The sequence below is a fragment of the Lactuca sativa genome, chromosome 9, assembly GCF_002870075.4.
Source record: "Lactuca sativa cultivar Salinas chromosome 9, Lsat_Salinas_v11, whole genome shotgun sequence".
In the NCBI taxonomy this organism is placed as follows: Eukaryota; Viridiplantae; Streptophyta; class Magnoliopsida; order Asterales; family Asteraceae; genus Lactuca; species Lactuca sativa.
This window is the reverse complement of record NC_056631.2, coordinates 63,605,327-63,677,415: the sequence shown is the minus strand read 5'-3', so window position 1 is coordinate 63,677,415 and position 72,089 is coordinate 63,605,327. Positions and strand designations below refer to the sequence as shown.

General features: G+C 35.9%; 4 protein-coding genes and 1 non-coding gene across 7 annotated transcripts; 3 read left to right on the top strand and 2 right to left on the bottom strand.

The window, feature by feature from the left end:
• Window positions 1-12,320: 12,320 nt before the first annotated feature.
• LOC128128980 (uncharacterized) lies at window positions 12,321-13,196 on the top strand. Its single transcript, XM_052767708.1, has 2 exons — window positions 12,321-12,666; window positions 12,757-13,196. Exons 1-2 carry the CDS (start codon window positions 12,321-12,323, stop codon window positions 13,194-13,196), a joined length of 786 nt encoding a protein of 261 aa, XP_052623668.1.
• A 5,198-nt stretch (window positions 13,197-18,394) lies between these two features.
• Window positions 18,395-25,020, top strand: LOC111921278 (uncharacterized). The gene is made up of 9 exons (XM_023916880.3): window positions 18,395-18,406; window positions 18,500-18,562; window positions 21,594-22,703; window positions 22,797-22,946; window positions 23,063-23,131; window positions 23,358-23,552; window positions 23,633-23,731; window positions 23,813-24,460; window positions 24,677-25,020. The coding sequence occupies exons 1-9, from the start codon at window positions 18,395-18,397 to the stop codon at window positions 24,944-24,946; spliced, it is 2,616 nt and encodes an 871-aa protein (XP_023772648.3). The 3' UTR covers window positions 24,947-25,020.
• Window positions 25,021-48,980: 23,960 nt separating this feature from the next.
• Window positions 48,981-50,330, bottom strand: LOC111921567 (probable carboxylesterase 15). The gene is made up of 2 exons (XM_023917178.3): window positions 49,536-50,330; window positions 48,981-49,443 (listed from the first exon to the last, which is right to left on the bottom strand). Exons 1-2 carry the CDS (start codon window positions 50,186-50,188, stop codon window positions 49,137-49,139), a joined length of 960 nt encoding a protein of 319 aa, XP_023772946.1. The 5' UTR covers window positions 50,189-50,330; the 3' UTR covers window positions 48,981-49,136.
• A 147-nt stretch (window positions 50,331-50,477) lies between these two features.
• On the bottom strand, window positions 50,478-55,448 carry LOC111921362 (squamosa promoter-binding-like protein 14). Of its 3 annotated transcripts, none has more exons than XM_023916954.3 (11): window positions 55,140-55,448; window positions 54,253-55,059; window positions 53,970-54,163; window positions 53,115-53,887; window positions 52,969-53,043; window positions 52,768-52,875; window positions 52,566-52,683; window positions 52,342-52,477; window positions 52,113-52,251; window positions 51,465-52,031; window positions 50,478-51,379 (listed from the first exon to the last, which is right to left on the bottom strand). In XM_023916954.3, the coding sequence occupies exons 2-11, from the start codon at window positions 54,864-54,866 to the stop codon at window positions 50,933-50,935; spliced, it is 3,171 nt and encodes a 1,056-aa protein (XP_023772722.1). In that variant the 5' UTR covers window positions 54,867-55,059; window positions 55,140-55,448; the 3' UTR covers window positions 50,478-50,932. The 3 variants fall into 3 exon arrangements, with proteins under 3 accessions (XP_023772722.1, XP_023772793.1, XP_023772852.1); XM_023917025.3 differs by having other exon boundaries at window positions 54,253-55,053; XM_023917084.3 differs by having other exon boundaries at window positions 54,253-54,895.
• Window positions 55,449-66,422: 10,974 nt separating this feature from the next.
• Window positions 66,423-66,529, top strand: LOC111880781 (small nucleolar RNA R71). The gene has a single exon (XR_002846567.1). It is a non-coding gene; the product is annotated as a small nucleolar RNA R71 (small nucleolar RNA).
• The last annotated feature ends 5,560 nt before the right edge of the window (window positions 66,530-72,089 follow it).

The following is a 72,089-nucleotide window of genomic DNA, read 5'->3' as shown; positions in this document are numbered from 1 at the left end:
GAAAATATGTGTCTTCGGGCCTTAAGATCAGGTCATTGGGCTAGCTAGGCCCAACAAGCAAGATTTTACACTTTTGGGGCCCGAAGATGGTGCGTAGACGTCTGTGCACACTCGTATGTATATGTATTACCAACGTTACTTGTATGAATCGCAGTGTCGTAGAGTTAGTAGTTGTAGATTTCTATTGGCTCGAGACCGAGCCAATTCGTTTAACAACGACTTTTGGTATTGTAATGAGTTGTATTTCGTCGATAGTCGCGGTGTCATTATTTGATCAAATTGTACATATTGAATTGGCCTTGAAATATTTTTGTTTTCAGCCCCTCATTATTTGTAAAATTTACATTTCCAACCCTTTTATTGAATATTTCCCGGTTTGGTCCTTAAATTAATTTTCTTGACATTTTAACACCAAAAATTATTGAAATTAATATTTTTCAGCATATTTTTCATAGAAAACAGTTTAAGTCCCTGAAAAAGCAGTTTTCTCGGTTTTAATCCCTTCTTTTCGCAACTTTGACAATTTTGGCCCAAATTGGAAAATTTTTGCAACTTTGGTCCTTTTTAAATTTAAAAAGCATTTTAAACCTTTGAAAAGGACTTGGATCACTTATGGTCCACTGTTTTACAGAAAATCACAGTTTTGGCCCTCCAAACCAGAAAAATTCGCATAATGGGCCTCATTGGGCCGAAAATGTCATTTTTAGCCCATTAAGCTTGAAATTTATGTTTTTAATCCCCTAAATGAGTATAATTCCAGAAATAGTTTTATGGAAACTGTTTTGGCACACTTCATCCATCAGAATCTGTGAAATGTCAATTTGGGCCCTTAATTTTGTATTTTTCACATTTTAGGCCCAAAATTTGTGTTTTTAACCCAAAGAAAATTATTACTAAACCACTTAGCCATTTTTCTTGAAACACTTTGTGTTTAGAAATATATTTGAAGCTAAAATCATTTAACACAAGATATATCTCGGTTTTGATGGGTTTTAAGGCTAGATCCAACATAAAAACACATAAAAGCATACATATAAGCATGGAAATCATACAAGGCATACAAAACACATATAGATCTACACTTTCACTTGTATTCCCCCCCCCCCCCACAAAACTCATAAAAACAGAAAATAGGGGGTATGAAGCTCACCTTGGTGTGGGGGCTCGGTTTTGCAAAGAAAATGGAAGGAAAATGAAGTGATTTTTGGCCTAAGCTCCCTTTGATGAAGATCTCGAGTTTGAGATGGTTCTAGGGTGCAAGATCACGATTTTTGCATGGATTAGGAGGAGATTTCTGATAAATAAAGAATACAAGTCATAGATCCAAGCAAAACCTTACCTTAGATGGTGATTTTTCTTGAAAGATCTCCTTGAAAGCTTCTTGAAATCTCGAATTTATGGGGAGGAAATGAGAGAGTTTTCTTGAATGTTCTTTGAGGGAATTTGTGAAATGTGTGTGTGTGTTTGAGATGTGGCCGAGAGTGAGAGAGAGGAAGAGAAAGAAGTGATTTTTGAAGTGATGCTTGCATGGAGGCATGAGATGTTGCTTGGATATCCTATGGGTAATAATGAGGTGGCATGGGAAAGTCAAACCCTCCTCTTGGGCTTGATGTGGGCCGAAAACATGGAAGGGAAAGGAAATTTTTGGGCTTTTTGCTCCTAAGCCCAATATTAGAGGTAGTTTGGGTGCTTATTAGCCTTATAAAATAAAATTGTGATTTTTATGCTTTAATGAGCTAGGTTAGGTTAAATTATGGACCAAAGTTTGTGATTTATTTCATTCTAGGTCCAACATGGTCCAAAATGTTGAAATAAATAAGAGTGGGTCCAATTAGAGCCCAATTAGGGTCCTAAGCCCATGGTAGTCTAATTGGAAGCTTATTGGTCCACTTGGATCCAGTAAGGAAGTTCTAGTCCAAATTAGACTCAACAAGGACTTCTAAGGTTTTCCAATTGTTTGATGACTACTTGTAGTACTTGTGTAATGTATTTACTTGAAGTTTCTGATTCACATTAACTTGAATGTATAGATTACATGGCTCAAAATTTACAGTTGTGACATCATCCCCCCGTTAGAGGGAATTTCGTCCCGAAATTCTGTTTGAAAGCTAGATTTGAGCATTGTTAGAATAGGTGAGGGTACTTCTGCTTCATTTGATCTTCGCGTTCCCTCGTGAATTCTGGCCCACGCTTTGCGTTCCACCGTACCTTCACGATCGGGATGCGACTCTGCTTAGTACGCTTCACCTCCCTGTCCATAATTTCGATTGGTTCTTCGACGAACAGGAGATTCTCATTGATTTCGATTTCGTCAAGAGGAATGACAAGGGTTTCATCTGATAGGCACTTTTTCAGATTAGAAACATGAAACACGGGGTGTACACCGTTTAGCTCCGCGGGTAGTTGTAGTATGTATGCTACTGGACCTATTCGGGCGACGATTTCGAAAGGTCCAATGTATCGCGGGTTCAGCTATCCCCGTTTTCCGAAACGTATAACCCCTTTCCAGGGTGAGACCTTCAACAACACTCGATCGCCGACCTGGAATTCTAAGGGCTTTCGCCGTTTATCAGCGTAGCTCTTTTGCCGGTCACGCGATGCCTGTAATCGAGCTTTGATCTGGACAATCTTTTCTGTGGTCTCGCGAATGATTTCCGGTCCTGTCATTGCCCTATCCGACGTATGTGTTCTTGCTAGCTGGGTGTCACCTACTTCAGCCCAACATAACGGTGATCTACATTTACGCCCGTACAGTGCTTCGAAAGGGGCCACCTTAATGCTCGAATGATAACTATTGTTATATGAAAACTCGATCAACGGTAGGTGGGTATCCCAAGACTTTCCGAAGTCTATCACGCATGCACGAAGCATGTCTTCAAGCGTCTGAATGGTTCGTTCGCTTTGACCGTCCGTTTGTGGGTGATACGCGGTGCTCATATCAAGATGAGTTCCCATGGCCTTGTGGAGCGACTGCCAAAAGCGTGACGTGAACCTACTGTCCCTATCCGAGATGATAGATTTTGGCACTCCTTGAAGTCTTACAATCTCTCGTAGGTACAAACGCGTCAGCCTCTCCATCTTGTAGGACTCTTTGATTGGCAGGAAATGGGCAGATTTCGTTAGTCGGTCGATTATTACCCATATGGTGTCCAATCCGTCCGACGTCTTGGGTAGCTTGGTCACGAAGTCCATAGAAATCCCCTCCCATTTCCACTCAGGGATTTCCGGTTGTTGCAACAATCCGGAAGGTTTCTGGTACTCCACTTTCACTTTGGCACACGTAAGGCACTTACTAACATAAGTCGCGATTTCCGCCTTCATGTTAGGCCACCAATAGTGCTGCTTAATGTCCAAATACATCTTGTCCGAACCAGGATGAATGGAGTATCGTGTCTTGTGGGCTTCCTTCATAACGGTCTCCCTGAATCCTCCGATTTTTGGAACCCAAATACGGTTCATGAAGTAGTGTACCCCATTCTCTTTGACTTCTAGGTTCTTCTCCATTCCGCGTAATGCCTCGCTAGTTCTATTTTCCGCTTTCATAGCCTCTGCCTGGACTGATGCAATTTGAGTGGTCAGATGAGACTGAATGGTTATCGAGTGCGTTTTCGTACGGCGATTTGTGTATTCCTTCCGACTTAATGCGTCAGCTACCACGTTGGCCTTGCCTGGATGGTACTTGATCTCGCATTCGTAGTCGTTTAACAACTCCACCCATCTTCGTTGTCTCATGTTCAGCTCCTTCTGATTCAAGATGTGCTGGAGGCTCTTGTGGTCTGTGAAGATGGTGCACTTGGTACCGTACAGGTAGTGCCTCCAAATTTTTAGGGCGAAGACCACGGCTCCCAGTTCTAGGTCATGGGTCGTGTAATTTACTTCGTGCGTCTTTAGTTGACGGGACGCATATGCTATCACTCTTCCACGTTGCATGAGAACGCAACCTAAGCCTTGATTTGACGCGTCACAGTAAACTACAAAATCTTCCGTTCCTTCAGGTAGAGATAGTACAGGAGCGCTGCAAAGAGCTTGCTTCAAGGTTCGAAACGCAATCTCTTGTCGGTCTGTCCACTTGAATGGCACGCCCTTTTGCGTAAGCAAGGTAAGCGGCTTGGCGATCTTAGAGAAGTTTTGGATGAATCTCCTATAGTACCCTGCTAGGCCTAAGAACTGACGAATTTCTGTGGGCGTAGTCGGAATTGCCCATCCTTCCACAGCTTTGACCTTAGAGGGATCCACATGAATTCCGTCTTGACTAACTACGTGGCCTAAGAAATTCACACTCCGAAGCCAGAACTCGCACTTGGAGAGTTTGGCGTAAAGCTTTTCCGTGCGCAGAGTCTCTAAAATTTGTCGGAGATGTCGGCCATGCTCCTCTTTGCTTCGAGAATAGACGAGGATGTCATCGATAAACACAATGACGAAGTTGTCCAGAAACGGTCGACAGATTCGATTCATTAGGTCCATAAATGCGGCAGGTGCATTTGTTAGACCGAAGGGCATTACAACGAATTCATAATGTCCATAGCGGGTTCGAAAAGCGGTTTTTTTGGAATATCCTCTTCTCGGACTTTGAGTTGGTGGTATCCGGACCGTAAGTCTATTTTAGAAAAATAGCTAGCTCCTTGGAGCTGGTCGAATAGATCATCGATTCGCGGGAGTGGGTAGCGGTTTTTGACAGTGAGTTTGTTTAACTCTCTGTAATCGATGCACATTCTGAAAGATCCATCCTTCTTTTTGACAAAGAGCACCGGAGCTCCCCATGGCGAGTAGCTAGGTCGGATAAATCCCTTGTCCAGAAGCTCACTGAGTTGGCTGGATAATTCCTGCATTTCAGCAGGTGCCAACCGATATGGTGATTTAGCGAGGGGAGTTGCTCCTGGAACGAGGTCGATTCGGAACTCAACCTGTCTCTCTGGGGGTACTCCTGGAAGATCTTCGGGAAACACGTCCGGAAATTCACACGCTACCGGAATGTCTTGGATGTTAGTTTCTTCTTTGGTCTTGTCCACTATGTGAGCCAAGAACGCCAAATTGTTCTTTCGCAGATGTTTTTGCGCTTTGATGCACGAGATGAGGCGGAGATTCGTACTGGGTTTGTCTCCGTAAATTACTAGGGTTTCGTGATTTGGGAGACGAAGGCGAACGGCCTTCTCGTGGCACATAATCTCAGCATGGTGGGGGCTTAACCAATCCATGCCGATAATCACATCGAAACTCCTAATTGATACTGGCATTAGGTCTATTCGAAAGACGCGCTGGTTAAGGGTTAGGGTACATCCGATGTAGATCTCCCTAGTGGATTCGGTTTTCCCATTGGCCATTTCCACCGTATAGGTTTCATTTAGCTTCTGGGGTTGTTGTTTTAATAAATGTTTAAACTTCTCGCTTACGAAACTTCGCTCCGCTCCGGTATCAAATAAGATGCATGCATTATTCCTAGGGTACTATGACTATTACACAGACTAAGCAAACATTCTTTGTTTGGGTGATAAAGGGTAAAATTTTTAGGTTCCCTGGCTATCCCGATCTCATCAAGACGTGTGTTAGTTTTACCTTGGAGAGAATGTAGTTGATCAGGCTACATTCACTCCTTGGTATCACTAAGAACAGTCCCGAGTTAACCGAGATACCAACATTATGGTGTTTGATTCAGCGTTAGGTCCTTACTCCTAATGCAAGCAAGTGTATTTTATTTATTTGTTTTGTTCAGAGTTATGTTAGTCCTTCTTTTTGGTTTATAGTTGCATATCAATGTATGGCTCGACATGCTAGTTCACTATAAACAAAGCTCTGATACCAACCTGTCACACCCCCGAACCAGACGGCGGAAACGTCCGGGGGCTGTCGTGACTCAATTGCATACCATAACATTGAATATATATGAAACATAACAACATTCGTCACCATTCATTACATAGTACAACCAGTAGTGTTTACATGTCATACATTGTTTAAAACATTACATTCCCAAAAATTAATTTGTTCCATTCATTCAAAAATAAACTGCAACCGTCACTGAATATGATTTCCCTTGATTCACTGGTTCCCTGAGAATACAAGTATTTTGAAAAACGTCAACATATGAAATGTTGGTGAGTTCATAAGTAGTGTTTGAAATCGAATGTTTGTATTGCTTGAAAAACCACCAGAAAATCCGATATTTTCTGAAAAGAAAAGCTTTTGAAAACGTTTGTGAAGATCCATAGGTATGCTTGTTTGTTTCTATACTTGTAAAAAAAAATATATTCATTGAATATGTATGCTTTTCAAATCTGTATGTATTGAAATCCCTAGGAAAACCCGACGTTCTCCTAGTTCCTTGAGTTACATGAAGTTACATTGAAACCGTTGCATAGCGTATAGTGTCAGTCCCAGGCGACGTTGGAAGGTTCTCGAGCAGGATTATTTACTACAAACCCGCGTTACACAAACGCTCCGTTTATAGATATACTAACGAACCCGAAGGCGTCGTCAGTACTAATCGCGTTATCCAATCGCCCGGACAAGGTGTAGTCCCACATCCGAAGAGAAAGAGGTCACGAAGACCCCGGTGACTCCATTAACCGGTTGGGGAAATATGCGTGCGAGGGGTCCCCGACCCGCCTCGTAAAATATGCAGACTCTTCTAGCAATACCAAGGACCCTTGGGGACCAGTGGTACAAGCCATTGAAAGTCACTCTACGTTGTGCCAAGTCGGTGAAACTCAACACTTCGTAGAAAATATGTGTCTTCGGGCCTTAAGATCAGGTCATTGGGCTAGCTAGGCCCAACAAGCAAGATTTTACACTTTTGGGGCCCGAAGATGGTGCGTAGACGTCTGTGCACACTCGTATGTATATGTATTACCAACGTTACTTGTATGAATCGCAGTGTCGTAGAGTTAGTAGTTGTAGATTTCTATTGGCTCGAGACCGAGCCAATTCGTTTAACAACGACTTTTGGTATTGTAATGAGTTGTATTTCGACGATAGTCGCGGTGTCATTATTTGATCAAATTGTACATATTGAATTGGCCTTGAAATATTTCTGTTTTCAGCCCCTCATTATTTGTAAAATTTACATTTCCAACCCTTTTATTGAATATTTCCCGGTTTGGTCCTTAAATTAATTTTCTTGACATTTTAACACCAAAAATTATTGAAATTAATATTTTTCAGCATATTTTTCATAGAAAACAGTTTAAGTCCCTGAAAAAGCAGTTTTCTCGGTTTTAATCCCTTCTTTTCGCAACTTTGACAATTTTGGCCCAAATTGGAAAATTTTTGCAACTTTGGTCCTTTTTAAATTTAAAAAGCATTTTAAACCTTTGAAAAGGACTTGGATCACTTATGGTCCACTTTTTTACAGAAAATCACAGTTTTGGCCCTCCAAACCAGAAAAATTCGCATAATGGGCCTCATTGGGCCGAAAATGTCATTTTTAGCCCATTAAGCTTGAAATTTATGTTTTTAATCCCCTAAATGAGTATAATTCCAGAAATAGTTTTATGGAAACTGTTTTGGCACACTTCATCCATCAGAATCTGTGAAATGTCAATTTGGGCCCTTAATTTTGTATTTTTCACATTTTAGGCCCAAAATTTGTGTTTTTAACCCAAAGAAAATTATTACTAAACCACTTAGCCATTTTTCTTGAAACACTTTGTGTTTAGAAATATATTTGAAGCTAAAATCATTTAACACAAGATATATCTCGGTTTTGATGGGTTTTAAGGCTAGATCCAACATAAAAACACATAAAAGCATACATATAAGCATGGAAATCATACAAGGCATACAAAACACATATAGATCTACACTTTCACTTGTATTCCCCCCCCCCCCCCACAAAACTCATAAAAACAGAAAATAGGGGGTATGAAGCTCACCTTGGTGTGGGGGCTCGGTTTTGCAAAGAAAATGGAAGGAAAATGAAGTGATTTTTGGCCTAAGCTCCCTTTGATGAAGATCTCGAGTTTGAGATGGTTCTAGGGTGCAAGATCACGATTTTTGCATGGATTAGGAGGAGATTTCTGATAAATAAAGAATACAAGTCATAGATCCAAGCAAAACCTTACCTTAGATGGTGATTTTTCTTGAAAGATCTCCTTGAAAGCTTCTTGAAATCTCGAATTTATGGGGAGGAAATGAGAGAGTTTTCTTGAATGTTCTTTGAGGGAATTTGTGAAATGTGTGTGTGTGTTTGAGATGTGGCCGAGAGTGAGAGAGAGGAAGAGAAAGAAGTGATTTTTGAAGCGATGCTTGCATGGAGGCATGAGATGTTGCTTGGATATCCTATGGGTAATAATGAGGTGGCATGGGAAAGTCAAACCCTCCTCTTGGGCTTGATGTGGGCCGAAAACATGGAAGGGAAAGGAAATTTTTGGGCTTTTTGCTCCTAAGCCCAATATTAGAGGTAGTTTGGGTGCTTATTAGCCTTATAAAATAAAATTGTGATTTTTATGCTTTAATGAGCTAGGTTAGGTTAAATTATGGACCAAAGTTTGTGATTTATTTCATTCTAGGTCCAACATGGTCCAAAATGTTGAAATAAATAAGAGTGGGTCCAATTAGAGCCCAATTAGGGTCCTAAGCCCATGGTAGTCTAATTGGAAGCTTATTGGTCCACTTGGATCCAGTAAGGAAGTTCTAGTCCAAATTAGACTCAACAAGGACTTCTAAGGTTTTCCAATTGTTTGATGACTACTTGTAGTACTTGTGTAATGTATTTACTTGAAGTTTCTGATTCACATTAACTTGAATGTATAGATTACATGGCTCAAAATTTACAGTTGTGACAGATAATACCAAGTCTTAAGCTATTTCCGCTTTTCTAGTTTTTCCTTTTTACTAGCTATAGTTTGTTATCTCTTTGTAAGTTCTAGTATTTAAAGCCACTTTGCCCTAGTTTAATGATATCGAAATTCAGTGATTACCAGTGAATAAACTCTTTCATCTGGTATCAGAGCGAAATTCAGATCACTAAAAGAGAGAAGCGAGATGAATGATGATAAGTTGAAGGTTCATGTCTTCGATAGTCATTACGAACATTGGAGTGAGATGATGGAGAATTTGATGCGTGCAAAACAGGTTTGGAACCTAATCGATCCAGGCATTAGAGAGCCAATGGTGGGTGTTGCGCAGAGTGAGGCAAAGAAGAAGAAATTAGAAGAACTAAGAATGAAGGACTTGCAGGTTAAACATTACATGTACCAAGCAATTGACCGTGTCAAGTTTGAGCAGATCCTCGACCGAAGAACATCCAAGGTTGTCTGGGAATCAATGAAGAAAAGGCTTGCAGGGAATGATCGTGTGAAGAAATCCATGCTGCAGTGTCACAACTAGAAATTTTGTGTCTTGTAATCACAACACTCAAGTAAAATGTTGAATCAAAAACTTAAGTGCATGTAAGATACTTACTTCATGGCAACAAAATTTCAATCAAGTACACCATACAAGCATTTCAAATAGTCAACAAGTAATTGGAAACCCTAGAAGTTCTTGTGTAGGTGCATTTTGGACTAGGACTTCCTTATTGGGCCCAAGGGGCCAATAAGCTTCCAACTTGGCTATCTTGGGCTTAGAACCTTAAATGGGCTCTAATTGGACCCACTTTCATTTATTTCCAACATTTTGGGCCATATTGGGCCTAGAATGAAATAAATCAATTACTATGGACCATAATTAACCTAATCTAGCCTAATAAAGCATAAAAATCACACTTGTATTTTATAAGGCCAACAATCATTCAACCTAACTCTAATATGGGCTTAGGGGCAAAAAGCCCAAAAATCCTTTCTCTCCTCTCTCTATTCTCGGCCCAAGACAAGCCCAAAAGAAAAGGAAGAGTTGACTTATTTCATGACACCTCATTTTTGTCCTTAGGTTTTCCATGCAACACATATATCTCCATGCAACAATCTTGTCAAGCTTCTCACTCCTTCCCTCCCTTCTTGTTTCGGCCGAGAGCACACACACACACACCTCACAAAAACACTCTCTAAATTACTCAAGAATCACCCACTCTCTCCATCCAAGATCTTGAAAATTTGGCTAGAAGCTTAAGGATCTTCATAAAGTGATTCATCATCTAAGGTAAGTTAATGGCTAACTTATGATCTAACTCCCTTCACTTCATAAAAATCTCTTCTAAATTCATTCAATCTTGTGATCTTGCACCTTAGAAGCTCCTAAACTCGAGATCTTCAAGGAAAGGTTGCTAGGGCCGAAAATCACCTCATTTCTTTCCATCTCTTCTCCAAAACCGAAACCACACCCAAAGGTGAGCTTTATACCCCCTATTTTTTGGGGGAGAATACAAGAAAATGTGTAGATCTATGAGTGTATGTATGCTTTGTGTGATTTCTATGTTTATTTACATGTTCTTATGTGATTATGGTGTTGGATCTAGTCAAAAAGGAACTCAAAACCGAGATCTACATTATGTTGAATGAAATAAGTATAAATCATATTATTTCATACAAATCAACTCTAGAAAAATAACCAAGTTGGTTAATATGAACTCCTTTGGGCTAAAATCCCATTTTTGGACTTTAAATGTTAAAAATATAAAGTTAAAGGGCCCAAAATGTCAAAATACAAATTCTGATGGTTGAGATGAGTTAAAAAAGTTTCAAAAATGTATTTTCTGGAAAATTACTCTTTTGAAGGACTAAAATGGAAAATTTTAAACCTAATGGGCCAAAAATGCACTTTTCGGTCCAACAAGGCCCAAATTGCGAGATATTCAAACTAGAGGAGCTGAATCTGTATTTTTCTATAAAACAGAGGACTACTGGTGCTCCAAGTCCATTTCAAGGGTTAAAAATACTTTTCATATTCAAAAGGGACTAAAGATGCAAAAATTTTCTATTTTGGGCCAAAAATGTAAAAATTGCGAAAATTGAGGTTTCAGCCGAGAAAACTTCATCTTGAGGGACTAAAACTGTTTTTCAAATAAACTTAAGCTGAAAAATACCCTTTCAATAAGTTTTGATACTAAAGTGTCAAGAAAAATGGTTTAAGGACTAAAACAGAAGTTCTTTTATACAAAGGGCCAAAATTGAAAATTTATCCAAAAGAAAGGGGCTGCAAAAGAAAAATTCTAGTGATTTTAAACAATAAATCTGTTAGGATGGAATACTAGTACCAGGACTATCGACGAAATATAATACACCTTCAACACCCAAAATCGTTATCAAACGAACTGATTCGGTCTCGAATCAATAACGAATCCAAACTTAATAACACGACGCTACTTCAATACACACGCGGAAATTTCGGGAAGTCAATACACACGTGGGAATACACCAAACGTTGATACACCATCTTTGGGCCCGAAAGTTTCAAATCGTGCTTGTTGGGCCTAGCTAGCCAAATAACATGATCTTTAGGCCCGAAGGAAACTCGCTTACATGTAGTTAGGTCTTATATGACATAATTCCGTGTAAAAGGACTTTCAACGGCTTTTGTGCTGTTGGGCCCCAAGGGTCCTTTGGTACTGCTAGCGAAGTCGAGAATTCACCAATGCGAGTCGGGCTAAGGGCCCTTCGCATTCACGATAGCCTTGAACGACTTATGGAAATATCGGGGGCTTCGTACCCTCTTTTCCTCCTCAGTTGTGGGGCTATGAGAAGTCGGGTGGTTGGATTAAGTGAATAGTACGAACGACGCCTAAGGGATCGATTGTATAGTTGTAAACTAGTCATTTTCATTAATGTGTGTTTATAACAATTCACAATCCATAATTAATCCAATGTCACCGGGACTCATCGAATACACACGTCGCAACAAAATAACAAAATATAAGACGCTTAATTCAAAGTATTAGGAAAACATCGGGTTTTCCTAGGGGTTTTCAATTCATACACCTACGAGATGCATACCAAGTTTAACAAATTCTTTTTTTTTACATTTATAGAAACAAACAAGCATACTTACGGATCTTCACACTTTTTATACTATGCTCTTTTCAGAAAATATCGGATTTTCTGGTGGTTTTCAAAACAATACAAAACATTATATTTCAAACATTACTTATGAACTCACCAACATTTCATATGTTGACGTTTTTCAAAATACTTGTATTCTCAGGTAACAGGTAAATCGAAAGGGAAAAATGTACTCAGTAATGTCTTGCTGTTTGTTTAATTAGTATCAAACAATTTACTTTTGGGCATGTAATGTTATGGATCAATGTACTGAATGTAAACGCTACCAGTTGTAATACTTCAATGCTTGGTGATGTATGATGTTATGTTTCATGTATATTCATTGTGATGGTATTCAATTAAGTCACAATAGCCCTCGGACGTTTCCGCCGTCTGGTTCGGGGGTGTGACATGCAGAAGCTCCGTAGAGATTTTGAAGTCTTAGAGATGAAGACAAATGAAACCATACTTGAATACTTTGGTAGGGTTTTAACAATCTCTAATCAGATGAGAAGCAATGGAGAAGAAATGAATGATGTCAAGATTGTAGAGAAAATCCTTCGAACCCTAACTGAAAAATACATGTTGGTGGTGGTGTCTATTGAAGAATCAAAGGACATTGAACAGATGTCTATAAAAGAATTGCAGAGCTCTTTAATCGTCCATGAGAAAAAGTTCAAGAAGAATGAAAGGGAAGAAGAACACGCACTAAAGGCTGATACAGGGAGCAGTCCTAACTCTAAAGGATGTGGAAGAGGTCGATCAAGCTTCAGAGGAAGGAGCCGCAGTAGAGGACGACAATAAGTAAACAAAGAGACAATTGAATGTTACAATTGTCATAAATTAGGGCATTATTCTTATGAATGCCCTAATTCAAAGGAGGCAAACTATGCAGGGTTTGAAGAAAATGAGGAAGTCATGCTTATGATTGAAGGAAGTGAAGAAGAACAGGATGTGCTCATGGTGAAATCAAATGATGAAAATAGAGGACTGTTGTGGTTCTTATATTTTGGATGTTCAAATCACATGTGTGGAAACAAAGAAAGGTTTGTAGGTTTTGACCAAGGCTTCTCAAACACTGTAAAGCTAGGCAACAACGCTCGGATGACTGTGGAAGGAAAGGGAGATGTAAAGATTGTGTTGAATGGTGCAACCTATGTGATAAAGGATGTGTACTATGTTCCAGATCTAAAGAACTCCTCAACATTGGGCAATTGCAACAAAAGGGTCTGTCCTTTCTTTTTCAATCTGATGTATGTAAGGTATTTCATCCAGATAAAGGCTTGATCTTTCAATCAGGTATGAGCACAAATCGTATGTATCCACTCAGTGAAGATACAAATGATGATGAAGAGCATAATACAGAACTCAGAAGGATGCTTATACTCCAGTGATGATGATGTGGCCAAGCTATGGCATGAACGGTTGGGGCACATAAGTAAAACCAATTTAAAGACCCTTCAACACAAAGGCATGGTGTGTGATCTACCCAAGTTGGTTACTGATACTTCAGTATGTGGAGATCGTATGATAGGAAAACAGACAAGAGAGGCCATACCAAAGATAAGCTCATGGCGTGCGAAAGAAGTCTTAGAGTTGGTACACTCGGATATTTGTGGACCAATCACTCCAGCATCTCATACAGGCAAGAAGTACTTCTTGAGTTTTATTGATGACTTTAGTCGCAAAGGTTGGGTCTATTTGCTAACAGAAAAATCACAAGCCTTTGAAAGCTTCAAAGACTTCAAGAGCAAAGTAGAAACTGAAACTGGGAAGGTAGTGAAGGCACTTAGAACAGATAGAGGAGGAGAGTACCTTTATAAGGACTTTGACAAGTACGACAATGAACATGGTATCAGAAGACAGTTAACCACCAACTTTACCCTGCAACAAAATGGGGTTGCAGAGCGGAAGAACAGAACAGTAATTAACATGGTGGTAACTCTTCTTTCAGCCAAGAATATGCCCAAAATGTTTTGGGCTGACGCAACATGCTGGAGTTTCTATGTGTTGAATAGAAGTACAACTAAAGCTCTATCATACATGACACCACAAGAAGCCTGGAGTAGTTTGAAGCCCACAGTCCAAAATTTTCGAATTTGGGGTTGTTTGGCACATGTTCATGTACCAAAGGAGAAGAGATCTAAACTTGAAAACAAGAGTGTTGTTTGTGTTTTAACAGGTGTAAGTGAGGAATCAAAGGCTTACCGTCTGATCAATCCGGAAACAATGAAGGTCATAACAAGTAGAGATGTGATTTTTGAAGAACACAAAGGCTGGAATTGCCGAATTGGTGTCAAGGTAAAGAAGAAAGTATAGAAAAAGAACAACTCTCATGGGGAAATTATGACTTCATCGATAAAGACTATGTCTTTATTAATGATCATGGTGATGAACAACATGAAGTGACTGAATCAGATCAGTCAAACGATGAAGTAGGTCCGAACACCACCACAATTAGGTAGGGAAGACAGCAAAGAACCCAAAGATACCTGCAGGATTATGTCACAGGTGATGAACTAGATTTAGAAGAAGAAGAAGAAATAAATGTCATGGAAATAATTCATCAGGATCCTACTTGTTATGAAGATGCTGTGAAAGAAGCCAAATGGAAGAAAGCAATGGATAGTGAGATGGAGATGATTGAGAAAAACCAAACCTGGTAACTAGTTGATCTACCAAAGGGTGCCAAGTGCATTGGGGTAAAGTGGGTATATAAGACAAAGTTGAACGAAAAAGGCGAGACCGAGAAACACAAAGCAAGGTTGGTGGCTTGAGGCTATGGTCAAAAATATGGAGTAGATTACATGGAAGTATATGCTCCAGTGGCTAGGATGGATACCATACGTTTGATTCTTGCACTTGCAGCATAAAGAAGTTGGAGTATTTATCAAATGGATGTGAAATCAACATTTCTCCATGGAACTCTGCAAGAAGATTTATATGTACAACACCCACAAGGATATGTTGTGAAGAATGATGAACACAAAGTGTATAAGCTTCAGAAGGCACTGTATGGATTTAAACAGGCCCCTAGGACCTGGTATAGTCGCATTGAGGCTCACTTTATCCATGATGGCTTTACTAGAAGCAAGATTGAGCACACTTTATTCATTAAAGAACAGGCAGGAGGAAAGCTATTGTTTGTTAATGTGTATGTCGATGACCTACTTTTCACAGGAAATGATGAGAAGATGATGAATGATTTCAAGAGCTCTATGAAGGCTGAGTTCGAGATGACAGACTTGGGAAATATGAGGTACTTTCTGGGCATTGAAGTGATACAAAACTCAGTTGGCATTCACATTTCACAGAGAAAATATGCAGTTGAAATACTAACCCGCTTCAAGATGTTAGAGTGTAGTCCAATCATAAACCCAATAGTTCCGGGACGCAGACTAAATAATGATGAAGGTGAACCAGCAAATGAAACTTTATTTAAACAATTAGTGGGTAGTTTAATGTACATCACTACCACAAGGCCCGACATACAGTTTGCAGTGAGTTTCATAAGCCGGTTCATGGTCAAACCAACTGAGTTTCACTTTGCAACAGCCAAACGAGTACCGAGGTACATACAAGGAACTTTGGATTATAGGATCTGGTACAAGAAAGGAGGCAAGGGCAAGATGGAAATTTTTACAGATAGCGATTTCGCTGGATATCTCACTGACAAGAAAAGTACCTCTGGAAATGTGATTTTGTGGGATGGAGCAGCTGTCTCGTGGTCATCAAAGAAACAAAGAATAGTAGCTTTATCATCCACAGAAGCTAAATAGGTAGCTGTTGCGTCATGTGTCTGTCAAGCTATTTGGACTCGAGAAATACCGGAAGAACTTGGTGTGCATCAGATGGGTGAAAGTGTGATAAAATGTGACAACACTTCAGCCATACGGCTATCAAGGAATACTGTTTTCCATGGAAAGTGTAAGCACAATGGAGTAAGATTTCATTTCCTAAGAGAATTGGTAGCTGATGGAGCAATTGCATTGGAGTATGTTGATACCAGGGAGCAGGTGGCAAACATCTTAACCAAGCCATTGCATCATGATAATTTTATAAGGTTAAGAGAAAGATTGGGTGTTTATTCTCTCAAAGGCAAACAAGACATGGAAACCTAGTCATGTTTGAGGGAGGGTTTGATGGACTTTAGATGTCGTTAGCTCAAGAATAAAAGAATTCAAATAAAGCTGGCTGGGTCAAGTCAAGTGGGATTTGCACACGTGATAATACCAGGTCTTAAGCTATTTCCGCTTTTCTAGTTTTTCCTTTTTACTAGCTATAGTTTGTTATCTCTTTGTAAGTTCTAGTATTTAAAGCCACCTTGGTCTAGTTTAATGATATCTAAATTCAGTGATTACCAGTGAATAAACTCTTTCAAGGTGGTCACCGATGGACTTTGTGGTCGTCGGTGGTGGCAACTTTGAACCAGAATCACTCAAATTAGAATATGGGTGGGGTGGGGGGTGGGGGGACATTGGAAATTGAATGGGAAACGAGATGGATGTGTTGCTTGATGTCGTCGGTGAAACGAATGTCCGGAAGGACGAAATCGTCGGACAAAATCAAGAGAGAAAAGGGAGGGGTGTACTGCTGCAACTGAGGCCGCGTATGACTTGATCTAGAAGGTGAAACCATATCCCGACGACTTGTCGTCGATATAGGGTTTAGATAAATGACGTCGTTTGATTTATTTGCTGAAATGAAAAAATTAAAAATTAAAAAGCTATGCCGACGACAAGTCGTCAAGATAGATATTTCACGCGGATGGTTACGTGGCATGCCGACGACAAGTCGTCGGGATAGCTTTCCCAAAGCTGCGTCGTTTCGATTTTCTACACCATGGAATTAAAATAAATGGAAATTACATTTGTCGTAACCTATACCGACGACTTCTCGACATAGGATTTCAAAAGACCGTGAAAAAATTTGTCATTCCCGCAGGATCAATGACGACAACATGTCGTCAACATAGCGCTTCAGGTCAAACATTTTTGGTCAAAGTTGGCAAAAGCTATAGCAATGACATGTCGTCAGCATAACCGTACTTTTAGCATTGACATTAGTCATCAGGATAGGTGTCGTCGCCATTGATAGCTATTCTTGTAGTGCAACGATTGGAAATTACCAAGAAATATCATAAGCTCATTATATTGCCACTCCAAATTTAACCAAATAACATAAAAAAGGCTACATAAATAGAAGAAACTTATAAAAGACGAATAAACTTAATGTCCGGGGTAGATTGTTGTCATTTTTCTTCTATTTTTATAGATAGAAAGTTGTGAAAATGTATGTATTAAAATGAAAAGTGACTTACATAGTATATGATCAGAGTCAATCAATTTCAGAGTTCAATAAGTGGATTCCACATCTCACTGTGGCAATTACACAACCTATATTGTTGATTTTACAGGTAGGGCCTGAGAAATCTATGGTTATATCGATGATTTGATTAATTCTCTTACCATTTCTTGGAAAAAAAACTTACATATGCAATAGTTTTATCTTTTTTCTTGTATATAATAGGTTACAAAAACCAGAAAGATACATATCATAGTAAGACCATAACGTGCATTTGAACCGATGTTTGCAGTTTGATGATGTGGACTATCACCACTTTAGGGAACAACACATCCTGAGTGGGGTTTAAGTAAGAGTTTTCCCGCGCAGGGTAGCCTCCTACACTCTAGCTCTCTTCTAATTTGATTGTGATCGACCATGGCTAGAAAATGCTATTTTTAATTTTTTTATAATATTTAATTAAATTATATATATATATATATATATATATATATATATATATATATATATATATATATATGGTTTTTAATTCTAGACAAAAAAATGTATAATATTGATATAAAATATATTTAAAAATAAAAAATATATATTAAAACTTATAATTGCGGCACAGTTTGTTGCTCGTTTACTTGCAACGTCTATATAAATCTTTACTATGAATTTGGTAATGGAAAAATAAAAGATGAAATGAAAGTTGACTGTTTCTTAGATTTTGAAGAGTAAAGAGAGGTGAAATGAAATGAAGTTAAAATGACACATATGTCTTCTGGTCTAGTAAAGGGAAAGACGATGCTTTAGGGACAAATAATGTTACTATTCTTATTATATTATACAATATTTATTTATTTATTAAATAAGATTAATAAACGTTGTATGAAAATTGGATAATGGTAACGGTTAACAAAGATATTTTCCCATATTGATCTCCATTAAAAAGAAAGAGACAAAAATATAGGATGGCATCCGAAAGATCTCCTGTATAATATCTCTAATATTTGAGATAAACATGATAAAAATAAAATAAAAATGGAGGATGATCATAAAATTAAAAAAAAACGATAAAAATAGCCATTTACATTAATTACATTACAAAATAGACAAAAAAAATCGAAGTTGCAAAAATAATCATGAATTTCGCAGATTGAATAGTCTCATCTGTGAAATGAGCTTTCCATCTGCGAATGTACAAGCAGGTAAAGCACAACTGTGCTTTAGCTGCTTGTACATTCGCAGATGGTTTATTTTTTTATTTTTATTTTTTTTCTCTATATATATTGAAATTATAGGGTAAAATCGCAGATGGAATAGCCCCATCTGCGATTTACTCTGATTCCATCTGTGAAATTGCGGTTATTTTATATATATATATATATATATATATATATATATATATATATATATATATATATATATATATATATATAAAAGTTTAACTATGAAATCAATTGGTTTGTAGCTCAGTTATATCTAAACGTACATCACCAATATCAACATAATGCCCGTAAACATGCTTTTTTTTTTTTTTTCATTTTTTTGATTTGAATTTTTTTTTCTTTTTAGTTTTATCTACCACACGCTTATTCATAACTTTAACTTCTTGTTCGGCAACATTATTTCGTAGTCAAACCAATTGATTTCATAGTTAAACTTAAAAAAAAAGAAAAAAAAATTAAAAAATTAACCGCAATTTCACAGATGGAATCAGAGTAAATCGCAGATGGGGCTATTCCATCTGCGATTTTACCCTACAATTTCAATATATATAGAGAAAAAAATAAATAAATAAAATAAACCACCTGCGAATGTACAAGCAGCTATTGTACATTCGCAAATGGAAAGCCCATTTCACAGATGGGACTATTTCATCTGCGAAATTCATGGTTATTTTTGCAACTTCGGTTTTTTTGGCTATTTTTGTAATATAATTAGTGTAAATGGCTATTTTTGTCATTTTCTCTAAAATTAAAACAAAATAATAAAAAATAGATATTTATAAAAAGGTGATGATTCTTCCATAACCTTTTTTTTATTCGTCCACATAATTTTATGGATAAGGGACAATTATGCCCCCATTTAAATAAAAAAAACGCATTTGAATACTTTCCGGAAATTTGTTCACGCTTTATTTATTTATTTATTTATTATTATGGCATCCAGGTTTCTTTCTTTTGGAGCTGGGTAAAATTCACAGTATAGACAATTTATATCTTTTTATTTTTTTTATTTTGTTCATTCGTATTTTCTGGAGCTTCGGTCCATAAATCATCATAATTATGTTTCTTCGTCATCAAAATCTTTTTGGTTGGCTTCATATGGGAATTTTGAGCAATACAGATCCCTTTTCTTTTCATTTTTGTAATTATTTTGTGTCCCATTGGGCTGCGGTTGGGTGTTTGTGTGGTTTCAATTCTTTTTGTGTGTGTAAAATTAAAGCCATAACCTACAGGTTTGGTAGGTTTACGGTTACAGCATAATATTGCTGGGTTTGTTTATGTCAAAGTATGGTCGACTCAGTTACATGTTAGTTAGACCATCTCCAATGCATTGAACTCATATGAGTTCAATAGATTGACACATATACATTCCACTCATTATACAACTTTACTCATTAAACTCTACACTCCATTAAACTCTATACAATTTAATGGATTGTCACATCATTTATCATTTTCTTTTTATTTATTGTTATTTAAAAAAAATTAATTAACATGAAATTAAAAATTAAAAACTACAATTAAAATTAACATTAATTTAAAATAAAAAATAAAAAATTATATATATATATATATATATATATATATATATATATATATATATATATGTGTGTGTGTGTGTGTGTGTTTGAGAGAGAGGAGAGAGAATATAGAGTTCAATGGGGATTGAACTCCCCATTCCATTGAATCCTAGTCATTTTTCTACGATGATGAGGATTTTGGGTTTAATGAGATTAAACTCCCCATTAAACCTCCCATTGAACTCCCATTGGAGATGGCCTTAGTTATTACGGAAGGAATTTATATTTGATTGTAGAACTTTATAGTTGGAACAGTTGATCAGATGCAGAGTATCCACTTGCTGAAATTTGCATATTGGTTTTGGCTGTTTTTTTTTTTTTTCCCAGCTGTGATTCCCCATTAGTTTCAAACTGGTTGTGGTTGGTGGAGCCATGGAGTATCAAGATTATTTATTGGTTTCCCTCATGATGGCATGAAGTATTCAGTTTAAAGACCCTTTTGCCCCTGCTGCTTAATTAGGATCCTCATGAAGTCTTTTTCTCTTGGCTTTTGATCAGGTGTTGCCAACATTCACTTCGATGTAGCGCCGAAAGATTGCAACAAGTTAGAAAAAGCAATCTTTATTTTATCTTATGTAGTAAAATGGATGGTGGATTGATTACAAAATTAAATAACTTGTAATATTTATATTTATCTTATGTTATGCTGAAGATTGTTGTAATCCTAAAGGATGATTGTTGCGCCGAAGGAGAAGATGGAGGCGTGTGGCGTGTTTGGAAACAAGTCATTGGGTTTCTCTCTCTTTAATATATATATATATATATATATATATATATATATATATATATATATATATATATATATATATATATAAATAAGGGAAAATGACTTAAAAGCCCAACGAAGTTTCCAAACCATTCAAAAAATCTCAATCATGTTTTGTCTGTTCAAAAAAACCCAACAAACTTAACATTTTGTCTAAAAAGCCCAACTAAGTTACACTTTCTTGAAAGTCAAATAAGAGAAACATATGACGTGATTTATTACCGTATCGGAAAAATGACTTGTTAGACCAACAAAGGTTCCAAAACGTTTAGAAACCCCAATCATGTTTTGACTGTTCAAAAAAAAAACCCTAACGAACTTAAACAAAACAAAATTGGAATTTTCTGAACGGTTTGGAACTTTGTTGGACTTTTTAGACAAAAGTTTAAGTTTGTTTGGTTTTTTTGAACAGAAAAAACATTATTGGAGTTTTTTGAATGGTTTTGAAACTTCGTTGGACTTTTAAGTCATTTTCCCTATTTTTAACTCAGGGCATAATAGTTAGTTAACTTCAGAATTATATGGATGAATTAAAAAGGGTCGTTGAAGAATATAAATTATAAATTATAAATACGGATAATATAAATTCAAAACTTTAAATTACAAAAAAGTTAAATAAATATATTAAGGATATACATTGTTGCTTTCCAAAAACAAAATACCGAGAAAATTATAAGAAAACATAGAGACTCCTCTCCCGCGTGTTCTTCATCCAACTCTTCGTTCCTATTTTTACGCTTGTGATCACCGTTCATTCCTCATCTTATACGAATTATTTGAATCGTAAGTCGTAATTAACCCCTCTGATATTTGATTGTAGGTATTCGACGATCTTTATTTTATTGCTGCTTATTCTTTTTCTGGAAACAAACTGTGTGACTGTTTCATAATGGCCGGTGTATATGAGGTTGGAACTGAGAATGGTAAATTTCTTTCTGGTGATTCTGATATTCTCGTTGGACATGTTGAGGTGATCGTTGATAAGGGTTTTAGAAACGAAGTCTCTGGATTGGAGACTGATTCCATTGATCTTGAGTCTGCAACTGCAAAGGATTGTCAGGTGAAAGGTGTCAACGAAGAAGTGAATATTAAAAGAGAAACAAATGGGAATCATCTTGAAGTAGAGAAGGTAAATGAGTCAGAAAATGTAGTAGTGGAAACAGTTGATCTTGAGTCTAGGAAAATAACCAACACAGACTGGAGTTTGATTACAACCGAGACTTCTCAACCATTGGAGGACTCAAAATCCCAAAACACAGCCTCTCGGTTTTTGCTGTCTACTACTAATGTAATCAATACTTTGAGCCCAGATTATGCAACACAAATGGCCAAAGAGACTGAACAAGTTGAGACAGAAGCTATCGATGTTCAAATTAGAGATGAGACTATAATTTCAGAGTTGGTAGAAGTGAGTGTTGATAAAACTCAAACAAATACTCAACAGCCTGTGAAGTCAGAAAACAAGAATGGGGAGATGTTATTAGAAAAACATGGGGTTCCTCGAGTTACAGAGCATCAGCGTGTTGATGCTTTTGATGATAAACAAAATGAATTTGAAGTAAAGAAACCCAAATTAATCTTCCCAAATACATTTGAGTGCCCTGAAATAAAGTTTCAGTTTGGCTCATTCGGTGTTCATGAGAAAGATCCCAATAACCTAAATCTTGTGTTGGAAGTCTTGAGCAGGGAGGCTGAGGCTGAACCCATACGTGGAGTCAACATTAACACTCCAGACAGAATTCTTGATGATATACAAAACAAAAGTGCTGACAAGGCGACTCACTGCATGAATGATGTGGTTCAACCATATAACAGGGTTCCAAGATTTGATGATGAAGAGCTCAAGGAACAGATTAAAAATGCTCAGTTGCAACTTGATGAGAAGATAATGTGCAGATATGCAATCGGGGCTGAAATTCAAGAGAATAGGGTAAGAGTTTTGTAAGTCTTTGATACCATGTTTTATTATAAAGTTTAATATTATATACTCATATAAGTACTTTGATTTCTTCTTCTTGAATAGGCAATATTGAAAGCCCATTACGAGGTACTCAAAAATGCGTACTTGGAGGTAACAGCTGCAAAGAAGTTACGTAAATCAAAGCGGTCAGATTTAGAATCTATTCTACTTTTGATGAAACAAGTCACCAAGGCTGAAGATATAGATAACTGGGTATGATGCTATGATTATTGATTACATTCCTTTTTTCTACCCAAAATACAATATGGCCAATTTTCTATCATGCATTGCTTTATATTCTAACTCATGGTTTGTTTTTGTTCTTGAAGCATATGCATAAAGTGGAGCAAATGATAGAGATTCAAAACCAGAAAAAGAAAATAAAGGAGCTCCTGAATGTACGTATATCAATCACTACTTTATTTATATACTACATAATCTACATTTTTATTTCTTTCTTCTAGAGCTACAGTGGTCATCAAATTTTGTTATAGCTAGATAACTTATTGCCGGATCTCATTATTGTGTAACTTGAATTTTATTTGATTGACAATAATGCTTCCCTAACGGCTTAAAAGGGCTGTTAGATTTCCTAAAAGTTGATCCATTTTTTATTCAATGCAGAATATAAAGGAGGAAGTTGACTCTTTAAAAGATAATGTTTTAAAAGCTGAAGTGGCTGCCTTAGTAATAGGAAAAATATATGATGAAGAATACCAAAAGGGAAAAGAACTACGAGCTCGATTCCAAGCTGCAGAAAAAGTCTGCCAACAAGCTTATACACATTTATATAGTTTGAAGAAACGTTTATATGACAAGGTATGTTGTAAATTTTTGCATCTTACACAAAATGAAACATAATAATAATAATTATAATTTTCTATTGATTGAATCTGCAGAAAAAACTTTTCTATATGTACAGAGAAGATGCGACTGCAGCAAGGACTTTTGCATCTGGTGGAGATAAAGTTGCACTTCATCAACCGTGTGTTAATCAGGTTCGTTATCTTATCTTCTCGATATTCTAATTTCATATTTAGTATGTGGTTTGTGGCTAACATGTTTTTTAATTACTTTAGGTGGAAAAAATAATGGAAGAATCGAACTCAAATGAAGAATTTAGGAAAGACAATATTAGTAGGACCACACCAAGGACACTTGTTGAAACTTCACCTGAGAGTCATATGAATGAAAGAATTGCTGTGAAAGCAGTTCCTATCTCAAGTAAATTGGAATCCACTTCAGTAGTTTCAAAAGTTGAACAAGGAAAAAAGACAGTTTCGTGTGTGAGCAATATATGCGAAAGAATTGCTACGAATTCAGTTTCTATCTCAAGTGAAACCGAATCCGTTTCATTGGTTTCAAAAGTAGAACAAAGGAAAAAGACGACTCCAACCCCTGAGAACCAAACTATCTGGAAAGTGGCTAGAAAGAGTAATCGTATAATGAAAACCACAAAACCAGTTAAATTTGTAGTAAGAGATTCAAAGTTCATTTGTTTGAGTGAGATAACGGAGGACGAAGAAATGGAAAAAACTATGGTGGAGGTTGATAAGAAGGAAGATGAACTTAGTAAAAAAGAGATCGAATTCAATTTAAAAGAGCAAGTGCAATCGGAGGAAAAGAGAAAAATGAACGAGTCAATCGAGAGGAAGACACGAAATGCTGAAAATGCCCAAAAACGGGCTGAGTTGCGAGCTCAAAAGGAAGCCGAGCAGAGACAGAAGGTATAACTTTTAAATGTATTTTTTTCATTGTATTTTTCTTTTGCGTTGTAGAAAAGGTTTTGGTTCATACATGTACACATTGACCACACAAACATATAAAAAGTTAAAACACAGTACCCCACAGTTAACATGGGGTGATAAATGACAATGTCCCCGGACTCAAAAACATGTAAAATTATTTTATTGGGAAAATGTAACCGATTTGAGTTTGTGTAGGTGAGAGAAAAACGTTTAAGAAGAAAGGAAAGAAAGAGAACAGTTGGTGACAACAGAGTGCATGATGAAAAGATTGTGACGCCAAAAGAGGCAAATGAGACTGAAAACCCATTGGCTGCGACACTCACAGTTGGAGACAGAAGGCGGTACCCACAATTGTGGAAGATGGTAACCGCTGTCGGTGCAGCTCTTATATTCTTTTTAAGCAACATTAGATATGTGCAGCAGTATAATAGTTTTCTTTGTTTTTTATTAATTTTTTATAGGTAGATTCCTGATTTTGAGTTATGTAATGCTACATGACAGTTTCTAGGTTTTGTAAATATGGTTAAATTAACGTGGTATAGTTTTTTTTTTTTTTTTTTTTTTTTTTTACATCTTTCAGTACATCAGATTTTGTTGGAAAGTATAATGTTTGATCTTGCACATAAATCAATAGATAGAGCTCTTTGATTAATGATCATATATGTCGGAAATTGGCTTTCGTGTGGTGTTGGAAAGTGTTATCTATATCAAAATTTTGAAGTTTCTGACCAAGATTTACAACTCCAATCAGATGAAACCCAAAATCCAAACAAGATGAAACTCATATTCATCAAAAACAGAATGACGATTTTAAAGGAAGAAGTAATTTTTTTTCCAGATATCTTTAGATTTAGATATCAAAAAATTAATTTTGAATGATTTGACAAATACATTGTCTTGTGCCCCTTCCAGATTCATGCAACATGTTTATCCTCTTCAACTAGATGAAAGATGAGGAACAAAATGTTTTCCTCCAAGATTATTATTAAACCAAAAACACTAGCCATCAATGAAAAAAAATCATTGTAAAACATCTCCACAGCATTTCGATATCATTTTCTGTTCCAAAATCATTGATGAACACTGTAGATACCAGATCACTTACCAAACTACAGAATTAGATTGAATTATAAAGAACACACGGTGATTGAAGTGAATAAAGGCACCAAATGATTGTACTCAGAGAAGTTACAAAGATAATTCTACAAAAATAGATTGATAATTAAATTGAAAGCACGTAAATAATGACATCTAAGAGTTCCTATTTATACCATTTAAGGCAAAAAAAAATAAGGCACCTAGATGTCTACTTCATTCACTTTGGTTATGTAATATACTCTATACTCTCCAATATTCCATTATGTACCATGTCAGAGCCACTTTATTTCTCACTAGATCTTTCACTTGTTCTTTCAACCTATGTTATACTACTCTTTCACTTTCACCTACTTATTTATTTTTTAATACAAATAATAATTTTTAATTTAAACATTTTACTTACTAAATAAACATAAAAATAAATATAACATGATTCATTAATAAAAACAACATTACATAGTAATAAATATATAAATATTACATATTAATAAACGACAAACATTACTAAGAATTACTTAAAAAACATCACTAAAAATATAAGTTTAAAGAACATTCAAGTTGCTTCATGGATAAAGTCCCTCCTGTTATTTTCCAATTTGTATTGCTCGTTGGCCGCCTCTAAAATATTAGATTTACCATCATTCATTCAAATGTTGATTTAAGAGGCTATGGATGCCGTTGAACTTCGACCCCTTTTGGTATAAATCCTTCCACTTTGAGTTGAGTTGGTGGTGTGTTCGATAGGGTTCACGACCCATTTCATTGTGAAGCATATCCGTAATGCGGCTCCAAAAAGTAGAAAACCTTTGCGGGGTACCAATTTAATTAATATTTGAAACTCCGACCCAAGCACATACCAATGTGAGTTCCTTGTCCATGGTGCATGGTGGTGCGGCACAAAAAATGGAAACGTTTGGGTCCATTTTTGGTAAAAATATGAAACATGATGTAGGTTAAGATAAAGAGAGTGTCGTTTGAATAGTTGAAAATATGATTCTCAAACCTTTCAGATTACATGCCCATAAACCTTATAGGATGTGTGAGTAAGGTGATTTCAAAAACCTTAGCCAAGAGACATAAAAAGGTTTTGCCCGTGATTATTAGCAAAGAACAAACTGCCTTTGTAAAGGCAGAAACATTATGGAAGGACCTCTGATGGTAAATGAAGTGGAAAGGTGGGCTAAAAAAAAGGAAGAAAAAAAATGATGATATTCAAGCTCGATTTTGAGAGAGCCTTTGATAATCTCAATTGTAAATTTTTGGATGACATGATGGTTCAGATAGGCTTTGGAGAGTTATGGAGAATGTAACGTCTCAAAAATCATATCAAGATTAAACTTTTCAAAACAACCCATTTACTAAAAAGAAGTGTTTACAAAACCATTGTTTCCAAAACATTATCTAAAAACATAGTCTCCCAAGATCAAAAACATGAAACCAAGGATGTGTACGATCATGTCTTCGCCTTGCCACGATCCTCTGAAATACCTGAAACAAAACTAAAACTGTAAGCCAACTCTTAGTGAGTTCCCCCAAAGTACCACCACATAAACATAGCAAACAACAACATGCATACAGAGCCTTTAACATGACCGAACTGCCTCACTGGGCCTTCAACCTATATGGATTGCTCTCCGGGCCTTCAACCTAACTGGTCCGCCTCGCAGGCCTTTAGTCTATCTAGACCGCCCTGGGTATCTTGGCCTTCAACACAAAGCAGGACCGCCTCAACCCGGTACTCCATCACATATCCACATATACCATAACAATCAATAGCTAGCATATACAGGTAGTCATACAGATCTAACCAAACACTATATCATAGCAACATCCTATATACCATGATACAGATCTAACAGATCACTACAACATAGAACATACGGTAAACCAGGATATCAATCCAATGAGCCGGCCTTGGTGCCTTCGACCCATAAGTACATTGAGGAAAACTCATGTCACAATCTGACGAATAGTTGATCGATACTCTGCTCCCAAATACCGGCTCAACCCAAATCCAAAATTTCAAAACATTTCCATTCTAAATTAATAACATCTCCCCCAAAATACCCGTGGTCAAAACTGGTCAAAATCAACGAGTCAACCTAGTCAACACAACCAAGTCAACTCAGCCGAGTAGACTCAAGCTTCGTATGTGGGGCGTACTCTGGAGGTACGTGGGGCGTACTAGTTGTCTGAGGCGTCGGGGCCAGATCAACGTACACACAGCGTACCCTTTGGTACGCCCAACATATGCTACAATCCCCTTCTTAACCTATTAAGTGCTTATTTCTTCAACTTAACACATCCAATTGCAGGTCCAAGGCTAAAATACCATCAAGAGTCATAAAGTTTCCAACTTTATGACTTTGCATGTCCATTAAGTGTTTAATATACAAAATCTCAACATCTTAATGCCTTAAGACCTTATATAGCATACATGGAGTAAAACTAAGCATCAAGAGCACATTTGTATGGCTCAAGACCCCTCATAAGGTTTGAAAGGACAACTTATTGGGTTAAGAGCATGCCATGCTCAAGAATCACCATATTTAGGACCAAAAATGCCCTAAATGAAGAAATGGCTAGATCTACAAGATAGAGTGATCAAGTTATGAAATTTTTACTTCTAGGAGGTTTCTAGTAAGTCGGAAATACTATATCTAAGTTTCTTTAAAGCTTCAAGGTCCTTGCACCAACTTCTCCTTCTTCAAGAGCACCAAAAAGGCACACAAATAAGATCAAAATACTATTCTCACTTAGGTTTTGCTAGAGGGTTGAATTCTCAGATGGGGGTTGATGAGAGAATGATAAATGAGGCTATAATGATGCTTAATATGGATCAAACCCTAAAAATTAGGGTTTGAACCTCCCAACGCCCCACGTACACGGTGTACGCCCATCGTACTAGAGTCCGCCCTAGTACACTCAACGTACACAATGTATGCCCATCGTACTTTCCTTAGCTCAAAATCCCCAAAATGCCACAATGATCCATTTGCACTCTTTCTTATACCTAGGGACTAAAATGCAATATTTATTCATACATAGGGTTAAAATTGTAAATACCTCAACATCGATATGTTACAGAGAAATTGGATGTTAGCTATTATCTCGTCGCCAAGAGTATCGGTATTGGTTAACGGGGCAGCAACAAAACAATTCAAGCTTCAAAATAGGATTCGGCAGGGAGACCCCCTTTCGCCGTTTCTATTTATCATTGTTATGGAAGGATTAAAAGTGGCGTTGTTTGAAGCAATGGAAAAAGGGTTTTATAAAGGGATAGATTTGCCTAATAATGGTCCAAAACTCTCGATCTTCCAGTTTACAGATGATACTTTGTTTCTCGGAAAAGGTCAACGGAAAATGCCAAAAACCTAATGAGATTTCTTAGATGTTTCCATGTCTCTTATGGTATAATTATAAAGTATAAACTTTTCTAAGAGCATAAGTATGGGAGTAGGGGTTAGTCGTCGCGAGGTTGGGGATTTAGCAAGAGAGTTGTCTTGTATAGACAGAAACCTTCCCTTCCATTATCTTGGGTTACCAGTAGGCAGAAGCATCACGAGAAAAAACAATTGGCAATGTTTGGTTGATAAATTCCAAAATAAGTTGTCTTCTTGGAAAGCTTGATGCATCTCTTTTGGCGGAAGGCTAGTTCTTTGCAAATTGGTTCTTGGACACCATGGTTCCTATATGTTCTATTTGTGTAAAGCACCGATTGAAATTATAAGAAGCTTGAAAATATCAGATGTAACTTCCTTTGGGATGGAAATTTGAATAAGAGAAAAGTTGTATGGGTTGCTTGGAATAAGGTCTTGAGCTCAAAAGCATCGGGAGGTCTAGAAACTGGTAGTTTTCAAGCTCTTAATTTTGCGTTTCTTTGTAAATGGTGGTGGAAATTCAAACATGATCAAGTTTCTCTTTGGACCGAGGTGATTAAAGCACTTCATGGTTCTGATGGTAGCTTAGGGAGGTCTCGTTCAGCCGCATACAGAAGTGGAACATGGGGAGTCATTAGCAACATCAATAGTGACCTCAACAAGATAAATGTGGAACTTAATGATATGTTTCTGAGAATGGATGTTGGTTGAGAATGGAGTTTGGAGGAACATGGTGTTTTCACAATAGCCTCTCTTCGAAAATTAGTTGACAACAAAACATTGAGTTATAGTCAAAATGTTACGTACTGGAATAAAAATATTCCTAGCAAAGTCAACATCCTTTTATGGAGGGCTCGTTTGGAAAGACTGGCGACTTTGAAGAATTTAAGCGATAGAGGAATCAAAGTCACGTCTTTTATGTGTCCTATATGTCTCTCGAAGGAGGAATCTAAAAACCATCTCTTTCTTGAGTGGTCTATAGGAAAGGAAGTTTTAGCTATTCTTTATAATTGGTGGAGTGAGATTTCAGTTACTTCAAGCTCTATGGAAGACCTGTTAAATAAGATTACAACTAGTGATGATAATAAGAAAATGAAGATCAACATTGGAACAATTTTGTTGGCTCTTTTTTTTTGTGATATGGTCCTATAGAAATGACAAGGTATTCAATGGTAAGTTTAAAAATTGAAAGTCTATCTTCTATAAGGTACAAATTCTCTCGTTCCTTTGGATTAGGAGTGGAATTAAGCAAGATAAGAATGTTAAATGGATCGGTCAGCCCAATCTAATAAGTAATTCTACTTAAGCTATATCTTTCTAGCGTCTCGCTAGTGTTTAATAAATTTCTTGTTGTAAAAAAAAAACTGTTGAGCTTTGGCTAAATGAATGAATAGTGTTTTTCATCCCACATCGGGTGAAGAATGAAGCTTGGGAGGACTCCAAGGTTATAAAATAATCCAACAATTTAGTTTCAATGTGCCCCAATCAATACACTCGAAGTGTTTGATTCTTTCTTTTCTTTCTCTTGTTTTTAGAGTGTTGAAAAGTCTTAGTCAAAATTATGGAGTGTATGGGTGTAATTTAGTGGAGGCTTGATAGGTTGTCTATGTGATTGTAACAAATTATCATATAATGAGAGAAAATTTAGAGGAGGCTTGATAGGTTGTCTATGTGATTGTAACTAATTATCATATAATGAATCTTTCTCTATGGAGCCCCATGATTTTTCTTTGATTTTGTGTTAAGTTATTTTCTCTATTATTAACCTTTAGGGGGCTTGTTGGGGATCTTTGAGGCAATTTTCCCAACAATGTCTTGAAAGAAGTTACGTAAATCAAAGCTTCTATATTTAGAAACTATTAAATGTTTCATGGAGAAAGGCAAGAAGGCTAAAGATATTGATAACTAGGTATAATATTATGATTATTGGTTCCATTCCTTTTTCTTCTCAATATAGAATCCGCCAAATTTCCATCATGCATTATTGTATATAATAGCTCATGGCTTTGTTTTTGTTCTTAAAGAATACACATACAGTGGAGCATATGATAAGAGGTTATCGACCATAAATACAAAATACATGAGCGTCTGAAGATACATATATCAATAGCTACTTTATCTTATTATTGTACTACAATTATCATCAAACATTGTTATAATGTGACCGCTCACTACCAGACTCCTCATTATTATAGCTTGAATGTATATAGAATATTGCTTTCCTAAAATGGAGGCTGAAAAGCTGTTAAATTTACTCAAAAGTTGAACCATTTTTTATTCTATGCAAATTTTAGAGAAGAAAATAGACACTTTAAAAGATAACATTTTAAAATTGAAGTGTAACAACGTAAATTTTCCAAACAAATTTTCATTTTTAAATCACACTTTTAATCATCAAAACCATATCAAAATATAATGTATCCAATGTTATCATAACAAAATAATCCCAGAATCTCAACATAATCTCTATGAGTGTGTACGGATTATGTCGGCGCCTTCCCACGGTCCTCGCTAGTACCTGAAACACATAACACAACAGCTGTAAGCATAAATGCTTAGTGAGTTCCCCAATATACCACATACACACATACGCCTTTCCAATCCATAACTCAGCAGGATCTTCCGATCCATATGTCTCAAGGGACTTCCGTCCCGAATCCCGGTAGACCTTCCGGTCATACCCGTATCGACCTTCCGGTCTATAACCTCTTGACCTTCCGGTCCATAACCTCTTGACCTTCCGGTCCATAACATACATAACATTCATAACACATACATATCACATAACAACATATAAATCATACATCTCATAGCATATAAGACCTTCTGGTCACACACAGGTACCCTTCCAGGTACAGTATAGTGAGAAGACTCACCTCAATGAAGTCGGATAAACTCTCATGCTCAATGTCCCGACTTAGCCTCCTCCTATTATTCAGATAACATCCTGATCAGAATTCTCTCTTGATCACATCTCTACAACTGGGTAGAAGGTCATTCTACCCAACCCTGAACGTTCCTGAATCAGTCTTGACCAAAACCCTAAAGTTAACGAAAGTCGATGGTTAAACTTTGACCCGACTCGTCGAGTGCACATGGGCGACCCAGCGAGTCCATGCGGTTTCTCTGAATCCTTTCAGCCTCTCTTGACTCGTCGAATCATCCTTCCACTCGACGGGTCACATCTGACACGAATTGTGGGTCAACCCCGACTCGACTCGTCGAGTCCACTTATGGACTCGGCGAGTTGCTGCCATGCTCAAACTCAAATGACCTTTTGAGGTCAGATCTGTTCCTCTAATCCTTAGATCTAACCTCCCCAAGCTCAATAAGCACGTAAAGGTTCGAACTTGATACTCATGCAACGTCCAAATGACACTACTTGATGATTTAGTCCCAAATACAACACTCTAAGTCCATTTCTTCCATAACCCAACATAAAGCAAGATGGATAACATTCTCTAGACCACTATGGGTCAGATCTGAAGTCTAAACATGATAAGTGACCTTATTCTCAACAAATCAACCCAATAAAGGGTATAGGAAACCCTAGATCCATGAACTATTTAACAAAACAGAAAGAGGGTTGATATGCTACCTCAAAGATGATGCCCTCTACTTGAAATCCACAAATATGCAACCTCCTTGGCCTCCTCTAAGCTGGAATCAACTTCTTCTTGCAAAACAAACCCACAAAAGTCCAATAATGGCTTCTTCTCTCTCATAAACGCTCAGGCACTATTAGGGTTTCTCTCAAGGGTTTGTTAGCCGCAAATGGTGGCTATAAGGGTCCTTAAACAGGTCCCAAACCCAAGGATTTAGGGTTTCATTAAATAGCGTGGACTCGCCGAGTCCACTCATGGAATCGTCGAGTCCCTCATTAAATCAGACCAAAAATGCGTGATCCCACTCAGCGAGTCAGAGTGCCTACTCGTCGAGTTCCCCTCATAAATTCAATATAAATACTTAACATAGGATACCTGGGAATCCGGATGTTACATGAAGTGACTATCTTGGTAATAGGAAAATATATATGAGGTATAAAATGAAAAGAGAAAAGCCTACAAGTTCAGTTCCAAGTCGTAGATGACGTCTGCCAACAAGCGTATGCACATTAAATAGTTTGAAGAAATGTTTATATGTCAATATTTCTTGCAAATTTTTGCATCTTACACACAAAAAAATATAAATATGAAAATAATAACTTTATGTTGATTAAATCTACAAAAACAAATTTTCTAAATGTACAAACAAGATGCGAATGCAAAGAGAAATTTTGCATCGAGTGAAGATAAATCTTCACTTCATGGTCTAGGTGCTAATTGGGTTGGTATTTTTCTTGTTAGTTATATGCTTTCGAAATTGATATTCAATACGCGATCCACAACTAACATGTTATTTAATTACTTTAGGTGGAAAGATTTATGGAAGAATGGAATACAAATGAAGAATTTAGGAAACACTACATTAGCAAGATTAGAATGTGTACGCCTAATGAAACTATGTGTGAGTGATATGAGTGAAAGATGTATACAAAAGATCAACGAGGAAAAATCGACGATAAATATGATGATTCTTGGAACGTAACAAATCAACACGAATAACAATTGAACACCTCGATATAGAGTGAAACTCAAAATTAGGAAAAACCATTATGAAAACGACAATCTTGTTAAGAAGGTTCATGGGTCATAAACCTCCTAGGAAGGGACAGAAAGTAGATGAAATTGAATGATTAAAACTTAACATATAAATAGCTTTATATGTTAACTTAAAAAGAGTCCTAAACAAACTCTAAAACCCTTAATTAATAGGAAAATTTGCTATCTAGCAGGTTAACTTGATAACCATTTAACTAACCTTATTATGGAGTAAATTCAGCTCCAATAAAGCCAATAATAAACATTTCATGGAAAATAAAAGTTTGCCATGGAAATTGGTTCCAGTGCATCTTCAAAAAACTCCTCGTTTAGATGAAACCGTTCTTCAACAAAATAACCTTCAAACTTTAGAAGAAATAAGTCGAAAAGTAAGTAGTGCAAAAAATTACTCAGTACTAAAATCTCTCAAACAAAAAAGATGTAAAAACGGTGATAGTTAAAATCACCCAAACACCATTGAATACGAACCTTCAATTCAACACAAGTACCTCAAAAGTACCCTTAAAGTATTATAAATGCATCAAAAAATAACTTGTAATGATGGCAAGTCGCTCGTACTGAATTAGTCTTCATACCGTAACATATAACATACCCCCTAAATTAGTCTTCATATGATAGCATATAAAATATTTCCTAATGGACAAAATACGTTTACGTTATCATAATGCTTGAAAAATACGTTCAATATAAAAATCTTGAAAATACCTTAAGATATTAAATTTTAGAAAAAACGGTATAGTATTATAATGTTTGAACAAGTTAGATGATCTTCAAAATTAATTTTCTTCAATGAACAAGTCATAGGATCTTGGTATCCCCACACACCTAAAGCTGAAAGCCTCTGAAAAGTCGGTAATAGATAAGACAATAACCAGAAACTCCAAAAGAGTTTAATCCAAAATTAAGTCTCGTCAATTGTGGACAAATCCACATATCTCTCCTCCACAATAATCCAACGCATCATCATAAGCAACTTGAGACATAAGATTTATCATCTTCACTTGCCAAAAAAAACCTTGTGCAATGGTCCAGAAGTGGAACTTCATATTTTAATTTAGCCATGATAAAAAATGATTTTAGATAACCTCTAAAAGTGGCCGAGGGAAAATCAATTAATGAGAGCTAGAAAAATCAATTTGTAAGAGCTTGAAAATTTGATTTAAAGTACTTAAATTATTTTTTATCATTTGTTATAGAAATAAACGATGCGGAAATAACACAAAAAAACAATAAAATCCATGAGCTGTGGATGATTCCAAACATCTTTCCTCCAAAAGAACCAAATAATCATAAGCAACTTGAGCCAAAAGATCTCTCAGCTTTACTTTCCGAAGGGAAATCCTTGTGCCACAGTCAAAAAGAGAAAGTTCATATTTGATTATACCCATGATAAAAACGAGTTTAAATAACCTCTAAAGAAGGCCAATGGAAAATCGTTTGAGAAAATCAATCTATAAGAATTGGAAAAAATTGATTTTTGAGGTTTTGGGAAATATCAATTTATAAAAATGTTGATAATTGATTTATATGGTTGGGAAAATCGTATATAAAACTGATTTACTATTGAAATAAGGCTTAAAAACGTTTTATCAACTTGGAATACGACTCTAACGGAAATGATATTTTAAGCTGCTATATATGGTTAAAGAAAAAACTATTTGTGTGTGTTCAATAAAACTATTATATTGGTTAAGAAAAAAAAAAAACATTTTATATGACTCAAAATAAAACAATTTGCGGGGGCTAGAATAGTATTCAAGAAAAGGAAATTAAGTTGGTTGATATAACACTTCAAGAAGGTAGATGTTTAAGAAGAATTGATTGTGTGATCAAACTTGTAGAAGAAAAAATAGCCAAGGATGAATCGATTGGTAAACTTGGTATTAAAAAGGGTTGGTAAAACAGTTAGGGTGCGTTTGGTTGAGGAAATTTTTCCAAGAAAAACGGAAATTTTGAAAATCCGTTTGATTCATTCAATTTTCCAAAGTTTTCTAAGAAAATAAAAAATTTCAGTTTTTCAAATTTTATGTGAATAAGAATAATGATATTTACAATTTTCCAAAGTTTTTCAAATTTCTAAATGGAAAATGAAAACTCTACCGGTTCCAACCAAACGTGTTTTCTAATTTTCATTGAAAATTGAAAATGAAAACTCAACTTTAGCATCTCTGATGTGCTTGTAATAGTCAAACCAAAGAAAAAACCCCCCGATAGGTAACCCTTTTGGGTTTAAAAACGAGGATGTTGAATAGGGAAAAAAACCTTTGTTGCGTTTTTGTAAAAGTCGATCACGAAGAGTACGAAAAAGAATGGCCAAGAAAATCTATCAACTCAAAAACAGCATGCTGCTACTGCTGCTACTATGGAATTTGTGATTTTATATCCAACAACCTGCTACCGAATCTGTGATTTTAGCAAACAAGAATGAAGAGGCGTTCTTAGAAAAAGATTTTGAATTAGAATCATCTCCAAAGCCATTGGAGGACTCAAAATATCAATTAATGATCGTCAACTTATTTTCTACTAATGATGTAATTGAGACAAATGAAGACCCAGACTTTACTCGTGATCCAATGGAGAATGTGCATATTGAAGTGACGGTTGTTAATAGTTTAGATTCAAGTAGTAATGAAGTATTAGATCTTAATGATTTGGGAGAAACTTAAGAATCTAGAATGGAGGACGATGAATTTCAATTGTCAAGACATTAAATCTCAAATTATGGTCATGGGTGGTGCTCAAAATACTTGCAGCCAAGATAATGCAACAAAATTAGTCAATACGGTTGTACAGCCATTGGAGATAACTAATGATAATAACTAATCTCAAATGGTAATTATGGAAAATGTTGAAGATACTACAAATCGAGATGATGATATAATAACACAATCAATCAATATTTCCAATCATAAACAGGAGATAGAAGCTAGCAATTATCCAATCATATATCATACTACAATTTCACAGGTAATGATTGATTTTCCTTATGTATGTGATGAAAAACAAACAGAAATTAAAGTTATGGAAGCTCCTCTTGTACCCGTATTGATCTTCCATGATACATTAGTGAGCCTTGATATAAAGATTCAGTTTGGTTCATTTGGTTATCAGAAGAAAGATCAAAACGAGGAGACCAAACCCACATGTAGGGCCAGCAGTAACAATCTTGAAATAGTTCTTGATGATTTACAAGGATTCATAAGTGTTGACAAGGTAGTCAAAGATATGGATGACATGATTTCTATGTTTTCTGTAGAGGCTTCAAGTGAGTTTATTGATAGCAAGGTATGATTTCACTCTTTTTACTTTCTAACACAAAATTTTGAACAATTTTTCTATCATGTATTATACAATATGTTGTAGTTCATTGTTGGTTTTTGTTCTTGAAGCATATACACAAAGTGGAGGATATGATACACTATAAACCATTGTGCTTAAAAGATGAAAATTTGTTCATTTGCAAAATCAAGCAATCATAAGAGTTCTATTTCAAATATAGGAATCCATTATGAATGTCAACATGCCTTAGGGATATAGTTGAGCACCTGAAGGTACATATATCAACACAATGTATGATTCTTAGACTACATTTCAAAGAGATAAATAGCTTGAATTTTGAATTATATACAAATTTCAAAAAAAAATGAGATCCTTAGAAGATAATGTATTAAAACCTAGAGTGTCGGCTTTAAAAATAAGGAAAACACATGAAGAAAATGAAAAAGGAAAAGAAGTACAAATTCCATTTCAAGCTGCGGATGAAACAAAATCCACTATAGTGATTCAAAGTATTTTCAATAGTTGAACACGGAAAAAATAAGACAAAGCACACTCACAATTATTATCAAACTATGGGGAGATTAGTTGGGAAATTTAATCATATGATCAAAACCAAGGAACCTATAAAATTAATAGTAAGAGATTCAATGTTTGCTTGTTTGAATGAGATACCTAAGGATGAAGAAAAGGAAAAAACAATGGTGGGGTTTAACAATAAGTCAGATAAATTAAGGAAAGAATAAATTGAACGCAAGTTAAAAGAAATGAAGAAGACAGATAGCGACAACTACAACAGTTTGAACAAGGAATTATGGCCGAGGAGACAAAACCAAAACCATATTTTTCAAAGGAGTTGAAACCAAAAATCATCTTCGCCTTGGTTGTTGCTTTAGTTTTAATATTTTTACCAACTATATAAACTAAAACACTTTCTTATTCTTTTACAACTTTTTATAGATATATTTTGAGTTTGGAGGTTGTAGGGTGGTTTCTAATCTGCATATATGGTTATGGTTATTGACTTATAGGTTAAACAAATATTATCCAAAATATTTTGTCTTCTTATTACACTTTCATGGAAAGCATAATCTGAGATTCTTTTGTACTTATTAAATATTGGAGTTTAAAGAAAGTAATTGACATCAAAATGGTTAAATGGTATTGAATATTGATGACATTAAAATGGTGAGTAGGAACTATAGAGTAATATTCTCGATTGAAAGATGGCATTAGTTATCCTATTTAGAAGTTGCTTTTTAATATTGGCTAAACTCTTTAATATAAATAATTAACAATAGTTTAGATAATTGAAATAAATAACATGAATGATGAATTGGAAAAAAAAAGCCAATGCAAGATCTTCGATTTTATAAGGCAACAAGAGCAACAATAGGGGACAACACCTCTCTTTATAGCTGGTAAAAACAGGCATGACTTGAAAAACTGACACGAAATAAATGAGTTTGGGTAAGAGTTTTCAACCCGTAAGTAAACAGACCGACACGTTATGAAAATTAAGTAGGTAATGTTATGGTCAATCATTTTCAATCCATTTAATGTTTTAACCAATCCGACAACAACACATTTATCAAGTATATCTTTGTTTTAATTTTTTCGTTGAAAATTAATAATGCACTATATATAGTTAATAAACACCATTTACTGAATAAAAGTTTGATACCACCAATATCAAATAAGATACTTGCATTATATAAGTGTTTTATCATGATTATGTAAATGTTGTTTTTCAAAGGGCCTGTAGCCCAGCGGTACCCAATGTTTCCCTCCTTCCTTAAGGTCGAGGGTTCAAGACCCGTCGGGTACATAGGTGATATTAGGAGTAGTTTAGGATTAGGTTATATTTGTCGTTTCAAAAAAAATGTAAATGTTGTTTTTCAAATTTAAAGAAAACCATGATTTTCTTGGGTATCTGTTACTCTACCCAATTCATGGAGTTTGCAATACTGATGCCCATTGTGTTTGCATGGCTATTCCACCGTGTTAATGCCGCATCAAAAAAAGTACAAGCTGCAAATTGTACTTTGCAACCATTCTAGCTGCAAATTGTACTTTGCAACCATTCGGACAGAAGCTTATTTGGAAGACGGATTCTGTCTTTTAGATCCAAAGAGTCATTCCTACAACCCCTTTAGTTTTGTAGAAGGATCTAGGTTTGTAGCTCATGAATGTTCCGTATGTGCAATCCCTTGAAATGCTACTATTATTTCTCCGGTTGTTGCTCCAATCTTTACTTTGTTCAGAGGCATTGTTTGATTGTTCACTCGACTAAAGCTGTGATTGCGTTGGTGATGAATGATCACTCGTTGATCTTTTGTGGGACATTGCTTTGTCCCATTACAATTAGTTGAAGGAGAGATGAGTCGCACGAAAGTATTGTTGAAAATATAAGACATAATACTACAATCATTGATATTAATTGAATTCCATAACGTAGTAGTCATCGGTAATCGTAATCCGTAATGATTTACAAATATGTGTGTTTCCGAACGCGTTCTTAAATATCTAATAGGAACATATGTAGAGTATTACGGTTCTCTACTAAACATTAGACATGATTGATGTTTATGAAGATTTGCAGCACTAATTTTTCTCAAGTATAATACATTGCTTGATTTCGAGTTCCTTAGTGTTTTTCCTTTGTGTCTTGAACTGCGATCTTTTTTGAATCTTCTAGAATCTTCAAGTGTTTTAAGAGAGAAAATATTTTTGGATTTTGAAATGAACAAACAAAAAAAATGTAAGACTCTAATGGACTATGATGGCTCGGAGTCCATCACAAATGAACTGTAAACTAAGGAATAAAAGTAAAGAAAAAAACTGACTACGATGTGTTCCGATGGATCAAATCCCATTAGAAATGAACAGTAACTAAAAATTGAAAAACTAACGTGCAAGATAAAACAGTGAAATTTTACCTAGTTTGATACGTTCTGACGCCTCAGAGCCCGTCGCAATTGAACAATACCCACTTTCAGTTTGATTGTGGGACCAATTCAGCTTCCATCATCCTAATTCCTTGAATTATACGCATAAAATCAACATTAGGTATTGCCTTTTTGAAGATATCGGCAAGTTGATCTGATGATTTAAAAAAATGAATCTCCATATTTCCATCTTCTGCATGATCCTTGATAAAATTATATTGGAGTGTGAGATGTTTTGTCTTTGAATATTGAACTGGATTGTGACAAATTTTGATAGTACCTTCGGAGTCACTATACAAAGGAATCTTCTTCATATTTATGGCATCATCTCTTAATTGACTTTGTATCCATATGATTTGAGAAGTGCAAGCAGCTGCAACTATGTATTCAACCTCTACAGTAGAAAGTGAAACACACTTTGGTTTCTTAGATTGCCAACTAACAAGCTTTCCATCCAAGAATTGACACCCTCCAGTTATGCTTTTGCGATCCAAACCACATCCACCAAGATCGGCATTGGAGTATGCTTATACAAAGAAACATGTATTTGCCAAATACCTGAAGCCTAAGGATGTTGCATTGCAAAGGTATCATAAAATATTCTTCAAAACCATCATATGTGGTTCCCTTGGATTCAGTTGATGCCTAGCACAATAACAAAAAGAAAACATGATATCAGGTCTACTAGATGTAAGATAAAGTGATGACCCAATAATACTACGATAAAAATGATGTTGTAGTTGGTTTGTCAAGTGAAGGTGTTAGCTTCGTTTTGAACGTCATCGGGGTTTTAACTTTAGACTCACCATTCGTTCGAACTTCGTCAATAAAGTCTTTGTGAAAGCTTCCTAGTTGATGAATATTCGCTCTTTACTCTGTCTTGTATTCAAACTAAGAAAAAAGTTAATAGGACCCATTGATCTCATCTCAAATTTAGTTTCCATTAAAGTTTGAAATTCAGCAGTCAATTTAGGATTTATTAAACCGAAAATAATATCATCAACATAAATTTGGACAACCATCAAATGATCCCCAACCTTTTTGTGAAAGAAAGTTGGATGGACTAAACCTTGTTTAAATTTTAATAGTTTATGAAAACGAGTAAGAGTATCATACCTTGCCCTTGGAGCTTGTTTCAAACCATAAACTTCTTTATCGAAAATATAGCAATCATCTAGATATTTTTCATTCACAAAACCTGGAGGTTGTTCAACATACATTGCTTCTTCAAGCTCGCCATTCAGAAATGCACATTTGACATCAATTTGAAAAACTTCAAAGTTCTTATGTGCAACATAAGCTAAGAAAATATGAATGGCTTCAAGTCTCGCAACAGGAGCAAATGTCTCTTTAAAGTCTATCCCTTCCTCTTGAAAATAGCCCTTCACAATGGGTCATGCCTTGTTTCACACCATATTGCCTTCTTTATCTAAATTATTTCTAAAATCCCATATGAGACACACAAGTTAAGAATCTGGAGGTTTGGAATCAAATGCCACACTTTATTTCTGACCAAGAGCCATCTTCACCATTTTTGGTTCATTTTTTGAGATAAAAGAATTAAACATGCAAAACTCCTTAATTGTGCTTAACAAAGTTTGTCTTTCTTTTTATTGAGCATGAGTTAAAACACTTGTAGCTGGATTGCCAATGATTTGTGTCTTTAGATGATCTTTTGTCCATTTCAACATCAGAGGATAAGTAGGATCATATTCTAGAATGATTTCAAAATTAACTTCTTTAGTTTTAGAATAATCACCACCATCTTCACTCATCAGACTCTCCTCCTGGATATTATCATCACCATTCATCGGACTCTCCCCTGGATATTAGCATTGGTCGTTTTAATTTGAACTTTCTCAGAAACATTTTGCTCCCCCTAAGCATTTTCCATCGGAATTAAAAGACCCTCCCCCTCAACATGCTAAAGATTAGGTTCTCTGACACCTATATCATTTGGATAAACAATTTCATCAACAACTTGATTTCCGAATTTGAGATTATGGGCTCCCCCCTCAACTTGTACTTGAATATCATTGATTGCATCATCAACGATCTTAAGCAATTCATCTCCTTCATTTTCAGTAGTCTTTGCTTCAGAGTTAATAGCACGTTTAGGTTCGTCAAAGAATCAAATAAAATTTTCATCGAACGTCACAATTTAAGAAATTTTGGAACATGTTTAAGAAAAAATTTATTCACAAGGAGTCACTTCATTTTGAAAATATTTGATGAATTTGTCATCAAATGTAACATAGTAACTTTCTTCAATCTTTCAAAAATTCTTGTTGAGAACTATGTAAGCTTTGATGTAAGAGAATATCCTAAGAAAATAGCATCATCGGCCTTCTCATCAAATTTATTGTGATACTATTTGGAATTGAAAATAAAGCACCTGAAACCAAATACATTAAAGAATATCACATTAGGTTTACAATTATTTAATATCTCAAGTGGAGTTATCAAAAATCATTTATGAATGTAAGATTTATTTGAAGTAAAGCATGTGGTTCTGATAGCATTAGCTAAGAAATAAAAAGTTAAGTTAGCAAATGAAAGCATTGTTCTGACAGCTTCACAAAGAGATCGGTTTCACCTTTCAACCATGTCGTTCTGTTGAGGTGTGTATGGGAATGAGAAATTGTGATTGATTCCTTTTTTGTCAGGAATTCCTCAAAAATGTGGTTTTTGAATTATGTGTCATCATCACTACGAATCTTCCTCATAAGCTTTTGTAGTTGGAACTCAACTTGTTTCAAAAAGTCAATCATCTTCTGAGTGGTTTCATATTTATGCTTAAGAAAATAAACCCATGTAAATCTAGAAAAATCATCAACAATAACAAGAATATACTCATTACCAACAATGCTTTCAATATATGATGGACCACACAGATCTATATGAAGCAATATTCATGATAGAAGAGTGACTTTTACAGTTTTTCTTTCCCAATGTTGGTGATTTTAGTGTCACCATGTCATTTTATGTAACTGGAATTAGCATGTGAGCTAAGGGGCTTCTGAATTTGTTATCTAATATGTGTACGGATTGGTGCGGAGTGCACACATGTATAAGATCAAATTAGTAGCCGGTTCGACGACTAGTCAGGGGTCCGGGGGTAGTGCCCCTTTGGCGGGGTCTAGGGGCAGCGCCCCTGGGTGGGGTCCCGCTGAGGGTGATTATGGTAAAACTAACGCCGTTAGTTTTGGTAACCCTAAATCCTCATTAAAATCCGGATTACCCTGACTTGTTTCCAAAGGAACTCATAGCGGCCCAACCCTAATGAAACCCTAATATCATTTATTATATAAACGGATCTTCTTTTCAGAAGAGAGAGATACGATCTTAAGCTCTCGTTTTTCATCATACTTTCACAGAATCCTCTAGCATATTGGCTTACGATTTCTGTGCCTAGAATCGTAAGTGTCCACTTGGATTATCCTAGGCTGAATTTCTTATAACCCAGACATAGGGTAGAAATATTAGTTCGGAAAGTGATATCACGATCCAAGTTGGTATCCAGATCTCCACCACAAACCCTAAATTTCCCTACACCTGGTCCACAAGTTGCGCACAAATTATCTTTGCCATATTTAAGTAACGGAATACCTCACAACAAATCACCAAGAACAATTTTATTTATATCTTTGAAGTTCAAATGTGATAAACTTTGGTTCCATAGACAACTATCATCAGAAGAAGCTCTCTAAAGTAATCAAATGGATGGTTTTCCTTCAAGTGGTTTAATATCTAAAGGATACATTTCGTCTTTTCTCTTTGCTTCAATAGCATCTTCTTGGATTCTTTATCAAATGACACTTTCAGACCTACAACAAGTTGTGACACAGTAATAAGATTGTGTTGTAAACCTTTAACATACATTGCCTTTCATATTGTGAATTATTCATTCGTAATCATTTTAAATCCTTTTATTTCACCGGTTGCATTGTTTCCATATTTTACTCTTCCAACATCCTTCAAACTTCGAAAATCTCATAACTGTGATTTCCTTCCGATCATGTGATGCAAATAGTCGTTATCAATATACCATTCTGAATCATATTGTTCGTCATGAATCACCTACAAAATTACACCAATTTAGGAATCAAAACCCTATTCGGCCCTTGTGAGATTTTCGATTTGGAGTTAACAACTGGAAAAAATTTGGTCTTATCAATCCAAAAAGATTTCACAATCAGAATATCATTCACATTTTTCACCATTTTGAAAACGTTGGTCTTCTTTTCACAAAGATTAATTTCCACAAATGTTCTTTGATTGTTAATGAAAGCTTTTGCTTTTAGAATCAACTCTTTTGGATAACCTTTTTTCTCTTTCACGATATTTTGAAGCATATCACAACGAATTTGTTCTGAAATTGCATTGTTATGATAAAGTTGAGTTAATTGTATATGCATTCATTTAGCAATGTGACAAAAGATGTTTCTTTGATTTGTTAACAAACAATTATCCAGTGTTTTAAAAACCGGTTTGAACCGGCCGGTTGAACTGGTCAAACCGGGAACCGGAGGTGACGACGGTTCGATTTGGACCGGTTTTATAACAATTTTCTGACCGGATTTAACCGGTCGGTTTTGGTAAAAAAAACCAGTTCAACCGACTGAATTGAACCGAAGAGTCTTGGATTTTTGTGTTTGTTTTGGGCTTCTTTGTTTGATTTTGGCTTGTATAATGATTGTTTTTATATGTTGCATTCAATTTACATTTGTAATACTAAAAAGATGACAAGTTTTGTAATCAATGTATGCAGGATAATTAAAAACATATAAAAATATATAACCGGTTTGACCATCCGGTTAAACAAACATCACCCGATCGGTTCAATTAAAAAACCGGTTTTTAAAACATTGCAATTATCATTCTTCATAACAACCAAATCATATCTAACTTTAAAAATATCAATCTCTAATTTGTCTACTTTAAACCTCCTTTCCTCATTTCTAAAAGTGCACCTACTAAGATCGTTATCAAGATTATATACTTTTCTTCTTTCCATCATAGACTTTCACTTAATTATGAAATGGTATCTCTTAATTCATTTAATTCATCATCATAACGATAAGCCGAAATATTTAAGGATATAATAATAGAATGTACCTTATCAGTTACCTTATCACACGCTTCCACATCATAGAATGTAGCTTATCAGTTACCTTATCGCAAGCTTCCACGTCATAGAATGTATCTTATCAGTTACCTTCTCACAAGCTTCCACGCGCTCCCCTGTACTCTTTTCTAATAAACATGAATGATGTGAGTTTAGTATGAATCATCTCCATCTTCAGAATTATAGCTTAGACCATCAAAATTAGAACTCTTCACTATTAGACATTTTCTATCCTTTGAAGCCGTAGAAACATTAGAAGCAAACAAAGCGTCGTGAGATGGCCTTCGCACTTCCTCATCCTGAGAGTTTGTAGACCAAACGTAAATGTTTCTTGCATCACTATCCTCTTCCTCCACAATCGGTGCCTTCCGTATAACGTTCATCTTCCTAAGATCCTCGATCTTCTTCACATAATACGCTTCATCCTTCATTTTCTCTTTCTTCTCACTCTTATTTCTCAACACACAATCCTATGCAAAGTGATTTTTACCATTGCATAAATTACAATCGTAACCAGAATCACCAAGCAGCCTCTTTCTTTTCATCATCACTTTATTGATAATTCGTATAGCCATCACTTTTGTTCTCATCGGGAAATGAATTACAACCTTTGTATCTAGAACCTCCACTTTCAGACCTTGAATTACCGTCATTCTTAAACTTTGAAAAGTTTTTCATAAAAAAACTATTTGGGATTGCTCACCATTAAAGCCATCTCTTCTCTTGTAAACTCATCATCTGTAACATCGGAATCAAAATCTACAAAAACCTTTTCCTTTGATATCTTCACCTTGAAAACCTTTTCTTTCGTAATTAAATCCAATGGACTAGCATTAGCAATTGACTTTATTCCCTCAGTGACCTCATCTTCATGCAAATTTAAATCCCAATGACTTGCAACAACTTGTACGTTTTGAATTGTTCATGAGCCTTCACCGTCAACACAATTGATTTCCATTCCGAACGGAGTCCTTGCAGAAATTTCACCTTTTTCTCGATTAGTGAACGTTCCAAATCATATTTCATCAGCCTGCTCAACAAATGATTATATCTTTTAGAGACCTGATCTATACTCTTTCTAGTCTTGTATTTGAATGAACCGAAGTCCGAAAGCAATGAAGTTTGTACAAAGTGAAATTGATTGTCGTTGCCTACATATAACTCCATCAAACGTTCCAAATATCATTTGTAGTTTTGCATGAACTCACTAACCTGAAAGTATTTAGAGCAAGTGCAAAGCGAATTTCCCTTTTCGCTTTCAAATCATTCTCAAGCTTCTCCTTCTCTTTAGTGATCATGTATGTACACTTATCACGAAGCCTTTCATAATCAGCAATAAAGTAAACAAATTTCGTCTTCGAGAATAGATGTGGACCTTGACTAATAGATTTCCAGATGTATGAACCATGCTTCTCGTGTCCAATGAAGTAATCTTCAAAATGCAACACCCACACTTCGTAATTATCCGGGAATAGAGTTAGAACTCTGGTATTCGATCCAATACTACTCGATATATTGAACGCAACAATGTGAGAGTCTTCTTTTTCCATGATTTCAATTGAAAGTGAACATGTGATCAAATCAATGACTGAAATATGAAATTCAAATCAAAACGAGTTTTGGAACAAGAATTTCCAAATCAAATTGCAAACAATTGTAATTGCGGAAGAGATCAAGGAAAATCGAAATGACAAACGAGAAACTCGAAGAACACAAGAAAATTCAACAATTTGAACTCAGTTCAAAGATTTCATGCTCTGATACCACTTGTAGGATCGATAGACTAGTTTCGCATGATTGAAATCATGTTTGAAAGCAAGAAATGATAATACGAAAGAGTAAATAATTTTCTAATTTGATTTAGAATAAGAAATTTCAATTACAATTGTTGAGTGTAAGAACTTGCAAAAGGCTTACTCTACATTCTAACTAACATCCCTATTTGTAGGTTGACAAAAAGGCATTCGGTTAGAGAATAACCAATAAGGTTACGACACCTAGGCAGTAACACATTATAAAACAATTACGCAATATTCACTACGAAACCTAAGGTGTACAAAACTCTAAAACCAAACATGCTATCGGAATTATACATTGAAGACTAAGATGTAACTGTGAAAGCTTTCACAATCAAACTTAGACACAACACATATAGACTCCGAAACCTAACAATTACATCCGTTTATGTGTATTTATGTTTGTTTATGTAAATTTATATTTTTGTAAAACAAACACAAACAAAATAATTTTTTACACAAACGAACATAAATAAATAAAAATCGTTAGTTTATTTGTTCATATTCACTCCTCTTCTATCCGGTTAACTTAAACGAACGAACATTAACAAACTCTTATTAGTGTTGTTCGATTTGTTTTGCTATCACACACACACGCCCTTACTATGTTACTTAACTATATCTACGTCCCAAGCAAGACATGATCCTTTAACCGTCTCACAGACACGTTTCCATTTAAATGATCAAGCCCTCTTTAGTATGTGGTAATCACGCAAGGAACAGAATGGAGTATTAAGAAGGAATGAAAGAATGCATGTTTGGTTGGTGATTGGAATGGAATTATATATGTATTCAATAAGGAATGTGATTCCTTCATGTTTTTCATTCTTCCTAACCCCCGAGTAATGGAAACTACCTATTTTACCCTTTTTATCGAATTTTGTAACCAATCAAAATCTATCCAATCTGCAACAAAATTATACACACAAAGTAGATTGATAATTGATTTCAAGTCCAAACTAAAGAAGTGCTCAAGAACAATGTGAACAGAAAAGTATGTATTGGATTATTTTCCCCACATTTTCTTTGTCATTCGTTTTCGACACTAGATTGAATTTCATTTGCAGTTGTTAGTTTTCTTGAAGAAATATGTGCACATTAATTGTTGGATGAAATGTGTAAGTGAAATAACTTCAAGGCAAAAGGTTGTTTTCTATTCTTATGTCTCTGTTAGTAAAAGTTGTAGGCCCAATGAAAATAAACAAGGTTTCGTTTTAGTACTATCATCATTAGCCAAAGTAGCAATCTCTAAAAAATTTTGAAGGTTATCTTCCATATGTGGCAAGTCTTGTAATTTTGTGTCCAATGGATTTATATGTCAATAACCTGTAAAGAAATGGATTGGGTGTATTGGTTATGTAAGTTTCATTCCCATTATTTTTACTTCTATGCAAAGTAGATGCGCATCCATAGACCCACTTACCTTGTAAATGGTAGGGGTGCACATTTTCTCATTAATTTAACTTTCTTTGCACTCATTTTTTTAATTCATGTTGATTGGATGCTATCATGCTAATATTCTTTTTGTTATACAAATTTATTTGGGTGTTATATTATAAGATCGTTAATCTATGTATACTTTATTTATGTTAGTAAATTTTCATTTATCTAATATTAGTTATAACAATATAAAATATATTTTCTACTAGCTAAGTTTGTAAAAAATGATAATTATATGCATTTTACTTACGAAAGGATTTTTATCATTGTCAATAAACTTTCATTTCATTCATCCGTTTTTTCCTTAACATTTCAGATTAATAACCGTCATCATTTCAACGAAATAATCAACATTCAAACAAACCCTATGACAAAAGGGTATACCGGTGACAGAGGGTTCATGGTCTGATGGCAACCTTATCACGGTCGTGCATATCATCCCTGATGCTACAATCATACACACTTGTCTCATGATAAATATCATGGAAGACTACAGCCAATCATTTTCTTCTTTTTTTTCTTTTTCTTTTTCTTTTTCTTTTTCTATCATTACATATACAATAATATTATTGGTATGGAAAGAGATGATGGTTAGGTGGAGGGAAACCGTCCCCCATATCTCATGGTCTAACAGTTGAAAAGCTTTTCATGATCTAAACTTCCATTTCACAACACTTGCCTCAATTCTTTGTTTGAAACCGGTCTTAGACAGAACTTTAAAATAGTAACATTCGTTCTATCACTATTACCCACTCAACGTAGTTTCAAGAGAGAAAGCTAAAAATGATATCTATTAAAATCATTTTTCATTCACTTATTCTACACAGAATCGCTAAATCACACAAACTCATTACTAATTCCACATTCGTCCTTTCAATTTTATCATAAGGATGGAAACTTTTACAAACTTTCCACAGGCATACAATCATTAAATGGAATACTGTTTGATGAAGTCTTTAATTATCTCCATCAATTCCTTGGATACTTGTGAATCTGGATCTATGGTGAAGAACCCATGTTGCTGACCTTCAAATTCTGCGTACTCCACCTTTTTTCCCAACTTCTTCAATCTTTCTGCGTAGTCTTTAGCTCTGTCCTTCAATAGGTCAGCACCCCCACAAACCACCAACATTGGGTCCAACTCCACCGGTTCAAGATCCAAGCTAACCGGTCCAAACGGGTTCACTAGAGGATGGTCCATGGTGTCCCCAACCGGAATCGATAACCTCCAAAACCTAACCAACAAACACATCAACCGGTTCAAAACACCGATGATAATCATAATCATACATTTGAGAACAAAAAGGGTGTAAAGTGTAAATTCAACCTATCGATGAGTTCCCAATTCAAGAAAGCGTCTTTAGGACCATGAGCCTCGGATTCCGTTAACTGGGTCCCACCAAAAAAGGGTGCCAAGAGAACATAGCCTTTAACCTGAACCGGTTCCAAGCTCTTGGAACCAGCCCTCAACCGAACCGCCATATTATGAGCAATGTTACCACCAGCAGAGTCACCGGAGATGAAGACACGTGTAAAGTCTGCCGAGTCAACCAGCCATGGGTCAGGCTCAGCTGCCACCGCCTGCGATTGGAGCCACTTCACGGAAGTGAACCCATCCTCCACCGCCAACGGAAGCCGGTTCTCAGGGGCTAACCGGTAATCAGGAGCCACAATTACAGCTTGTAAAGCCAGAGCCAGTTTAAAACAGTAGTTCTGACAGTTTGGCCATGTTCGTGACCCGATGCAGAAACCACCGCCGTGGATGTAGTAAAACACCGGTAGCTTTTTGACCACAGCGGAAGCCGGTTTGTAAAGACGGAGGTGGAGGTTGTTTTGTTGATCAAACTGAACGTCTTTCCAGAGCACCGAACCATCGTCAACCACAGAGACTCGAAAGCTCGGTTCAGTTGATCGCCATATTGATCCATCACTGTAAACTTTGAGCACCCCTCGACACTCGTCGACCTCCACTTTCGCCATGGTAGTAGGACTGGAGTGGTTTTCTGTTGAATTCGCTTTTATGGAAAAGTTCTAGAAGATGAAAACAATACAAAAGACAAGAAAACGATGGCGTAAATTCTTCACATTTGTTTGTCGGTTACGTATGACATATTCATTCTCAATTACGTGCCAAATATGAGCTCTTTAAGGCCGGCCGTTTATGCTTTTTTATACCTAACCTAACCCAAAACAATACGACAAAAACACTATTATATTTCTATATGAATATCTTGTGTTTTGTTGGTTGGTTGGTTTTAGAATCTAAAGATGATGAAAAATAATCTATTGAGCAAAGAACAAGAGAAGACATTACATATAATATATGATCCTTTTCCATTTGGCAAAACAATATACAGAAACAAGAGAAGACAAACGCTATCTGCTATTATAGTAAAAAAAAAAAAAAACTTACATACTTAAAAGACAATAACTACTAGTAACAAGTCAGCCACGGTTAATAACATCAACCAGAAGACACAATTGTCTTATCCGCCCCTGATGTTACTTACTACAAGTCTCCATTCGGTTTCAAATAAGAACTTGAACGTAAAAGACCAAGAACAGGGGACAAAAACCGTCGTTATCTCATGCAATGTTATCAATGATCCCGTTTTTCTTATTCACCTTTCCCAAAAGTTAAAAATTATGCTCTCTAATCAACTCTACTTATTCTTTTTCATAGGTGGTGCCATATGTTTCTTTCTTTCTTTCTTTCTTTCTTTCTTACATTGAACCAAAGTTCAAATTCTCCCACTTAAACGGAGCAACCAAACCGATATTGGGGGCCCCACGAAGGAACAAACACACACATACACAAACCGCAGCTATTGCAAGCATGGAGTGGATATACGGACGATGAAGCAACCCTTGTGAACCCGGGATTCTTCTCGGGTGTTTTGCTGTTACAATCGCACATTTTGAACAAGATTTTGTGCCCACATGATGATCCCTCACTCTGAAACTAAGCTCATGGTGGTCAACATGGTCAACCCTCCTTGCGGTTTGAAGCTCTATCTCGTTTGAGATATGTACAGAGACTTGACCCGCTATTCTGTTTGCAAGTTTTTGTGCCACTAATGTGTTGTATGAGTTGTTGTTTCTCATGGTCGCGTATACAAATGGTGACAGCCCGTTTGCATCCAAGGAAGAATTCCAGCTCAGCAACCCAACCTAAGATATACCAAAAAACTAATTATTAACACTTACTCTTTAACCACAATCACCAAGAAAGGCAAAATGGGAATAATAATAATACCTCGTTCGGGTCGTTTGTCAAGGCATCAACCATATCGTCTGAATCAGAAGTGCAAGCAGCCAAATGCAAGGGGGTGATGCCGCCGGGTCCCGCTAGATTTGGCGGGAAAATGTACTTTCTGGAAGCAGCAGAATCTGTATCTGTATCTCCAACTACTGAATAATGTATGAGCAAATCAACCATGTTTTTGCATTTTCTTTTAACAGCCCGGTTTAAAAGGTTAATTGTATATAGCATCTCCATTGATGAATCGTCTTCTGTAATGCCCCCGGAGCCTTTTTGAAGAAGAATCCCTAAAAGAGTTTTCACTAAACCACACAAATCTCTTTCAACCGAGAACACAAGAAGGAATTTGAATCGAGTGAGACTATAATGAGATCCGGATCCTCCATTTTTTTTCTGGAAAAGCCATCCAAGCTCATTTAAAAAGTGTATGGTTTCCTTCACCAAACTTGGTTGCCTATTTTGGACCTCACCAAATTCAGCCTCCAAAAGGTTCAATTCTTGGCAGAGAGTAGAATCCGCAATGATTATAGGAAAACTCGTACCTCTGAAACCGTTTTCTATCTGTTTCATATAATTCAAAACATAAGTTTCTGATAAAACCATGATTCGATAATATTTTTAAAAAGGATTATAGATATATACCTCGATGAAACATCGACCACGTTCACTAGGTGCACAAATTGTGAACCTACGTGTGCTAATTTCCTCATATGTAGAATCTTGATCTGTTGATTCTGTTGCTTCCTCCAGTATACATCCATCCGCATGTGTGCAATAGATTCTGTGATACAACATGAAATTCATTTTTTTTTAACATTTTCACTCTGTGTTAATAATTTGAGCTTAATTTAGTATAGGAATAGGTACAGACTTGGTGCCAGGTGTCCTTAGGTTTCGGCCTCTTAGGACAAAAGAAGTCTCCTTTCCGGATACAACGGCTAGAGGAGAAATGGAAATCAACTGTGGCGAACTCCATGCTTTCAAAGATTTGAACAAATGGACCTTGCCTGATAAATATCATAACATGAAAGATTTAGACAAATGAACAATAATATAAGTGTAAAACAAGATATAATAACACGACTGATGACTCACCATCTTTATGTGAAGCTATTTGCTTTTCAGTATGTGCTAAGAATCTTCCGGATCCCCAGAAATCAGTACCAGATTCTTGCACAAGAGCATTGATATACTGAAGAAAGTTTCCTTCAAGCTGCAAGAAAAATCACAACTCAGTAAAAATCTTAAAAAGGAGGGAAAGATCACTGCTTTAATAGCTAAGAACTAATTTACTCACTTGATCCCAAGAAGACGATGACATGGACAAATAAATTGAAAGAACCACGCAACCAGGCTTTATGTATCCTTCCATCTCTGATGGACTTTGAGAAAGCCAATTGTAAACCTAAAATCAAGAAACCAAAACCATGTTAAAATAGAGCAAGAATTTTCTCATTTCTCATTAGCAAGGCAAAATGACCAAAACGCCCCTTCTCACCTGTGTCCGTAGTGACCCAGGCAAATGACTCGGATCCTTGTCAAACAGTTTAAACGATAATCGCCCGGTTCGATCCTATAAAAAAAACACCAAATTAGACTTCCACATGAAGAAAAGATTCATAAATGTATTAATTGTGTAACAACCTGAGGATCAGAATTTAAGCTGGAAGGTGATTGGTCAGAACCAGATGATGACGTGTACCCAGCTCTGTAAGGTGAGCTTTGAATGGAAACATTATCAGCTCCATTATTCATCCCTCCAAAAAGCTCCAGAGACATGGTGGCTTTAACATTTGCAGTAACTTCACCACTAGTAGACATACTTTCAGGCTTCATTCTCTCTCTTGAAGCTTTTGTTGGGAAAAGCCTTTGCACGACAGGTGGCGAAGATGATGGTGACCTGTCTTCCATTGGATTACTACTGTCAGATGAGAAATACTTCCTGCTTGATGCTAGCTTAGGTGGACTGTCATCTTCAGGTGAAGAACTGAACAGCTGTAACTGTAAATTAAGGGGTGTGTCCATCACTTGACAATCTGAATCCTCACGAGACTGAAAACTAGTGCTACTTCTCTCTCCTCCAGAATGAACCATGGTTTGGTTAACACAACCAGAGTTAGTCTTGTTCTTATCAGCCTCAATCACTTGGTTCCTTTTTTGTGACAATGGCTCAGGTGCATCCGAAGAGCCTGAAAGAACACCAAGAAAGTCCATGGTTGATGAACTGGTTTTTTTGTTGACTTTTTGAACCTCGGAAGAGGTTTTCTCTTGGTCAACATTAGTCAAGCTTCCAGGAACTGGTTGTTTTGACCCTGGGTCAACCGGTAAAGGCAAAGAGTTTATTTTGTTGAGAATTTGCATAAGCTGATCTTTATTAGGTAATGGTGAAGAATTCCTGCTCATGTCCTCTGCATTTCCTAATATTTTTAAGAACAAATATCAGGGTACTGAAAGTTTAAAGTCAAACAGGAGGGGTATAACCGTACAAAAAATGTTTACCTTGAGCACGAGCTAAAACTGTTAGCAAACCAACAATATCCATGTCATTGGCGCCATTTTTATCACCATTTCCAGGGATTAATAACTGTAAAGCAACATCTTCTGGCTGTGTCTTTCTTCTTCGCCTGTTGTGACCTGCAAGTCTACGCCTACAGCTTCTCTTCCCCTCGTCAAACTCAGAAAGAGGGTGGAACCTAGAAACAAGTTTGTGAAAAGGGTAAGTTAGTCATTTAGCGCAAAGGTTTCAAGAAAAAGAAAGTGATGGATTGAAGAATCAACCAACCTGCTACACTGTTGACAGAATCTTTGCATCTGTTTTCCAACTAGGGCTTTTCCAGCTTTACTATGAACCTCACAAACCTTGTGACGCCTATGGTAGTCTTTAGCAGTGGATAGATCTTCTTTGCAGTTATCAACTTGACACATTGGATAATTCCCGGCACAACCACTGCCAGGTGAACCAGATCGGACCCTTTTGCTAGGCCTGGTCGCTGCCTCCTCACCACCACCAAGCTTCAACAAGAGGCGTTCATCTTCTTCCCTTTGACCAACTGGACTCTTCTTTGACCCATCGGGATTGGGAGGATTAACAGCAGTTTGATGATGGTGTTGTTGCTGTTGCTGTTCTCTAGAAATCTCCATCATATCCAAGGGTTTAGCCACGAGTCTTGAACTATCCCATTCCCAATTTTTAGGGTTCCAACTGTTCCGTGGCTCATTTAAAGTTGGGATTAACCTTTGTAGATACTGTTGTTGTTGCTGATGTTGAATAAGGTTTGGGTTTTGATACGGCAGGCTTCGTTTCTTGGCCATCGGATGGGCATCGGGAAATCTTCCGGCACCGATTGTGTTGTACATATATAAAGGAGGAGCTAGTTGAGTACCAACCTCTTCCATTTTTTCCACCAAATAAAGTATCCGAATTCCTATAAAATTCGGAGCTGCTCAGAATCACTTGCTAAAGAATAAAATAATCAACGCTATTTTGATCCGATGAAATACTCCTATTTCCCCTCTTTTATTCCACAAACTAAATCAAACCTCCCAAATTTGATTTTTCCCATTTTTTTCAAATGTTTTTGAGCTGCTCCTACGATAATTCGAAACTAGCTTAGCTATAAACATACAGAAAATTAAAAAAGGAACAAATATAGGTCAAAAAATACCAACCTCTACGAGTTCATAACACCCTGATCAAAAATCCAGTGAGTGGTTTCTACAGAGAGGTGAGGATTGGATCTAACAGAAACTTGATGATGAAGTCGAAGAAGAGACGCCCAGATCTGGAAGAGAGAGCAAATAGATCTGATGATAAAAGAAGATGTGAAAAGGGTGGTGGAGTCAATTGGAAGGTGTAGTCGTACGAGTCGAATGGGGTTTGTTTTTTAGTTTATGATTATCTCCTTTTTTTCTTCATAAGGGCAAGAAAAACGTCAGTAATAAATTTCACCTTATTACTCTCTCTCTCTATCTGTACTTTTTCTCCACTCGTTCACAGTGAAGATGATGTTTGAGACTTGAGTGGTACAAAACCTAACCTCCCCCTTCTCGCCTTCTTAAAAACCCTCAACCCTATTGTATTAAAATCGAAAAATATAAAAGGTGAAATATTTTTAAATCAAAACAAAGTTTATTATTTAAAATGATCGAAATTATAGGTTTGTTATTACATATCCTATCAATAGCGCGCTAGTGGTGCTATAGCGTTTTGTGGTGATACAGAACCATTATTTTCAAATAGTGTTAGCGCTATTAACGACGCTATTTATCCCGAACCTCATCACCGCTATACATGAATTTATACTTTCGTTCACATTTTGGTCATTTGGTTATTTTGTCAAAGAAAAAAAATCAATTGTGAGCTACTTCAAGTTAAATCTCTTTCTAATGAGTCACTATATTTGCATTTTAATAAGCCCAATTAACAAAACTGATTAACTACAAAGTAAAAAACATTTAAAGCAAAGAACGACATGTAACATCTTTCTCGTCTCTTTTTTTACTGCTTGGAAACCACGATGATTTAAGTTGCGATGATCTACCTACACATGTGAATCTTTGAATGGTAATTGATTTAATGTTAAATGTTTCTTTTTCAGTGTTTCACACTTATAAACTCGTTAATTTGTGAAACTGTGATTTAGTCTTTATCATTTACCAAGTATTACCTCACATAGTCACACTGACAATTCACTATTAATTTATGAAGTTATGATCATATATGCCTTTTTAGTTTTAATGATATCAATTCTATATAAACTTATAGTATTAATACACTACTATATAAATTATATATAAATATATAACATAAAATTAAAATTATATATAATATTAGGGTTGTTATATCAACGTTATACCACCATGATAACTATAATTTCAAATAGCGGTGTGTGGTCGCTATTGAAATTTTGATCACGTTAACTACATAGACTATTACCTTTAATTATTGTTTTAATATTAATAATTATAATAAATGGTTGTTATCACAACATTTTGGTGACTTGTCATATCTTTTTTCAGATGATAACAAAACTAATAGAACACTTGTATGTTGCCCAAGAAAAAAAAAATTATTATTATTATTATTATTATTATTATTATTATTATTATTATTATTATTATATATAGTTAAATATAATTAATATGATAAAGAGATGTTTATTAGAAAGTTCAACAGTTAAGTATTTTTAAACCCAATTAATTTAAGAACTATTTAATTGTTTATTTATTCAATTTCTTCAACCATATTCATTTGAACCCCCATAACTGTAAAATTCGAATCCTCGAGGTACGAAAATTAAGTTAATATGGATTTCAAGGTGGTCACGGCGTGAGGGAAGCACCGTCACGACATGACATGGCAGTGTTACGCAGGAAGGGTTATTTAAGTGCCACGACGTGACACTTGATCAAATGTAAAACCTTAAATTCGGAGTTGGACCCTATTTAAAGGTAGTGAGGGACTAGGGTTTCCTTCACCCTCATCCTTCATCACCTTTAAACTTGTATAAGAAAAACCCTATGTAACACCCTGTTTCGAATCATTTCATAATTCAGGGTCGTGACCCAGAGACCGATTATCATAAGGTTTAGTGTAACGTTCGTGTTTCTACGCTAGACATTAATGATGATGTTGTTGGATTAGTGTCTAAGTCCATAACTATTTTGGTATGTAGTTGACCCGATGGTGCATGGTCCTTTTGGGTTGCCTTCACCAAAGCAACTTGATAGGATGAATTATGGAGAGAAAGGATTAAATATGATTTATTAATATATTATGAGAATAATATATTAAAGGAGAAATCATATTGTTTAATTGATATTAGTCAATAATTAATTGGTAATTAGTTTTGTGACTAAAAGAGATTAATTAAACTTAAGGGACTGGAATTGTAATTATAAGATAATTGCAATTTGGACCATGGATTGCCTTATAATAAGGAGTGGGCGAATTCTATGGGGAAGCCCATAAGGAAATCATCCAAGGCCTTAAGGAAAGGGATCCATGGGTTACTTAGGGCTTAAGCATCCAAATTAGGGTTTCCTTGTTAGATAACCCTAATAGCCTCACTATATATAGACCCCTTAAGGACCAAAAACGTGGCTAAGCTTCATTCTAGGGTTTCACACGTTTTAGGGCAGCCTCCTTCCTCTCTCCTCTTCATCCTCTTGCTTATGGTGTTTGTGAACCATTAGAGGAGTGACATTTGTGACTCTAGGCTTTCTAAAGTCAATACAACGAGGAATTGGGATTGTTATTGCTACATAACAATCAAGGTATGATCTTAAACCTATTCTCATGTTAATATGATTACTTGAATGCTAGAATTAGGGTTTATAGTCTTGGATAACTTGCATGTACAATAGAGAAACCTAGATCCAAGCATTAGGGTTTGTATGAGCACATAGGATGTTCTTAGGACCAAAACTCATCAGTGATATTAGAGCCTAGATTGGTTTCTATTGTATTAATGCATTATATGTTTGAAAAATTCGTTTTTTGTGTTTCTGGAGGCTGGACTCGCCGAGTCCATAGCTGAACTCGCCGAGTCCATGCTGACTCGACGAGTCCATGCTTGACTCGACGAGTCAACTCGTCAGATGGAGCAAACTTCGGGATTTCTTGCTGTTTTTGCTCAAGGATAGTTGTCTTATCATATTAGATCAATATAAATCCGATTTTATGATAGATTTGACTATATTCTTGATCTAATTGAAGATATTTATCAATTAATAAAATATATGTTTCCTTATGTGATAATTGATTAATTATTTTGATTAAATTGGTAAATTGTTTTGCAAGAAATCATTAAATAAATCAAATATGGATAATTATGTGATTAAATGTTAATTTAGATTATTTGTTATTTGATCCTTGTTGTTATGAAAAGTTTCATGTTTTCCCCTTTAGGTTTTATAGTTTAAATTTGAACCCAAAAGTTTTGTTGTTTTGAAATTTAAATAGTTGAAACCCTAATGTTTTGAAAAAGGTTTCAAAACTTGCCCTTAAGTTTTGAAAATTAAATTTTGATTAATAGTTTAATTTTGATGTATATTTAAATTCTAAACCCTAATGTTTTGAAATGTTTCAAAACTTGCCCTCAAGTTTTGGAATTTAAAAGTTGATTAAAAATTTTAATTAGGAATGTTAAATTCTAAAACTCTAGTATTGTTTTGAAAAAGTTCAAATCACACCCTTAAGGTTTTATTAATTAATTAAGGTGTATAATTAAAAGAAGTTTAATAAATCCATAAAGTTTTTGGTTTAAAATTTAATTGAATTAAAAGTATAATTGTTAAATTTGACCACCTAATATTTTAAAAGTGTAAAATACACCCTATACTATATATATATATATATATATATATATATATATATATATATATATATATAACATTAAAAGTCTAACATTATATATATGTATGAGTAAAAGTCAGTTTTACCGTTAGTAGGCCTCATTCACGAAGCTGGTCTATAAGGGGTGTTTAAGGAAATTTCCTATAAAATGGCGATTGAATGAGTATCCACTCTTACCCACCGCACTCTTGACTAGTGAAGGGTCGTTAGCCGAACGGGTAGGATAGGACGAAACCTTCCATTATAAGTATAATGAAGTATAAAAGTAACTAAATGTTTTTCAAATTCCCAAACTTAGTTACTTAGGCAAAGTGAATTGATGCAATTCCATGAAATTACACTTTGTGCCCTTGCGAAGACGTTAGTGGAGCGTGTGTGGTTTACCGGCACACTAAATGGTTCTAAGCAAAGGTAACAAAGGGTGACTCAATGTTTGTCATAGTTCGGTGGAGCGTGTGTGGTTTACCGGCACATCGAATAGGTGATTGTAACATGTGGGGGCACCATGTAGTTTGCATGGTTATTCACACCCGCTTTGTGATCCTCGACATCCCAGTCACAAACAAGAGGGGCATATCGAGATTTAAACATGCCATTGAAATATTCAATGAATCTCAAAGATTCTAGGAGTTTTCATAGAATTAAAACTTAAATTTATTTTTCGTTTTTCATGGTGGAAATTAGTGAATCGTCATTCACTTACCTTCAAATGTTCTGCAATTTGGGTTACGGCATCCCTCTCCCGAGTTGTAGAATATTGTGTTGGGTCCTAGCCTTAGTATTTCATTTGGGTGATTTACTAAGGACTCAATCAATCAACTAACTTGAGTTTGTTTTCTCCCATTTTGTAGATGTCAAAGTTCAACAACTATGGTCTTCCCAAATCTCGTGGAATAAGCTTTCCACATGAAGATGATATTTCACGATTCGATCGAGGAACAATAAATCATGCTTCACTTCATCCACCTCCTCCAATTATTCTCCCTAACCCACAAGTTCAAAGGCTTGAAAAGTTCAAGATCACTCAAGCCCTTTTGGCAAGTAAACATAAAGAAGGAAAGTCGGTGTGTGCACACGTCCTAGGGATGAAGTCACACATGGATAGGTTAACAATGTTGGGATCCGTTGTCTGTGAGGAAATGGCTGTTGATTGGGTTCTTCAGTCACTTCCTAACTCATATAGTGAGTTCGTAAGAGAGTACTATATGATGAACCGCGACGTGAGCCTTATAGATCTCACATATATGCTTATTGCTGCTGAATCAGCAATGGTTTGGTGCAATAGAAGAGCAAAGTTGATTGGTGAATCTGCCTTCAAGACCTTTATGGACATAGACAATGGCAACGAAAGACATGCTATGATCAAAAAGTTTGATCATAAGAGAAAGGCAATGTCTGAAGTAGTTCCATGTCCTGTTCCAAAAGAGTCAATTTGCTTTTATTGCCAAGAGAAGGGGCATTGGAGACGAAGCTGACTTATTTACCTAAGAGATCTAAGAGAAGGGAGAGTCGAAACGTATGGCTCTAATATAGGTAAAATCCATTAACTAACTCTTTTAAGCTTCTATTCTAGATTCTTAATACATAATGTGATAAGATTACAATTGATGTTTTGTAGGATCGAAGAAAAGAAAGGAAGCTTAAAGGAAGAAGTGAGCAGAATCTAACCGTGAATGAATGGATTTCGATCGTATTTCTCGAAGATTAGATTCTTGAGCTACTACTTAGAGTTAGAATTAGATTGCTAAGAAAGATGTATTAGCATAGTTTTTCAATGAATTGCATTGTAAGGACAATTTTTTTTTCCGCAATAAAATAAATTTTGATTTTATATTATTTATTTATCCTTGCAATGGCGTATATGAAAAATTGATGTTTGAATGTTTCTATTATTAGCAATAATGGATTTGGTTCTTATTACGTTATTTATGGAAAGTCGAGAGTTTACCAAATAGGGAGAGTTTCACATCGCCCAAGTTTCAATTGGACAGAAACTTGGAATCATGCAACTTGGTTGCACGATGAATGAGAAATTTCATATTTGGAAATTAGACTAATTCATTGACAAAGTGTCAAGTGAAGGACTTAGAGATCGAATACACAAAGTTGCGTGTTGATCAAGTCCACCGTAAGAGTAACAAAGATATTCGTCATGATTTACTAAAGGTTTAGTAAATATGATTATACTTACAAGATTAAGTGTAATTCTGAATTGATTGAAAAAGTTTAAATCAATAGCAGAACGAATAAGAAGAATCAAGTAGGCAGAAAGATAAAAGTTTCTCCATTCTAAGAAGAAAGGAGAATAGCTTTTATGCTTTATGATAGGTCTTAATAATTAAGAACCATATCTCAATTGATCCTCTAAGTGAGTCTTAGTACAATTGTATGTTTAAGAAGAGGAATCAAGGATTGGAGAAATGGTTAAATCAAGAGGTCAATCATACTTCGTTCCAAAACAAGTCTTAGAGTTAAGATTGCGACATTGAGTGATAAGTATTAAGAAGGTTTATAACATTCATCAAATGTGGAGAGTTGTGATGTCTTGGATAAGACAAAGACCAACTAGGACCAATTTATGAAGTGTTTTGATAAAAACCACACTAACTCTTGAATATTTGTTTGTCCAGAAATGTTTATTGACAAGAGAATCTTATATGTCAAGGATTCAGTGGGAGTCTTAATGGTCTTGAAAGGTTTCAAGAACAAATCAAAATAGACCTTATTGATCATTACTGGCACACGAGTTGAGGTTTACAACCTATCGTGTTGACATTATTTTGTTTCTGTGCCATTCCAATTGAGTTAATTATGCATGTGAGTTCTATGAGTTCTCATTTTAAACGCATAAAAGGCAAGGCACCTTAATGAATGAAAGGTACATTGATAGGAAAGGGTGAGCTGCTTAACTAATTGGAAGACATGGTGGGCAGTTGTGCTACCATAAGGCAAGAAATCGAGATTAAGAAAGTTCGATCCATATGAGTTTGAATTTGTCGTAAACTTTGGTTGTGAAAAATTCACATGGATAGGAACAAATACACCGTTTAAATCTAAGTGTCATAAGATTTCCTCCTTCATGAAAATAATTGTGAGGAAATACTTTCACTAAGAAAGATTTTAAGAAGATAGTGATTGTAAAATTGCATTCTCGAATTCGATTATGGTTACGGTATCCCTTTCCATAATTTGAATTGTGAGGTTTGGCAATTGTTTAGACACACACATGAACTATCTAAGGCAAAGGTGTATAAGCCTTGATAAAAGATTATCAAAACATTAGGTATTGGAAACATGAACTTAAGAAATTCAATAAGTATTGTTTTTCTGAAAGTTAGGCTGTTTCTGAATGCATGTCAAAGCTAGTGGGAGCATAAGTGTTATGTTTTATAATAATCATCATGATAGTGGGAGCATAAATGTTATGATTGTATGATTATTAAGGAAAGTATTGCAAGTTGGCAATATTAATTATAGAAAACAAGAGTCATTCTTTGCAAAGTTGTAAGGATGGAATAGTTGTTTTGTTATAATTAAGGGAGAGAATATTATGCTTCATTTCAAATCTAAAGGCTTAGGTTGTGGAATGTTAATAAAATTTAGTCAAAGGTACATAGTGTGTTCTTAAAATTTCGATTATGATTACGGCATTCCTCTTCACAATTCAAATTTTGAGAACATAGCAAATAAAGCATTATGCGTCGTGTCCCATACGCTTCGGGTATATGATTGATTGCAAATGCTTTAATGTTTGACCATTCTAAAATTTTCCAAATGTCTAGCGCATTTAGAGGGAAAAGGGACTAGAATTGGTTTTGACTAAAATAATTAAACAACTATCAAAGGACAATCCAAAGTTCGACGATGATTGGTTGCTTGTGAGTAGTTGGAAGCATGGTATTGAATGGACCATATCGACATTATTATGAATAGAAAAGATTCTATTAACGATGAGTTGTCATATGGAAAATATGGAAATGTTTCCATATTGAATGGACCATATCGACTTTATTACGAATAGACAAGATTATATTAAGAATGAGTAGTCATATGGAAAATATGAAAGCGTGTCCATATTGGGAATTGAATATTGAAAAATCTATGACTAGATTAGAAACTTTTATGCAAAAGGATGTTCAAAGGAATGTACTTTGAGTGAGAGACATCATATCTAAGGAATTGTCTTGTAACAATCCCCGATAGAAGACTTTGTAATATCATTGGCAATAGTCGTTGTGACCTTGGTGCAGTGACATTACGAAAGGATCGTTGCATAGGATATTAGAATCTAGCATATTCTATAAGTAGCAAAAATTTGATATTCTTTCACTTATGAAAAAGGATTTGGAGTTGTGAAATGAGAATGATTGGAAGTGTTTTCAATTTGATCTATTTCACAAAGTAAGAACCATAGGTAAACATTGTGTGCATGCTAGGAGCATGGGACAAGTGTAATAATTCAAGTAAGAAGTTGATTACCCGAAACGACAAATAATGAGTAATCGGTATGGTGATAAATAAAAGGAGTTTTATTTATACTCAAAGGTTTGAGGCCATATGGGATTAGTATTATTCTTGTGTTTCACTTTGCATGTTTTGACTTCCAAAATAATTGAGTTTATTAAGAATAATCGAATTATTCGAACGGGCCACAGTCGTTCATATGTTGGAAGTAAGTATGAATGAAGACTGTCGTGAATTGGTGTGTGGATTGTCTAAAGAGCATTAGACATAAGCAAATGTTTGCTGCAACGTTCATGAGTGCTTATGAATATGAATTTGAGCATTGGATTAAACCCACGCTCACTTGGATCACTCCATGAATTGTATCACGAGTGATTGGTGAGACGATAACATCTTATATTGTTGAAACCGAGATGTGTGAGTTGTATCTTGCAAAGCGGTTGCACATTGATAATATGTAAATGCACTAGTAACTTGGTGTTATAAAACATATTGTTGTGTGTGATTTGGTGAGTAAGTGCAAGCAAGCATTGTATCAAAGTTTATCCGTTCCTTTTATCCAAAGTAGGATAAAAGCGATATCTTTGGGCCCCTCGATGATTTAGTGATGACAAACGTAAATGTTTGGTCGGGCTAGGGCTAATTTGATTTGTTCAATTAGTCAGTCGTCATAAATCGGAAATCGAGATATAGTACAAAGAGAATGATTTGAAATCATATCTCATATGATATCTAGCATGGAGGAATATATGATCCCTTATCTAAAGGACACGTGTATCTGATAGGATCAGAGTTGACAGCGGCTTTGGAAAGCTACGATTGCAGATCAGGATCTTAAGTCATACGCATAATAGTTATTAGACTTATCCAAGTGGGAGACTGTTGGATTAGTGTCTAAGTCTATAACTATTTTGGTATGTACTTGACCCGATGGTGCATGGTCCTTTTGGGTTGCCTTCACCAAAGCAACTTGATAGGATGAATTATGGAGAGAAAGGATTAAATATGATTTATTAATATATTATGAGAATAATATATTAAAGGAGAGATCATATTGTTTAATTAATATTAGTCAGTAATTAATTGGTAATTAGTTTTGTGACTAAAAGAGATTAATTAAACTTAAGGGACTGGAATTGTAATTATAAGATAACTGCAATTTGGGCCATGGATTGCCTTATAATAAGGAGTGGACGAATTCTATGGGGAAGCCCATAAGGAAATCGTCCAAGGCCTTAAGGAAAGGGATCCATGGGTTGCTTAGGGCTTAAGCATCCAAATTAGGGTTTCCTTGTTAGATAACCCTAATAGCCTCACTATATATAGACCCCTTAAGGACCAAAAACGTGGCTAAGCTTCATTCTAGGGTTTCACACGTTTTAGGGCAGCCTCCTTCCTCTCTCCTATTCATCCTCTTGCTTATGGTGTTTGTGAACCATTAAAGGAGTGACATTTGTGACTCTAGGCTTTCTAAAGTCAATACAAAGAGGAATTAGGATTGTTATTGCTACATAACAATCAAGGTATGATCTTAAACCTATTCTCATGTTAATATGATTACTTGAATGCTAGAATTAAGGTTTATAGTCTTGGATAACTTGCATGTACAATAGAGAAACCTAGATCCAAGCATTAGGGTTTGTATGAGCACATAGGATGTTCTTAGGACCAAAACCCATCAGATGTAATAGTCTAGGTCAACATTTGTAATTTGTTTTGAGATAATAAGATGTATTATTTGAGTATTATGTGTTTTATACTTAATTATTATGATTTAATGAATTAAGTATAAAAATAAGCATCGAAAATAAATGTTAGATAAAGCTGATATCTATGAAGAAAGTTATAGTGGTTGAAACAAGGATTTTGGAGATAAAATACTAAAATTCGAGTTATGACATGTTGAATTTCGCGACTGAACCAACACGACGCTGTATGACGTAAAAAGTGAATTTACGATAAAACACTTTTTAGCCTTAGCAATCTAAATGAAAGTCGTAGTATACGTTAAACCGAGAGTGTGCATAAAAAGAATGTCCAAATCTGACATCGTATGAAGAAGTTATGAACTTTCTAAGTCTTGGCAAAGTGATATGCAACCTAAACTCGAATTTTAGATCGGACGATCTTTAGCCAACACAACCTAAACGAGAATCGTAGATATTATCGATTGTAGTTTAACGGTAAAAAGACAGACAAAACGGACGTCGGATGAAGAAGTTATGAATTTTTAACAGACTTTCCCTATCCCAACCTGTTAAAAATATAACTTTAAAAATAAAGTCAAAATTAACCGACGGTGTCTAAATGAAAGTTGTAGAGCATGGTCTCACCTACGTGTGGATATAAAAACATCAAAAACGAAGTTCGGATGCGAAAGTTATTGATGTGTGTAAAATGCACTTGTTTTATCCCTACTTTTATTGATATATTTAGCACACAAAGGCAGTGAACCTGTCTTTTAGTAGTATAGCTTAGTAAGTAAGGTGTCGAACTCAGGGAACGGAAAATTAAACTAATAACTAATTTTTAACTAAAGCAATTAATGAAAGTAAAAGGTTTTTCTTCTAGTTTTACAAGACTAGAAACTTAAGCAACACTTAATTAACTAAATGACTAAAGCAAACAACTAATTCACCAAATTTGATAAAGATGTTTCTATTTAGGTTCAACCAATTCACTCCTATGGTTATTTGTATTTTTCATAAGGGAGCCACTCTTTCTTTTGTTTGCGCCAGTCTTCATCAAATCGGTCCCCACTTGAATAACACACTTGCGCCTTCTTGTTGCCATTCTCATCTAAATCACAGTCTCTAGTGAGGTGAGGCCCATTGCAGTTTTCACAACCCACCCGAATAGCATGGATTGTTTGATCCATCTTATCCATCCTCCTATCCATTGTTTTTAGCATAGCCATGAACGCGGATAAGTCTTCAGTAGCTGCATAAGTGGCTCCCCTAGTGACATCATGCCTAGGGTTGTGGTATTCTCTAGAGTGTTTAGAGAATTCTTCAATCAATTCTTTGATCACCGGGGGTGGCTTCTTTGTGAGCGGGCCTTGCGAGTCTAGTAACTGCCTGGTTGTGACATTAACTCCATCATAGAAGATGGATACTTCTTGCTGGCTGTTTAGGTCATGGTGTGGGCAGTTTCTTAGTAAGCTCTTGTACCTCTCCCATGCTTCATATAGCGACTCTCCAGCTTGTTGTTCAAAGTTAGCAATGGCCTTCTTCAACTTGGCTATCTTGGAAGGTGGGCAAAAGTGATCAATGAATTCTTCTTTCATCTTGGCCCAAGTGGTGACTGATCCGGGGGGAAGTGACTTGAGCCAGTCTTTTGCAGCACCTTTGAATGTCACCGGAAGCATACGAAGTAGCTGAGTCTCGCGGGGCACGTTTAGAACATTGAAGTAATCAGCTACATCATTGACTTCATCCAAATGTTTGTAGGCATCTTCATGGTCTTTTCCATAAAAAGGTATTTCCTTTAGTAAAGCTAGGATATGACCCTTTAGCTCGAAGGTAGCAGTCGCGGGAATTGCGGGTTGCACAAGTCCCGGGCCAGTGTCGTCCCGCATCCTCTTCTTCCATTCTCCCATGGGGATTTCATCAATGTTATCCATTGTGACAGCTAACTCTTCCTCAGACTCGGTTTCGTGCTCGTATGTCGGGTCCTCTTCTTCCTCGGTCTCGTACTCGATATCCTCCTTCGCCGGTTCGTCGATTACTAAGGAAGCGTTGGATGCTCTTGACTTGTTGCTCTTCTTTTTCCCAAAAACAGTCTTCAAATTGGACAAGGGCGACTTCTTTGGTGTACTCGAACTCTCCACGTCCTTTCCTTTGTTTCTTTTCAATGCGGTTTCGGGATCTTCAAACAGGGGTACCAACGGGGTGTTTGATCCTCTGGTCATGAAAGTCCTGAAATAAACAGAATAAAAGCGTAAAAAGAACAAAAAAAATGTACTAAAAGAAATCGAAAATTAACTGCTGATTACGCTTGTACTCGCCGAGTAGGAGCGACTGCACTCGGCGAGTACCAATGTGTTTTTGAAAAAAATTATAAGCTTACTATTAGAACTAAAACAGATACTAAAACCTAATTACTGACTACTAACTGAAATAAAGTAACTTTATGCAAGTAAACTCACACAAAGGATCGAAAAAATTAGGAATTAGATTAATTATTTAGAACCGTTCCCCGACAACGGCGCCAAAAACTTGATGTGTGTAAAATACACTTGTTTTATCCCTACTTTTATTGATATATTTAGCACACAAAGGCGGTGAACCTGTCTTTTAGTAGTATAGCTTAGTAAGTAAGGTGTCGAACTCAGGGAACGGAAAATTAAACTAATAACTAATTTTTAACTAAAGCAATTAATGAAAGTAAAAGGTTTTTCTTCTAGTTTTACAAGACTAGAAACTTAAGCAACACTTAATTAACTAAATGACTAAAGCAAACAACTAATTCACCAAATTTGATAAAGATGTTTCTATTTAGGTTCAACCAATTCACTCCTATGGTTATTTGTATTTATGATAGATTAATTGTTATTGGCTACCAATTAAAGTGGTTAGGTTCATGTTCATTACTCCTAACTCTTAGACAATTAACTAATTTAAGCGGTGATCAAATGTTTAAACTAATTAATTCCCTAGATTAATAATTTGGATTAATTAAGATTTGTAGTGGTGAATCAATTTAGTAAATCAATTAACCTCTTGTTGATGGTTTCTCAAACAAGCTCACACATTAATCTAATTATTGTCTTATTAATCTTAGTTTCATAATCATTATTCCTAAGCATATGAATTAGTGTTCACATTAGACATATGAGGTTAACAACTAAGAGATGTTCATGCAGCTTAATTGTCTTCTAATTAACAAAAAATAATCATGATTAAGGCATAAGGGTCTTTAACAAACTTAATTTAATAAATCACCAATAAGCAATTAATCAAAAACTAAGAATTAAACCATAGGAGTTCCTTGGTATTCCCCAAACAGAAACAAAAACGAAATTAGTTCATAGTTGCAGTAAAATCACACACAAAAACAAGTTCAACTAGATTAGACATACTCAAATCCTAAAGTTAAGTGGAATGATTAACCTAGTTGCTTCAATTCTTCAAAAGGTTGGAGATTAGAATTCCTCAGCGTCTTCCAGTGTTCTTAATCGCAGAAGGATCTTCAAAAATCGTCAAAAGTGTCCTCTCATCAGATAAAGGTTTGATTTTTATAGATATCTCAAAACAGGGGGTACTCGGCGAGTAGCAGACCCAACTCGCCGAGTAGACTCGTTGTTATCCGTCTTAGATCAGGAGTCATGTTTATCTTCTGGAATATTCAGCTGGACTCGCCGAGTATACTCGTGTACTCGCCGAGTAGATGGCTTTTGTTCCACAATCTTCATTCTTTGGTCTTCAATTGCTTTCCCTTGCTCCCTTTTACTCCCAAGCATGTCTTTTGAACTGAAAACAAAATTTAAACAATATTAAGTACCTTTTGTCCATATTATTCACATAATTAGTTAAAAATGAATAAAAATGTATACTAAATAATTAACTAATTATGCACATATCAGTTACAATTTTTTTTAAGTTTGAAGAATCGGAGTATGCCCAGTGTACTCGTGTACTCGGTCTGAAGTTGACCACGTCACCTACTCCTTTGCATGATAGACGCAATTTCGTAGCCTTTACGCGTTCGAGATGATCCCTTCGTACGCCCAACGTAGTGGCTGGTGAAGTAGTACGTCCCGCGTACCATAGAGTTACGCCCAACGTAACTAGAGTGTTCAGCCACTATAAATAGTGGACGATGCCAGCTGAATTGTTGTTACAATTTTCATCCTCTCACCCCTATACTTTCTTCTATATTGCAAAAATTACCCCTAAACCTAAAATATTATCCTAGCATCGTAAGCAAACCCCGGAGAGCCCGAAGATCCCAAGAAAAGAGTTTTTCGAGACAAAACTCTACCCGCGTGAAATCGGTTTTTGAGAAAACATTCCAGTTTTATCGAAAAAAAAATGTTTTAAGTGAAGAAGCTTTGTCAAACCGTCGTCTTATCAGTTGAGTGTATAGTCACTTTCATCTTATACATAGATATGAAGTATTTTCTATAAAATACGTGTTATCTGTAATTATATTGTTTGTTTATTTGAGATGATGTTGAATAGATGTTTTATACAAGTTTTAAAATGTATATGTATTTTTTTTATCAACAAATATGTTGGGTAAAACACAGGTAGATGAAATAGTTGATGTGTGCTAAAATGATGAGAGGCCTCGATGTTGTTGTTGTTGTTGTGGTGGTGGTCATCTAGCTGAGTATAGATGACGAACACGGACCTTTCTAGACAGTCTAGTGCTATCAGGCTCGCAACTTGTAGGTGTTGATGAACTATAGGTTCTCTGCTGTACTCCATCCCCCTCGTGGTTGCCTTATTTGACAAAAATTGTTGAGAAATCCTAAAGTAGTGTTGTCACCCCGATGAAAATCCTTAGGCTAGGTCCCTTATGATATGTGTTTAGGGACGTAAAGTGAGGATAACGGGAACGGGTATTCAGTGTTGTTGTTGGTTGATTAAATTAATAAATGTATTATTGGCTGATGGAATTAATAAATTTATTATTATTTGTGGGTTGAAAACCATATATGCTCACTAGACTCCCAAGTCTGACCCACTCAGCTTCTTTATATTAGATGTAGTGGACCCAGAGCATAGTTGGTTGATGACGAGGGATTTTTGGATTATATGCCAGTAGATGTAAATAATTGTTGTAAGGCTTATAATGTATTGTTTATGTTTTTGGTCTGTATCGGAACATGACATCCCGAGGTTTTGTTATATAATGAAAATACATTTCTTTCGGAAATGCTTTGACAATTTTTATCATATTTTATTTTGGGGACAAATTTCGCAACATCTTTTGGAAGATTACTTTGATTTTATTTTAAAAAGCATAAACTAAATCGGTATTTTATGGCCAAGTAATTTTGGGGATGTCACACTTAGGGCCTTTGGGATTGAGACTTAGACCCCTTTAAGTGTAGACAATATATGTTAGAGGATCTGAGAGTTCGGTTTGTGTTTTGGAGTCCAAGAATATATCGGTAAAGTGACAATTTGGGTTTTTTTTTTTTATAAATTTTAGATTTTAGTTCTGAAAGTTTTATGGCAATGGGGGTTAATAGAAGTGTAGAGTTTCTCATTACATTTTTGTGGATATAAGGATTGTCGAAATCGGACGTAGAACGAAGAAGTTATGGCCTTCGGAAGTTTGTGGGTTTAAGGTCAAGCCTAGTACGTTGGGCATACTAGGCAGAAGGATCGTGAGCATCATTTAAAGTACGTTGGGCATACTCCAGGCTCATGCAAACCTTAATTTAGGGTCTTGGACCCTATTTAATGACCTTAACTCCACTCCAACCCCTCTTATCTTCAGCCTACATCTCATTCAACCCTATATTCTAAACCCTAACTTGCATTTGAGCATTTTGAGGTTTTTGGTGTGATTTGGGTATGCCATGGAGAAGACGGAGTTCTTATTGGAAGCATTGCCTGGCTTGGAGCTTGTGGATCCATGCTTTAATCATCTTCATCAGCTTCGAGGAGGTATAAAGTTTCTAACTTGTTAGCTCTATGTGCTAGATCTAGCATGGGGTATTTTTGGGTTTATTTTGGTCCTTAAAGTCATCTTTGTGAGTATGAGCTACTCCAAGAGCTTAGAATGTTGGATCCTAGTGGTTATGAGGTTGTGGGTGCGTAAAAATGTTATCTTGATAGGTTTGGGTAAGTCATGATTAAGTTGGTGTTCATATTATGGGCTTAGAGGGTTAGAAATGGATTTGGGGTCCCATTAAGGCATGCAAGGGAGTAAAGCTGGAAACTTTATGGTTTAAGACCTTTTCTAGGGATCATATATGTGTTTGGACGACTTGTCTTCACCCAATAAGAACTTAATATGGATTTTTTTCCTCTGAGGAGTACGTTGGGCGTACATAGGAGTACGCTCAGTGTAATACTGATATCATGTATCAACAGCTTGTACGTTGTGCTTTATGAGTGACTATGTGGGGCGTACGTTTCTGGTACGCAAGGCGTACTCCCCAGGATGTCCATTTTGGGCCTTTTAGGGTGTGGGGCTTGTTGGGCCATTGGACTTCTGACTTTGGAACATAGATAGATTTTGGGCTTTCTTGGAATTAGGTCCATGATGGTTTTGGGCCCAATTAAGAAGTTAGGCCATATTGGGCCTTGGGATGCCATTTAGGAAATTGGGATTTTTGAGCAAATGGGTTGGGCCTTGGTTTTGGCAAAGTAAGAAAAGGGTAAAATGGTCTTTTACCATGAATATTGGACAAGTAATTTAAATTCTTGATTATGGGTTGAGATCCAATTATTAATTGGATATTATTTGATGGTGCTAGCGCACGGGGATTTTCTGGATCAGCAGACCGAGATTTTATTGTGAGATTCAACGGCTTTAGGTGAGTTTCCTCACTGTATTTAGCGGGTCGAAGGCACCAATGCAGGCTCATGGTTTGCTATGTTTAGGATGTTAGATGTCAGCGTTACTCTTACATATGTTATGTGTTTACATGTTTACCGGGCGGGGCCCAATGACTATTATGTATGATATTTATCTTTGTGATTATTTCATGTGTTTATGTGTTTATATGTTTACATGTTTATATGTATATCGGGCGGGGCCTGATGACTGACAGATCTGTCTACCAAGCGGAGCCCATTATATGTTTGATATGTATGGTATGTGGTATATTAGGGAAC

What these genes read in the sequence shown, in the direction of transcription:
- LOC128128980 (XM_052767708.1), top strand. Translation starts at nt 12,321, where the DNA reads ATGCAGAAGCTCCGTAGAGATTTTGAAGTCTTAGAGATGAAGACAAAT. An exon ending in CTCTAAAGGATGTGGAAGAG is followed by an intron (nt 12,667 to 12,756) that starts GTCGATCAAGCT and finishes GTCATAAATTAG; the next exon opens with GGCATTATTCTTATGAATGC.
- LOC111921362 (XM_023916954.3), bottom strand. Translation starts at nt 54,866, where the DNA reads ATGGAAGAGGTTGGTACTCAACTAGCTCCTCCTTTATATATGTACAAC. An exon ending in CTGGGTCACTACGGACACAG is followed by an intron (nt 52,876 to 52,968) that starts GTGAGAAGGGGC and finishes TCTTGATTTTAG; the next exon opens with GTTTACAATTGGCTTTCTCA. An exon ending in AATAGCTTCACATAAAGATG is followed by an intron (nt 52,478 to 52,565) that starts GTGAGTCATCAG and finishes GATATTTATCAG; the next exon opens with GCAAGGTCCATTTGTTCAAA.
- LOC111921278 (XM_023916880.3), top strand. An exon ending in CTGAAATTCAAGAGAATAGG is followed by an intron (nt 22,704 to 22,796) that starts GTAAGAGTTTTG and finishes CTTCTTGAATAG; the next exon opens with GCAATATTGAAAGCCCATTA. An exon ending in AAGCCGAGCAGAGACAGAAG is followed by an intron (nt 24,461 to 24,676) that starts GTATAACTTTTA and finishes GAGTTTGTGTAG; the next exon opens with GTGAGAGAAAAACGTTTAAG.
- LOC111921567 (XM_023917178.3), bottom strand. Translation starts at nt 50,188, where the DNA reads ATGGCGAAAGTGGAGGTCGACGAGTGTCGAGGGGTGCTCAAAGTTTAC. An exon ending in AATTGGGAACTCATCGATAG is followed by an intron (nt 49,444 to 49,535) that starts GTTGAATTTACA and finishes TTTGTTGGTTAG; the next exon opens with GTTTTGGAGGTTATCGATTC.